Genomic DNA, 67,112 nt, shown 5'->3' on the forward strand with positions numbered 1-67,112 from the left:
CTCCTGTTGACACAAGCCCTGCCCTGACTCACCAGAGAAAATTGGAGCCTGTGCAGAGGGGCTGCCTCTGAAAGCAGCCCCTGAACAGGGCACAGTAAGGACCTTCAGTGCCAACCAAGGTCAGAGGGCGGAGGCTGGGGTGGGGTTGGAGCTGGGCTCTGCAGGTCCTCTCAGAAGCCCATCTGCTCCTTCCCCTCCCCCGCTCTTCCATCAAAAACTCAGAAAACAACAAAGCCTCATAAAACAACCAGTTCATCAGCCTGTCCTCTTTGATTTTAATTCTGTTTTTTGATTTGGGTTGCTTCCCTTTTTTTTTTTTTTTTTTTTTAACATACTAATTAGATGCAAGCTTTTTTCTTTGATTTTATGGCCTACATATTTCCTAAGTTTTGCGGCAAAATGACAGCTGATGTATCCCTTGAGGTCTCAGGAAAACGCTGATGAAGCAAGCCCAGCAGGGGCCTTTTCCCAGGGTTCTCAACCCCCTTTCTCTGGTTTTCCTCCCGCCTTTACTGTTGGGGGTGCCACAAGAGCAGGAAATAATTGATGGCTCATTAAAGTTCCCTATTCTGCAGACTGCTTATTTGTAGTCTTCCCTAGAACAGGCGGCTGCTCTGGGCCTGAGAACTGAGGTCTCATCAGAACCAGGGTCCAAGGACTGAGAAGCCCACACAGAGAAGAGCAGTTCAGACAGGGGCTCCACCACAAGGACAGCTCTGGTCTTCCTGATTATCTCCCTGGTGCCTAGCACTGCTGAGCAGAGAGTATGGTGAGATAGGGGACCCAGGCTTCTCTGTAATACCGAAATCTGGGACCCCAGCAGTAGAGTGGCCCTCACTGAGCCCCTGCCGTGTGCCAGGCTTTTCATGTCCATTATCTCTGATCCTCCAGCAACCCTAGAAAGAAGATGATTTCCATTTTTCAGATAAGGAAATGGAGACTCCCTGAGGTGAAGTGGCATCAGCCACATCAGTAGTGGTGTTAGAAACCAGGTTCAAATGCAGACAGAAGCATATACAGTAGAACTTTCTTATCTTGTAGGAAAGAAAGGTCCAGCTGTGTTGATCGGTTTATGTAGGTCTATAGGCTCTAAAGGAGGAAAAGAAAATGCAAGGCATCCACCATAATAAAACACACACTAGCCTGCGTCACAGGGGCGTAGGTGGGCTCCTGAGATGAATGATGCACACTTAGGGGACTCTGTCCCCAAGGGAGTTACGATCCCATCATGTGGCGTGAACTAAGAGGAACTGAAATATCTTCTTTTTTTTTTTTTTTTTTTTTTTTTTAGTTATGGTAACATACATTACATGAAATTCACCATTTTAACCATAACTGTCTGCTCATAGAACTTTTTTCATCCTGTAAAACTGAAACTCTGGATGCAAATGCACTGAGTCCATTTCCCACTCCCTTCCTTCTGTTTCCAGGTAGACTCCATTTGATTTGTTGTCTCTCTGCCCTGAATGTCTCTCTCACCCTAAGGAATAAGGGCCTTCATGAGGCCAGTGAGGGATGCATACATAAGTGAGTGCCATCTCTGTGGGTGTGGCACAAGAGCTGTGATGTGGGAGCAGTTCTTAGTAGAAACAACTGTGTCTGGGTTTATGATGAAAACCCATAAGCCACCTCCTAAATGTGTTCTCCACTGGTGACAGTTGTCCGACTATGCAGGGGCCCAGAATAGTCCAGGCATTTGCAGAGGAAAGCATAGATAGTCTCGGACTCAAAACCCTTTCAGTGGAAGTTAAGCCATGACTTCCCAGCGCTTTCAGAAACTGGCCCCTGGCTCTTTAGTGTGCTTGTATTCTTAGAAAGCTGTAAACGTGTATTGTGATATTGCTGTGTGGCACTTGGTAACCCTAGCATTGCCTCTAATTCTAAAGTTACAGAAGGACTGGCCAGATAGCTCAGTGAGCTAAAACACCTGCTTAGGGACCGGGGTTCAGTCCCAGGTGTACCATGGCAGCCCCACCCCCAGAATGCACTGCTATGAACTGAGACTGAGCGTGGTGGCACAAACCTGTCATCCCAGCGCGTGGGACCCTGAAAACAGGAGGATCACTATGAGTCCAATCTATGTTGTGAGACCCTGTAGACCCCATACTAAATATATTAAAAAATTAAAAAATAAAGTTACAGAAGCTGAGAGAATTATCTCTTATGGGTATGATGGGGTATGTGTGCCTTGCACCAAATATTGGCCACAGCCCTTTGGAGAGAAGAAAGGATCACTGCCCCTGAGCCTCACATCCCATTCACTGAAGAGAGCTCTGGGGAAAGCTGCCTAGTGAGGTGGTGTGTGGAGGAGGGAGGGAAGGGATACCTTTTGAGAACCAGCCACCCATGATGAACTGTGGAATCTGCCATGAGGTGACCTGGATTCCAGGCTGCACCCTGGCACTTCCTAGCTGTGTGGCCCTAGGGCAGTAATGGAAGATCTTTTAGAACTTTCAGTGACACAGCCCTCTGTGACACACCTCCCATAGGTTTGCCACCACTACTACCCTAGGGCAGCCTCCCGCTCTCAGCTGTAGCATTGCCTACAGAAGGCCATGGTAAGAATAGCTGAGTTACTGTTTTAGGGGACATACCCGTTGGCTGGCCCTGGCAAGAGCCAGCTAGGGATGGCTATCTTTGTCACCAAGATGAGTTTCCAAGATAATCCACTAATGGAACAGGAATCCACCAACCAGCAGCAATTTCTGCATCTCTCTGTATCTTTGGCGAGTTAGTAGATACCATGTTTGAGCCTTAGCTTTCTTCTCTGTGAAGAAGCAGTCCTAAAATAAATACTGTTTTCAGGAAAGCTCTGTTATTGCAAATTATTTGGATACCCAGGACCAAGTACATGCTCAGTATATGGAGTAGCTTCCTTTCTTGCCTGGGCCATGACTATAGGTTGGCACCCAGGCCACACTCTTTAGAGGCCTTGAAAGTGGGTGGGTATCAGTGGCACTGCATGAAGGAACATGATCCTGTTCGAACCAAGAGCAAAGGTTCCTTCTCCTTTAAGTGCATTTCATTTGAAGGACAGCTCAGATGGAATTATACCCCACAGCCTGGTGAAATATTCTCCTCCTAGAGAAGTGTAACCTTTAAACCTTCCAAGTTCATTGTCAGTGTTTAGGGCCTGATGGATCTTCCTTTCCCATTCGTATTTTGTGGGCTTTTGTATGTCTTCTTGGGTTTTAGTACAAATATACTGGCGTATACAAATATGCAAAGATACTGGTAGTACCTTCTTCCCCAGCTCCTCCTCCTACCCTTTGTAAAGGGTAAGCCTTATTTAAGGCCTCGGGTTCAGGTGTCTGACCCACACTATGACCACTGGTTCAGGTTCTGGCCCTGGAAGACAGTTTGCCTGTCACCAGCCTCTATGTCCCCTCCCTTTTCCTCTTAACATAAACAGAACAGCTTGTATTCCATGTCTGAATAGTAAACCTCCTGTCTAAAGTTTGCTTTAATATTTATGCGTTCAGCACTGCTGCCTATTTTTGAGCTCCATCAAAGGCTTTATTATAAGAGCATTTGAAAATGCTGGAGAAGTAGAGAGGAGAGTTGGTGTGTGTGCCATCTTCCTCACTTTCTAGCCCCTCATACTTGGCCCACTCTCCCTCTGCCCTCATCTGCTATTCTCCCCTATCCTGTAGCATCTCACTTTCTCTACACGCGTGCGCGCGCACACACACACACACACACACACACACACACACACACACAGCAAAGAGAAGTCTTCCCCAAGACCTCTGGGAGGAATCTGTTCAATATTTATAAACCACTGCAGAAGCTATAATAACCAGAGATAGCTGGTACCACCAAGATACGCTCCAAACAGAGCTGTGCTCTAGAAACAAAGGCTGAGCCCAGATGGGAGGGTGGAGAGCCAAAGGGTGGACTACACTGTGGTAGGTTGTAGGGCCACAGACCTGCTTTGGGCTTTGCTCAGTGACTAGCTGGATACCTGCCTCTCTGTGTGTGTGTGTTTCTCGGAATTAAACCTAGGGCCTTCCCACTGAGCTATATCCTCAGTCCCTTTTTGTATTTTTTTTTTTTTTTTTTTTTTTTTTTAAGTATAGGATCTCACTAAGTTATATAGTCCGGGCTCAAACTTGGAGTCCTGCTGCCTCACATTCCATTTTCTGAGAGCTCTGCTAGCTCTGATATTCCGTGACTTGGCTTAAGAGTGTGGCCCCAGCCAGCCCACCACATATTTGCCGTAGCCACTAAAACTCTTCACGCCCAGTGGGGCCTCTAGAGTCTGACCTAGATGAGGGCAGTGCAGTGCAGTGCTCATGGGCTGGGCTGCTCTGAGGTGCTGGAGCAGGAGTTTGCCCAGGCTGGGAAGCAGACAAGATGGGCTGTTGCTCAGGTAAGAGGGTGCCACTGCGGACCAGCCCCCGCCAGTGGCATTTGGGAGCCCTTTTCCACTGCTCACTCAGGATCTGGGTTTGAATTCCAGCCCAGCCTAGACATAGGCAAGTCACCTCAGTCTCTCATAACTCAGCTTCCTCTGCTGTGAGTAGGGATGGTGTTCTCTGCCTTGCCTCTGCTGCAGAAATTAAGTGAGGAGCATCTATGGTGCCTGGCACACATGTGGCTTCCGTTCTCCCATGCCCTGTGCAGCCCCATCTGGATCTGCTCTCTGCCAGCGCAGGAGCAGACTAGGCCATCCTGCTTTCCATGGCCTGACTGACGGTGCAGATGCCCAGAGGTTGCTGCTTTGAACAGTGAGATTCATGTTCTCTCCAGGCCTCGGTGGCAGGGGTTCAGCAAGGAGACTGGTACAGACTGGTTGTCTTTGCTCTGCCTCCCAAGATTAGGTCCCTCTGGGGAAGCATGCTTTACTGTTGGAAAATTACTGCCTCAAAGGATCTTAGTTTCTCTACATCCCCCACCCCCTCCTGGGTCTGAGAAGACATTAGGAGAGCAAAGTGTTAGTTCAATCCATTAAGATTCTTGCTTCCAGACTGGGCCTCTGGGGGTATTAAATGCTCTCATGGTCATTTCTCTCTCCTGGGGCAGTGATGCTATCACTCACCAGTGAGTAAGAGATACCACTTACAGCCCAGAGATGCTCCCGAGGCTCCCCTGCTGCGCCCCCCTCACCTGGCCCCCTTTCTGTGACTATGGGGTGACAACAGGAGGCATCAGAGTCATTTGCAGTTGGACGTGATGGATGGGCCTAAGAGAGGAAAATGATTTCCGGGGGGAAGACGCACAGCTGGCACATGTCTGAATCCCAAATCCCACTTTCCAGCACACGTGCAAAGTAATAAAAAGGAAGGAGGAGAAGTAACAGGAACAAAATTTGGAGGCGGGGGGATCCTTCCTTCTCTCTCCAGTTTTTGTCTGATCTACATAAGCAGATGTTTTATTATGCGGAAGACTCACACCCTAGAGTTCTCCTTGTTCTGTCCTATGCCCAACCAGCAAGAGTCCATGGGACAGAAATGCAGGCAGAGAGCATATTCACCACACCCGCTGCCAAGTGGCCCCAGCTAGGCTCTGCTGGGAATTTAGCTGCATGAGGGCAAAGCCCCAACCTTTGAAAGAGGGGACAAGCAGAGGAAGGTCCAGAAGTGCGGCCTATATGTGTCTTGGAGAAGATACCTCTTGAGACAGCCTGCAAGGACAAGTGGGATTTCCCCAAGTGACATTGCCTGTCTGTGCATAGGAGGGAACTAATGTTTCTTGAACATCTGTTATTTGCCAGGAACCTTACACTCTCAGAAGAGCCCAGCCGAGGTCATTTAGGATTGTGAGTCAGGTGGTGAGGAGAACCCCTCCCACCAGGTTTTTTGTACCTGCTCTTAGGAGCCACTGCAGAAAGCCAGGGCCACCGGCTCACTCCTATCTCCTGAAATGAGGAGGGTACATTATTTGGGGGTCCTTATAAGGCTGATAGAGAATGTTACTAACTGTGCTGGGACCACAAGGTAAACAAAAACCTGGTTAGCACCTGAGAACTCTCCAACAGCGTCTCCCCTGTCAGTCTCCTCTCATCCTCTTCTCTCAGGAACTCCTCCTGCCTTCCCACGTGCCCTTTGCTCCCGCACCCCTCCTTCCACTGGAGACCAGGAGGGTTCCATGCCTTTGCCTCTCGCTGACCCCTCTGGACTGTGCTCTCTTCCTCCCTTGTCCTTAAAAACACCTCATATTGGCAGCCTGTGCCACCGAGCCCTGCCTTGTTGGTCTAGACACCCATTCCTTGGAGGGATCCTGGGCTCCTGTCACTTTCCCACTGCTTGTCATATTCTTGGTGATTTCGACGTCCGCATCTGTCTCTGGCACTCCAGTTTCAGTCTGTCCCTGAGTCAGTCCTGTTGGACCCTCCTTCAGAGCGACAACATCAGCAGCATGCAGGCTTCTCAGCCCCACTGCCGGCATGGTGCCAGACTTCTCTTTTGCCCTCACCCTTCAGGCATTCCCCACACAGCTGCTACTAAAGTTCAGATCTTGTTACTCGTCTGCCCAGAACCTCCTCAGATCTCTGTCCTGGGGCCCAAGGCCCTGCATGATCTAGACACTACCTTTTCCCCTGCCTGAGCTCTGGCCACACTACCTCCTTGCTGCTCCTCAGAGCCCTGCACCACAGGCCTCGTGTCCTACCCAGATCGCCCCACACTCACATCTTCCAGAGATATGCAAGCTTCCCTTCTCCCTCTAGCTTTAGCAGCCACCCTATATGTCTCTGTACGTGGTGTTTGTTACCCACAATAGGAAAAAGGCTGTGCACAAGCAGAGATTTCTGTTTTGCTTATTACTGTATTCCCACCGCTGCAGCTACTGGTTCTCCCACCTGAGTGCACATCAGCATATCAATATCGCCTAGAGAACTTGATAAACCCAGGCTGCAGCTGGGTGGTACCAAGAATGAGCACTTTAGTCACATTCTCAGAAAATGCCAATGCCATGGTCAGGGTACCATGCTGAGAACCACACACCTAGAACAGCACTTGCCCTGTAACCATCTGTCTTGGCCCATTTGTTCCACGGTAACAAAATACCTAAGCCTGGGTAATTTATAGATAGCAGAAACTTATTTCCTTACAATTATGAAGACTGATAAGTTCAAATCAAAGGGCTGACCTTTGGTGATAGGGCCCAGCTAGTTCCCTGGGGCCCTTTTGAGAGAGTTTAATCCTGTTGCATGGAGAATGGGTTTCAGCAAGAGTTTGGGGAGGGAATGGATGAGGGGTGAGGAAGGGGACAGAGCCTGAGCACAGGAACAGAAGAGGAGCAGCTCTTTCCCCTTAGGCTTCCCAAGCATGACCAAGGAGCCCAACCAAGACTGTCACCAGTGTGGGAGCAGCCCACATTGCACCAGGATCTGGGACCTAGCCTCCGTGGGCTGCATGCTTGGATCCACTCACCCTGTGCTTGTCTTCCTAGAGTATGCAGAGAATATCGGGGATGGCCGGAGTCCCGAGTTCCGCGAGACGGAGCAGAAGCGCATCCTGAGCCTGCTGGAGAACTTCTAAGGGCCTTCGATCCTGCCTTGGGCTCTACCAGCATCCCTCTCACAAACTTTTTATGTAGCTCTGTATGGCTTCAGATAAATTAAAGCTAGTTTTGGTAACCCAGGGCTGGTGGTCTTTGTACACAGCAGCCCCTCTAGCCTCACCGCACTGTCATGGCTGTATCCCCTGTGTGCATGAGGAAGGCAGCAGGCTCCGCACAACATGGTAGCATCACTACTGTGGGTTTCTTGGTGTGTACCTCAGGGAAGTGAGTGGGCCTGGCCTGTGAGGCTCCCCAGACTTCCAGGGTAACATGACAGGACCAGGTGTGTGATGCAAGGCACCTGCCGTTGGGCTTCAGCCCCTGTAAAAGACCGGCCACACACTATATTCCTATGGAGTAGGGACACAGAGGATTACAGATATTCTGTACCCCATCTGTAATTTCTGATATCCTTTACCTCACTCATTAAGTGGGCATTGTGTCATCTTACATTGTCACACAAAGGGTAGGCATGGCACAGTATATTTTGAGAAAGAAACCACAGTCACATAACATATTACAGTATATCCATCATAATCACTGTTATTGTTAATTAATCCCTTACTGTGTTTAATTTATAAATTAAGACTTCATCATAGGTCATGTGTACAGAAAAAATAGTGTACTATTTTTCATGTGGTTCTAGCCACAATTACAGCAGATTGGGGGGTGTCTTGGAATGTATTCCCACAGATGTGTGAGGACTGCACTGTGCTTTGGTCCTGCCACTGGTGATGTTTTAAGTTCCCATGGGGCGAGAACCACTGCTTTAGGTAGAAAGACCTTGGGTGCAAATCTCTACTGACCATCTACCAGCATAGTACCACTGGGGGAGGGAGTGGCTCCCACCTCTGAGTCTCCCTATATCTACAAAATGCAGTGATTGCACGCATGTGGTAGTCATGAAAACAAAGTACGAGCTAAGCATACTGACCAGGGACACCATCTGTTCCACACATCTGGGACTTCAGAAGTACAGTCTCCCCACCCTGACCTCCTGCTGATATTTTCCCATCAGGCTTGAAGAGCATCTCCACAGGAAGAGCAGGCAGAGTAGCAAACTTGGAGACAGTGTTTCATTCCAGCCAAGTGCAGAGACCGATTGGCCAAAGGGACTGCAGGGATGCCATCCGCAGGTGAGGCTGTGGCCAACACTGCTGCCCAGTAGGGGCACTCACCACTCACCGAACCCCTAAGGGACAGGACTTGAAGTAGCCTTGACCATTGGCCAGAATCCACACACTGCGTGACCCCCTTCGCCATCCCAGGCAGCAGCATGCCAAAGTGAGATGGCACCTGCTTCATCCTGGGTTGGGGCCTCTTGGAAGATCAAGGGAGGCCAGCCCTGCCCTCAGACCTCTAAGGTATGTGTATCTGGCAGAGGGACCCCCTTGGAGTCACATGGCTGAGCCGTCACATTTGGAGCCCATTACTTTACTTGCTGTGGCTGTCAGACCCACATGTACCACCTGCTTCATGCTCCCTGCTTTGCCTCTGTCCTTTCTAACTGCAAAATAGCCTGCTGGTGTGCTCACCACCACCACCCCCACTGCAGAAAGTGGTTTTGGAGGTTAAATAGTGCCTGCGGGTCCTACAGCCAATAGGCTTCAGGACCTGTGTTCAAAGCAAGGTGGATTACAAGGTGTGCAGCTAGACAGGCCATGTGCTCCCTGCTGCACACACATACCACCACCCCTATCTGGAAGATGGTCTCAGATCATTGGCTGACATAGGGCTTCAGTCCGCCCCTTAATGACTTAATGAATTCACAGACCAGAGCATGGCCACATGTAATCTGTAGAATGATGGATTTTCCCAGGTAAAGCTGGGACTTTAGAGATCATTACTTTTTCACTGGTATTTTCATTTTAAATGTTATTGGGTTTTAACCAGGCAATGCATGCATACAGTAGAGAAGCTCAGAAGTTACTAAAAGTAAGGTGCGGTGAAGAGTCTCCCCTGCCCGAGGCCTCCCTGTCCCTGGAGGCAGCCTCGCCCTTCCAGAGTTCTCGCCAGCTTTTCCTAGCCCTGGACTTCAGGCCAGGCCTCTCCACAAGCACCTCCCAGCCGGCAGGGGAGGGTACTGAGGGCGTCTCCAGGCTTCTTGCACCTTCAGGCGGCTGTTTGGGCTGCCAGAGTCCCTCTGCTAACAACACTGGAACCCTGTCCCACTGCTTCACAAGCGAGGAGTGGCCTCCTTTCTTCTAGTTTCCAGGGCAGGAAGAACGTGAGCTGTCATGTCTGGGATCCAGGGGTCAAGAAATCTTAGATGCATGGTAAGAAGAAAGCCGATACCTCTGCCTCTAATTCTGACAGCTCGTGTCCAGGAAGACCTTTTCAGTACAGGGTGCAACCTGGCCCTGGGCCCTGGGCCAAGGCCTAGTTCCTGAGTGGTAGAGGCCTGCTGAGCAGCTGTCTGCTTCTCTGAGTAGCCCACATCTCAGGAAAGCCTCAGGACTCCATAAAGTCTGCTTTTCCATAGTGGGGTTTTTTGGTTGGGTTGAGGGCATTTTGGTTTGTTTTTGCTTTACCAAGGTGCTCTACCACTGAGCTGCATCCCCAGCCCTTTTGTGAGCCAGGGTCTTGCTAAGTTGCTTAGGCAGCATTAGCCAGGATTTTCTTGCAGACAAAGTGAGGGCTTCATTTTCTACGTCCTTCACAGCTTGCTGCTCTACTTGGGGTCGGTCTGCCTGGATCCAGCAGCAGCAGCAAGATGGGCCATGTCTGATTGAGATTTGCAAGCAGGCTGCATCCCTTCTCTATCTGGGGGACTGAGTTGTCAGAGAAGCTGGAAGGCGCCCTTCAGTCAACCGGTGCCCAGGTGGCATCTTCTGCCATTACCAAGAGCGTTGATTTTATGTCGACAGGGAGACAAGACGCGCTTTCCTAAAGGCAAGACTTCTTGATGAGATTTTCTCCCCCGGCAGCAGAGGTAGAGGCAGACCCACATTGTTCAATCTGTCTTGTTCCTTGGTGCACATGGAAAGTGCTTGGTATCACAGCAGTGGGCCTTCGTTATCTATGCCAGGAAAAATGGCAAACGTTCCTGCAGTCACCTTTTCCTTGATTGGGTAACATATGCCCTTGGAAGAAAAACTTCTGAAGGTATATAAGGATGTGCTATGTGCAAATCTCTGCCAGATGTGTCTCCTGGCCGCCCACCCCCTCCCCAGAAGCAGCCACTGCTAATTAGCTGAAGCAGCCTTTCCAAGGTGGTCGTCAGAGTTTTCAAGTGGATAAGAGAATTTTTAACACAAAGGTGGGCATTTGATAATCCTCCGTTCCGCACCTTGCGTTTTGCTCCACATCCTCCACAGGCACTCGCAGTTGTCCCCTCTCCTTTAATAGCTGAGCTCCATTGCAACACTGTTCTGTAATTTAGTTAATCGCGTTAATGGACATTTGGGTTGTTTCCGATCTTGGCTATTACAATGCCGCAGTGAACATCCTTGTATGGAACATCATTTCACACATGTGTGAGTTTAAATTCCCAAGTTGAATTGCTAAATCAAAGAGAAGGTGCTTCTTTCACTGTGGTGTGACTTGCCACATTGCCTACTACCCATCAGTGGTGTGTACTGCATCCATCGCCACCCAGGAGGCTCTGTCAGGTGAGCACTGGCCTGGATGCTTTTCATGGTGAGGCCAGGCTGTTTTTATTTCCTCTCTCTCTCTCTCTCTCTCTCTCTCTCTCTCTCTCTCTCTCTCTCTGTGTGTGTGTACCAGGGATCGAACTTAGGACCTTGCACCTGTCCGGTGGGCGTTTACACAGCTGAGCTCTCTTCCCAGTAGGCTGTTTTAGAAGAGTGGCAGGCTAGCCAAATAGCTCAGCAGATTAAAGTGCCACTTAGGCAAAGTGTGACAGCCAGGGTTTGATCCCTGGAGTGCTGTGCTGGCCCTGCCCCCAGGGCGTGCTGAGATGGCAATTGAGACTGGGCGTGGTGGTGTGCACCTGTAATCTCAGTGCTTGGAAGGCTGAAAACAGAATCACTACAAGTCCGATCTACGTAGTGAGACCCTGTAGACCCTATACTAAATAGAAGAGTGGCTATGTGGGGCATCAGCTAATATTCACAGAGCTCTTCCCCCAGAAAGTTCTTGCAGCCCTTGTCCCTCCAGGGACCTCCAATTTCAGCCCCACTTCACAGGCGAGAGCATCCGTGGTGTGCACTGGCAGAGCTGACTCCTCTGACCTCCAAGCCACATAGCCTCCCACCTGGAGGGCTTCCAGGGAGGGTGGAGTGGGTAGCACAGAGCTCCCCAGAGGCAGGGCACATGGGGGGTTGTGCAGGCGGCCCCAGAAGGTGCTCTTCCCCTGTGGAACTGGCCCTTGTGACTCATAGGCCTGGCTCTGTCAGTCCTGGTACCTCTACCAACTAGCCCCATCCAGGAGATTCCCCAGAACCTTCAGCCCAGCCTCTGGGTCACTGAGATGTCCCTCACATTCTTGCGTTCTTACTGGTTTTCAGTGGGGACTAAAAACACAGGGCTCTGAGTGGTCATCCTGGGGAATCCTGCACACACCAGCCTCTGTGGCCAGCTCACAGGTGTCTTGGTTACCTTCCCACCACTGAGACATAACACCCGACAGCCACAAATTAAAGGAGAAAAGGTTGATTTTGGCTTATGGTTTGTAGTGCTTTCAGTCCATAGTGGGCTGGCTCCAAGGCAGAGCTGTGTGGCAGAGGGGAACTAGCTCGTGGCTCAGCAGACAGAAAGCAAACATCAAGGAAGGAAGGAAGGAGCTAGATCCTGCTGGGCTATGCCTCTGAAATCTGCCTCCTCCATCTAGGGTTCACTTCCTAGCATCACATTTAGCTGTAAACTGATCGGTGGGCTAATCCAGTGGTGCCACACCCACATGACACAGTGGCCTCCTAGAGGCCCCACTTACAAGCACATAAAACTTTGGGGAACATCCAGATATAAACCCTAACACCAGGGATCACCCACCACCCATCCCTTAATCATTCACTGAGCAGCCACCATAGTTGTTTGGGAAACAAGACAGACACTGTAAGACAGCACCTTATAAACAGTGCATAGAATGATCACCAAGCATCATAAAGCAGCCAAGAAAGGCGCCCAGCTAGAGCTAAGGAATGGGAGGGGCTGACTTTAGGTCACATGGTCTGGGAAGTCTACACTGATGAGAACCCCCCAGCGTTTTTAGTACTAGGGATTGAGTTCAGGGCTTTCACACAAGCTATTTCCTCATCCCTTTTTTTATTTTTCATTTTGATGCATGTTCTCACTGAGTCACTAAATTCAGCCTGAAGGGGCCGGGGAGATGGTTCAGTGGAATAAGCGCTTCCCTGGCAAGTGCAAGGGTGTGAGTTCAATTCCTGGTTCTGCCAAAAAAAACATTAAAATAAAAATAAATAAATAAATTCAGCCTGAAGTTCAACTTTCAATCCTGCATTGGCCTCCCAGCTACCACTAGGCACAAGCTACCACTCTGGCTGGATGAGGTGCCTTTGCGCCTGAGCTATGCTGTGCGTGGTGTCAAGGGATCAAAGAACTGGAGGCAAAGGGGTCCAAGCAGAAGTACAGATGCAAAGGCCCTCAGGCAGGGTCAGGGAGCATGGTTCTCCAGAAAGTAGCCCAAAGGGCCAGAGTGACTAGACCCGCAGAAAGGCAAAGGCTGGTGAGAGGTAAGGCCAGTGAGGTGGGCAGACGCAGGAGGAGCTCTGAGCACCTGAAGGATAGAGGCCGTTGACTTCTCCATGAAGGCTGCACTGTGGAGGCCAGGCAGGAAGCATAGAAAGCCAGTACGAGGCCTGTGGGCCCAGGAGGGGCAGCAGTACTGCGGGCCAGGGAAGGCAGCCAGGTGGAGACAAGGGCCTGGGGCCCTGGTGAGGTGGGGAAGCCTCCCCCGCACTGCAGGCCTGAGCAGCTCTGCCCAGCAGGGCCAGGTGGAGCCCTGGAGAGCTGCTCAGTATATAAATATCTTTAATGAATAAATAGAAGTGCTTTTAGGGCTGGCAGAGTCGTATCATTTCTACCTGCCATAAAATTTCATTAGAAGCAGGCGCTGCAGGGGAGAGGAATGGCTGTGATAAATCTGCCCGCCCACCCTCACCCTGCCTTTGCCTAAGCGCACTCAGCCCCTCCTTGGAGAGTCCCAGGGTACAGGAGAGTTGAGCCCTTCTCTGCCCTTCCCACACACTTGCACAGGCAAAAGGTGACAACAGCCAGGGACATGTGGCTTGTCACAACCAGGGGCCTTACTGTGCTTAGCTGGGAAACAGGCATCCAGTCCCAGCCAGATCTCCCGAAATGAGAAGTGGAAGTATTCAACACAGAGCCATTTCTGGCATGGCAGAGCTGGGGCAGGCACACCTGGGGACATCCAGCTTCCCAATGGGCTGCAGGACCAGCAGCTTCAGGCCTCAGGATCTACCATGGGGCCCGGGGAGATGGCTCAGTCGAATAAGCACTTCCCTGGCAAGCACAAGGGTCTGAGTTCAATCCCAGGTTCTGCCAAAATAAAAAAATAAAAAAGATCTACCATGGTGATGGTTGTGGGTTCCGACACCAGCTAAATGCCTACCTATAGCAAGCACTGAACGTGCACTAACTCATTACAGCCTGGCATTAACCCATTTTGAAGATTAGAATGTTGAGGCCCAGAGAACAAGGATCTGGACTACCCCATCTAGGCCAGATAAACACATCTCTGCAGCTGCAGCAGCCTGTTCTGGTTTTCTTCAAGCATAGCAGGGCTAGGATCATGTATTCTCACACCCATAAATTATCCAACTCTATGATCCTTTCAGGGGACTTACCATGGAAAATTCTCTGAGTGACAACTCTACCCATCTCTGAATTGAAGGACGCTGGCCCCAGCACCTCATGGCATCCTTTGTGGCATCTTCCAAAGTTTCCACACCCTCTTCCATTTTTCCAGATGAGAAAAGGCAGCACAGAGCAATCAAGGCATTTGGCTAAGGTCACACAGCTGTGCCTCTCCTGCTGGCAGGGGATCCTTCTCCTCCTCCTTTGTCCCCACTGCCATGTTCCCCTAGCCAGCGGGTGTGGGGCCAGGAAGACTGGCCAAATGGACAGGCCAGCTGGCAGCCTGCCTGGGTGCACAGTTATCAGTTAAGCTCATTAAATGGCCGTGACAGGACAAGGCGGGGGCCAGCTGCCTCCCTCCCCGCCTCACTGTAGCCCTCCTGGGAGCAAAGCCGGGGGACAGACTCCTTTTCTTAGCAGCTGCAGCAAGTCTCTGTAACTGGGAGAGAATAAAAGGCATGGCACAAACTCCAGAAACTGATCCTCCTCCTGCTGGCCCAGCGGACCTCTAGACAGTGTCCCTGTCAGCAGGCCCAGTTCCCATGTTGGCCCTGCTGCTCCCTGGCTGTGACCCTGAGCAAGTCACCACCTCACCTCTGTTTCCTCCCCTGTAGCAGAGAGGAATGGGCCAGCCAACACTACTGTCCAGACCCACAGCAGGCTGAGGCATGCCCGGCTGTGCCAGCGCTGACCAGCCGTTGTCAGCATGGACAGTGTGTTTCTCCTCGTGTTTCCCTGTTCACTGCCTCACTCCAGGCTGAGCAGATTCTCCTTGACCTGTGCCTTCCAGAACAAATGACCCCGTCCTCAAGGGTGTCACCCATCAATGAACACCAGCTAAGGCCGCACAGAATGTGCACTGTGCTCTGGGAGGCTGGGGAGCCAAGCCAACCTGCCCCGCTGTCCGCCTCTGCTCCTGGAGAGCTGGGCTCCTGTCTGCACCCAGCTGTCCCTCTGACCCCGTCCCTTCCTCCCAGCTGGATTGAGACTCTATGCTGTCCTCCTAGGACACAGCATGTGGTGTTGCCCTCCTGGGGGAGACAAAGGAAGACAACCTGAGGCTGGGCTCTCTACAGCCACCTCACAGAGGTGTGAGTTGCTCTGAGCAATTGCTTCTGAGCACCTACTATGTAGCAGGCTGTGTGCTGGGCAGACACAAGGCTCCCAGGCTGCTGCCTTCCGTGAGGTGGCTTGAGATAGTGGGAAGAGAAGGGAGGGTAGCTGGAAGGAAGGCGAAGGCGGCCGCTCGGGTGGAGATGGTGGAGGTAAGCCTGGACCCATGAGCAGAGCTGGGGAGTGGGAGTAGTCATGTCAGGGGAAACAGGAGGTACAGAGGCCCTGAGGGGAGGGTGCACTTTACACACTCACGGGACAGCCAGATGTGGGTGTGAATGAGGACAACAGTGGGAGGGGACAGGCTGGCCACAGTGAGCAGAGGTCAAATGCACCGGCCTGTGAGCCACAGGCAGGTGTTCGGATCACTGTCTGTAATGGGGCAGCACATCAGGGGTGAGGCAGAGGAGAAGGACCACAGGAGTACGTGTGGATTAGGGACTGTGCCATGGAGGGTGGAGTGAGGAAGCCGTGAGAATAGGGAGGAAATGGGGGGGCAGAGACTGACAAATGCCACCCCAGTGGCAGCAGGAGCTGGGCCCGCCATGTCCTCCATGTCTCTGGCCCTGTCTGGAGTGACAGCACCCAGGCTGGAATCACAAAGGTCAGAGCAACTGACACAAGAACATTGAGGGGGATTATAAGGGTCTGGGGACACCTGAACAGACTGCAGCTGGGGCACTGGGGCCTTGTGGATCAGGAATGAAGGCAGGTAGAATTTCTCCAGGTGGGGGAGGGACAGGAGCACTGCCAGTAGAAGGACCTGCGGCTGGAAGGGGCCTGCTCTGAGCTGTGGCCTTACAGATGGCAGCAGAGTTGTCCCCACCACCCTGGGAAGGGCAAGCTATCACCCGTGCCCACATGGTTTGAGAGGACAAACGCTCAGAAAAGGGAAAGATTGGACAATCTTGGTTATGGAGGGCACTGAGACTTGAACTCTGAGCCTACAAATGACCAATAGCATATATGTCCCCACTTTCTGGACCCTGGAGGGAGCACACAGGGCAGGTAGGGGTCATACAGAGCATCTGTCTCTCCCTGAGCATTATGGAGGGAGTGGCATCAGACCCAGCCACACAGGCAGATTGAATGAGGTCAGGCGGTAAGGACAGGGCACGGAGGGGCCCAGCGGAGGGCCGGGGGCTGCTGGAGGCAGGGGCTCCAGGCTCCCAGTGTGCAGGCTGGGAAGCACAGCGAGTGGGCAGGCAGGAGGAGAGGCTCACAGCAAAGGCACTGGGAAACCAGGCCAGAGTTGGGCTAGGAAACTGAAATGTCAAGGTCAAGCGCCTGTGTGGCTCTGAGCTGGAGAGAAGCAGTCAGGTAAACAGATCTCAAAGCTGCTTTGTTCTGTGTACACGGGTGGAGGGGCAGGCAGCAGGTAGGAAAAGCACGGCCCACTGTGGAGCAGGACAGTGACCTCAGAAATAGAAAAGGACAGACACACCTGAGAGCTGTCATAGAGTTAGAGGGGGCTACACCTGCCCAGAGGAAGGGAGTGGAGAGAGAGGTTGGGTCTCCTACACACCTCCATTAATTCATCCATCTTCTTCTCTGTGTCCCCTTAGCCTTTCTTCCATCCAGCATATACTAAATCTGGGCCAGTCCCCCCCTGTCCCAGGGGCCATAGGGCTGACCAGACTGGTCCCCACCTGTCCATGGCTGCAGCTCACAGTGTAATGGGGGAGACCACTGAGAGCAGAGGCCACCACTGGCCAGCGTGACCGCCACATGTGATCAGAAAGCCAGAGTCAGGGCGGGGAGGGCGTGGGCAGAGGGGAGGAGGGAGGCACTCTCAGCAGCCAGGTTCCCCTCAGGATGGTGGGTCTGCAATGTCATTGTCCCAAACAAAGGACAGTACATTATTAGTATTATTAATTATCACTAATCTAATTAAATGACAATTACAATTAAGAACACAGCGATAAAAATGCCACCTTGGATTTAAATGCCTCTTCTCCTCCAGCACAGGGTGAGTGATGTGTCCCAGGCCTGGCCCCACACCCCACGGAGGCACCCTGGGTATGGTGGGTGCTCATTTGCAATAATGTTTAAAGTCATAGCTCAGAGATCCCCAAATCTTCCCACCCCTTTGATACATGGGCAAACTGAAACCAGGCCACCCATGAGTCTGTGGCAAGCCAACTTACAACCAGGAAGCCCAGTTCCCAGCCACCTCTCAGCTCCCTCCTTCCATAACTGCTTTTTTTCCCCCAGGAAAAGCAGCTGTCAAAGGCAGCCATGCTGTTCCCGATTAAACAAGGCAAATTCTATCGGAACAGAATTGAAGTGCACTGGACACCTAATTACACATCCTGGATTGAGAACCACGGGCCAGAAAACAGAAATATGAACACATGGTACAGCGGGACAACACAGGCACCTTCCTTGTCACTAGAGCTGTCACTTCCTGGAGGCCTCTGGACAAGAGGGGTTCCCTGGTCCTTAAATAAGATCCCTACTCCCCTTCCACACCCAGGCCTTCCCTTCTTCTTGCAGCAACCATGCAGGGCTCCAGGAGGCACCATGGAGTGGCGTGAACTGGCAGTAGGTACAGAGTTTCCTCCCAGAGTTTGCCTAAGAGCTTCTTGGGAAGTACCTGTCATGACAGGTTGACATCAGAGCAGTTGCAGCCCACAGAGCCGGGAAAGCTGGGTCTGAAGTTGCAGCTGCCTCACCAGGAGGACATTAGGTGCCTCCTTGGGACTGCCAGCCCACCAAGGTCTATGCCCAGGAGGTTCTGTCCCACTCAGAAATGTCACATGCAGGAGACTGGATCTGCTGTCCCTGCCCTCCATGACATCCTATGGTTACATTTGGGCAGACTGTGAGCAGTGACAACAGAATCCCTGTCTGATTCCATCTCTGCCTTCCTCACACTGGCCACGCTGGGGAAGACTGAACCTGAACTGGAAATCCAGAGTTCACTCCACCAATCTCCCTGTGGCAGCCACAATGTTAGGCCCCGAGGGGTCAAGAAATAAATATGGCAGTGATTCCTGCTCTCAAGGAGTTCATCAAGGGGGAGAAAGACACCCCAACAATTCAAGCAAAAGGAGAGAATTAAATAAGTTAATTTCTGATAGAAATAAAGGATAGGAAGCAAATAAAACAAGGTGAAGAGCAAATTAGAGGGCTTGCGTGGTAGTCATAGTGGAAGAGGCTTCCAGAAACTTCTAGAAGGCCTCTCAGAGGACAAACTGATACTTGAGTCCTGTAGTAGCAAGCATGGGAGCAGCTGGAGAAATGTTCCAAAGAAAAGGAAAACTGAGGGCAAACTGAACGAACCAATGCCTCTTCCCTCTCCTCTCCTCTCTTCTTTCCCCTCACCAGGGATGCCTGGTCCATGGTGACTTTGCTGGTCTTTATTGTTAGTATTAACTGCCATGTCGTTAATAATCATTATCCCGCTCCTTCTAGATGCCTTTCACTTTCACCTTCTGCTGCTTGCTTTTTCCTTCACACAGGCCATGGGCTCCCAGAGCAAAGCTCCTGGACTTTCTGAGCCTTGGGTCACCTCTCTAAGTAGAGAATGTGAAGTCTCACCCATGACCTCAGGGTCCTTGAAAGCAGACAGTGAGGTCCTCACCAGCCACCATGTGCTTCCTATTCCTTGGCTCACTGGGGAGGGAAAGTTTTATCCCCTATTCCTGGACCAATGCCATGCAGACCTGGAAGGTGGGCTCATAGCAGTGATAAGGTCAAGTTCATATGGCCAGAAAGTGATGCAATGAGACTGAAAAGACCTCACATGCTCATTAAGATGACATAGTAGTGACATTTCAACACAAATTTCCCAAGATCAGCAGTTGTAGTATCTTAGAAAATGCAAGTGAGTACTTTCAAGGGTGTCGACATGTACTGTGGGATTGAACTCAGGCCCTTGTGCTTGCCAGGGAAGCACTTATTCCACCGAGCCATGTCCCCGGCTCCAGGTGCCACTTTTAAGTTTGAGATTAATTTAAAATTTTAAAACAACCAAATACAAAAAGAAACAAGGACAGAGCTCCTTCCATGCTGGGCTCAGCATCCAGTGTCCCTCGCTGGGCTGTGCAGCTGGTGGGATGAGCAGTGGGCGCATGACCCTGACAGGTGGCATGTCATTTTACCCCTCACTTTGCAGACAGAGAAACAGGACACTTACCCCTGAGGTGCAGGGGAAGTGCAAGGATTAGGAGAGAAGCCACCTTGCAAGGGGCTGAGGCAGGAAGACAAGGGCAGGCCTTGAGGGGGATCAAAGCTGGGTGCCCACTGCAAGGCAAGGACACTGAGCCAGGTGACTCCACCCCTGCCCTTAGCATCCGTGGCTCCCTGGGAAGAAAAGAAAGCCTCAGGGTTCCCACTCTGGCCAAGGACTGATTGATCCTCTATGGTCCCCAGAGCTGGTCCCTTCGTCCGTACCTCAGGCTGCTGCGTGTTTTCTTGTCTCTGATTGTAAACAGATTTGACTAAAGAGGTAAATTAGAAGTTAATTAGAGAGAACATGATTGATGAGGCAGTTTTCCGTGATTGGGAGGCATGAAAAGGATGGGGCTCCCTGCAAGGAGGTGAAGGATGAGGAGAGTGGAGGGGAAATTCCCTGTGCTGGAGGCTCAGCACCGGGAGGGGCAACACAGGCTGGCCTTTCTCCTGCATTCCAGGGCCCTGGCCAGGGCCCCGAGAGTGACGTCTGTGATGCATGCTCCATGAGGGAAGGAGGGAGGACCTCTAACCCTTGTACTGTGGCTAGGCCCCTGCTGGACCCAGGGTACAACAGCCAAACCCTCATCTTAGCACGCAGGATGGACCAGGAGATGCCAATACTTATGAAACATTTATGGCACTCCAAGCCATGTGCATTTTCTTGAAACCTTGCAAGGCTGATGCAGTATCCCCATTCTCCAGACCAGGAGATAGAGATTTGGAGATGAGCCAACTTCCCACATGATGCAGTCAATAAGGACAGAGCTCAGAATCCCCTCCAGCCCTGCCTTTCTGGGCCCTGCCTGAGCCCAACCTCAGCAGTCCTCTCTCCCGCACCTCTGCTGGCATACCTTGTGCTGGTGAGCTCTGTCTCAGGAGGCAGGATAGCTCTGACCGCAGGAACTTTGGTCTTGTCCTTACTCTCATCTAACTCCAGGGCCTGGCTCTACATACTTGCTGCCTCCTCCCCCAGCCAGAACAAAGCCCTCCAGGGTGGAGAGGAGACACAGAGGTCTACCTATCTCCCTCATTCTCCTGGGGAAACTGAGGCCTAGAGAGGGATGCAAGCCACAGAGTGAGGCAGAGAATAAAGGTCACTGCAGGCCCAGGCTCTTCTGCGGCTAAAGCACAGAGATCCGGTCCCACCACTATCCAAGCATGCTGCCCAGGTGGAAGTTACCTCTCACTATTCACTCACTCGTTACTGTCCTCCCTCACTTACTCGGCAGCATTTCCTGAGGTCCAACTTTGTGTAGGCCTCCAAGAGTACAATCATCAGAAACAGACGGACCCGGAAGTGCTCAAGCCCAGGCAGGCTGAGCAAGCAGGGTTTCTACTACAAAGGCTGCCCAGGAGGAGTGGGAGTGGAGCAACGGGCAAGGACACAGAGGCTTGCCTTGGAGGGCTGCTCCCTGTGGGAAACGGCACTGGAGCCAGCTCATAGTCCAGGCAGATGGACCTGTGCAGTAGATGGGGTGGATTCTAGAAGATGTTAGGATGCCAAGTGACTGAGAGAAGTATTTGTGAGGGTGGGTGGGTAGGGAGGCTGAAGGAGGAGCAGGATGACATAAGAAAGCATGTAGCTGTAAAAGATGGGGCTGCAGCCAGGACCCAGAAGGAGCAGGAGCAAGGGAGAAGAAAGTGGAGGGGATGGTGTGGGAGGATGAGAGAAGGCCTTTGGCTCCAGGGGCAGCCTCCGGCTGGATTCCATCTGGGTGCAGGATAGAAGGTTGCTCCTCCTGAGGTGCAGAGGCCCAGACTTGAGGTAAGGGTCAGAAGAGATGAGAAATAGTGCTATGCCTGGTCGCAGACTGGTGAGCCATTGTCCTCAGCCTCATGGGCAGTGAGCATGCATGATCTTTGGGTTCTCCCACTGACAACCCCTGCCCTGGTGGTTGAGACAGTGCCTTGCATCAAAAGGGCAGAGGAGTCCTGGGTGGGTGAGCCAGGGATGGCCAGACAGAACGCCCTTGCCTTATTCTAGGCTGCGAGCTCCCATTTATGAAGCTGACACCCACTCTGTGTGGGCGCTGTGGTAGATGAAAGATGCTAACTTATGCATCAACCTTCTTCAGTGAGCACTGTCTTAATTCCCATTTTACGGACAGACAGATACAAGCTCAGAGAGAGAAAGGGCCCAGGGTCACAAGTAGGCAGAGGCAGGGTCGAGATGCACTCAGGACATCCATCAGCTGCCTCGAGGAACCAACTGGGCCTCTGCAGCCTCACTGGGGAGGTGGCAAGCAGGCAAGAGCTCTTACGCAGGGGTCCAGGAACCTGGTCCCTGTTATCACCATCTTGCACACACTTGCTGGGCTGGCTCTTGACGTCAGCCCCACAGGGGCCAGGGAGGCACAGGTATAGCGAGGGCACCACAGCGGCAGGAGATGCTGGGCTTGCAGGACACGCACCAGACCTTAGCCTGGGTGGCCCCCTAGGAGACATAAGCCTTCCAGCCTCTTCCCTGGCTGGCTCTGGGGCTTCCAGCCCCTTTGGCTGCTACTATCCAGTAAGGGCATGGAGTGGAGAACTGTGCAGCAGGGGCGTGGGGCTCTAAGATCCAGGCTGTCTCTGCCTGTGTAGATGATATGTGGCCTCAGACGCCTCTGTCCATCCCTGGTCCTCAGTTTCCCCATCTGTGCAAGGATAGTGCAATATAAGATGATGTTCTGAGTCCCTGGCAGCTATTTGTTATTCTTGAGAGAGCCAAGACAAAAAAAAATCAATAGATAATATTTATTGAGCTTCTACTGTTGCCAGGTGCTGAATATGTGTTTCTCATGCACATCTCGTTGAATTTTCAGGAAGAAGTGAAGATGAGTGTCTTCATATCCACTTTACAGATGAGGAAACTGAGGCTTGGCAAGATGCTCAGGATCACAGATGTGGGATGGGCCACTGTTGGGTTCAGGCCCACCTCTGTCGGGTGGAGCACAGGGGAATGCTCAGGCAGAGCCACACCCTCAGGGCAGGCCTGCCAAGGGGCTTCAGGGTGGGGTGCTCAAGAATGTGGGGGGGAAAGTGTTGCGAATGTGGGCAGAAGCAACAAGGACAAGCAGAAGCACAGTTCTGACCAAGCTTCCTCATCCCCTCCAGTCTGCTGTGTGTCTGCCGTGAAGTGAGGGTGGCTCAGCCCCTCTCAGTGCAGCTTAAGTGAGATGATACGGTTATAGGCACAATGGTTGTTTGTCCAACAGGTGCCTGGACTCACCTCATCTGCTCTTTGAAATAACCCTGGGGCTAGAGGGTGGAAGGGAGATGTCCCGAGATGAGAAAACTGAGGTCCAGAGGGAAGATTTTTGCCCGAAGCCACATAAGGTTCAGAGCTGACCCAGCAAGTGTCACCCCAGAGAGCAGATACTAGGTGCACAGGCAACATAAGACAGATGTGTGGGTGGGGGGACAGAACAATGAGAATGTCCCGGGGGTCTGGGTTTTCTCTTCCCTCCCAAGCTGCCCCTGGGTCTCAGCCCAGACTCTCTTGGGAACCCAAGAGGCTATGGCTCCAGGGCCTGCTCCACTTCACACCCACTTCTGAGGGATAGGAGGTTCAGAAAACCCCACACTGTGCTGCATTTAGGTCCACAGCTGGAGGTACTTCTGGATTAGAGTAGAATTTATTCCCTCCTTGAGCTTCTCGGGCGTGATTTACAGCCTTGGCAAGTTCTAGCCGTCTAAGTGCAATCACTGGGCACCTCATGTTCATAGCCTGTCAGTAGGTCAGTAATACCCAGAACCTCAGCTACTCCATGACACCACCACTCTGGCAAGGACCACTCAGAAGACATTTCTCCCTTTACCCAGGCCCAGCAGCCTGGATTAAGCGGGTCAGCTTTTGTTCCCAGACTCTCATTTACCAGAAATTTCACCATTAGAATGTCATTCCTTTGGCTTAATAATATAGCCCTGTGTTGTGTTGTTTTGCTTTGTTTTTGTCTTTTTCAGACAGGGTTTCACTATGCAGTTCAGCCTGGCCTTGAGCTCATTTTGTAGCCCAGACTAGTCTCCTCCTGTCTCAGCCTTGTAAGTGCTGGGAATACAGGTGTATGCCACCACTTTCAGCTCTATAGCCCTGATTTTAAATCACAAGCAAGAGCGATAGCGCTGAGATTGCGGGCCTACCTAGAGGCCTAGCTCCAGCTATCACCGAGGACCCCTCAAGCTCAGGCCCTGTATCCTGCCAGCTCTGGGTGAGGTCTCCAACCACAGGCGCCTGAGGAAGTAGACTTGGTTGCAGCCACCGTGAGACCTCAGCCCAGTCCCAGCACTTTGCTGCACCTCAGTTCCCACAACCAGAAGATAGGGCAACAGCCTCTTGTTATGAGACTGCCGTGCAGTAAATCCTGGTGCTTGGCACACAGTAAGTGCTCATAGATTTTCACTTTGCTTCTGTCCTTAGAGATGCCAGCCCAGGCCTTCTCTTAGGGGGTCTAGCGTACACTACCCACTAAGGCAGTCATAGGGCTATGGAGCACTGGAAACAGGGCTGGGCCAAGTGGAGACATACCACGAATGTCAGATGCACACCAGAGTTCAACACCTTGGCATGTAAAAAGGAATGTGAAATAGCTCCGTAATAATGACTTGTGTGGCAAAATATCATGGCACACACCTACTTGAGAGTCTCGGCTCTCAGCTGCTTGAGAGTCTGAGGCAGGAGGATTGCAAGTTTGAGAGCAGCCTGGGCAACTTAGCAGAAGCCTGTCTTTAAGAAGAAAAAAAAGATAGTGCTAGATAGAGGCTAAGTGCTTGTCTTAGCACCACATGCAAGGCCTGGGCTTTGTTTCCTAGCACTACAGAACTAAATAAATAAGCAAATTTAAATATAAATAATCATAGAAAATGAAGTCTTAAAAATAATGCCTTTTATGATTATGTACTGAAATGGTAATATTTTAGATACACTGAGTCACAAAAATATAATATTAAAATTAATTTTACCTTTCTTTTAATTTTTTTAGTGTGTTTGCTAGAAAATCTAAAATTACACACATAATTCACATTTTATTCCTATTGGCCAGTGCTGGTGTGGCTATTACTACTGTGAAGTAGAGAGCCATTAACTGTGCTATTTAAATTAGTTCAGGATTTTGAAACTACTCCCACAAGTAGGGTCTTGTACCTAATTGGCAGAGACCCTGCTGTCGTTCTGTGTTTAACAAGCACCTGGTTGTAGGGTGAAGGCTCCAGGACCCCCTGCCTGATCTAATTAATTGCCTTTGGTGGGGATTTCATTAGGATCCTTGCTGGGACAACTCAGACACATGCCATGTGTATTTTCTGGCCATTGGTAGAATGCAAGTAGGTTCAAAACTGAGGGTCAATATCTACGGAGTTGCTATAGATGGAATGTTTTGTATCTTGAAATTCATATGTTGAATCCCTGACTCTCAATGTAACTGTATTTGGAGTCAGGAAATAATTAAGGTTCAGTAAGGTCATAAGGGTGGAGCCCTGACCTGATTGGATTAGTGTCCTTATAAGAAGAGGCTCTAAGGGCCATGGAAATAGCTCAGTAGAATAAGTGCTTGTCTGGCAAGTGTAAGGGCCTGAGTTCAATCCCTGGTTCCGCAAAAAAAAAAAAAAAAAAAAAGGAAGAAGAGGCTCTAAAAAGAGATTGCCACCTCTAAGAGAAGAGACTGCCCTCAGAAATCTACCTTGTTAGCACCTTAATTTTGGACAGGATTTTCCTAGGCAGCCCAAAAGCTGGAGATGGGGGGATTAATGCAAATGCAACTGAGAATCTATCAGGATGAGAGGACAGGGTATGCACTGTGGTGGACCCTGTGGGTAGAAGGCTTAGAACAGGCACATTGTCTATCTGTGGAGGCTTCTCAGGGATCCTGCTTTGAGAAGATCAAGTGCAAAAACTAGTTCCCAGAGGAGAGGACTATCCCAGACTTGTAGGACAGCTCATAACTCAGCTCCTGAAGTGTCCAATAGAGGATAACTGGACTCTTATCCCAAGAGGCTGATTTGACCCAATTCAAAGGACAGAAGAGAAGGACCCCTGTCTTCCAACCCCTGTCGGAACCCTCACTAGCACCACTGGATCTTTGCATGAAGCACACTCAGGATCCTTGTTGAATTGGCAGATTTCTAGATGTTTCCTCAGACTCCAACAGTTAGACTCAAAGAGAACCCCCAGGATTGAGGCCTGGGCTTCTGCAGGAACAGCCAGATCTCCAAGAGATATTAAAACTCATGCTGATCTCAGAGATCTTAGAACCTGTGGTCATCTCAAAACTCTGGGCCAACCCTGGTGCTCAACCCTGACTGGACACTGGGGTTATCTGGGAATTCAAAAACTTTGATGTTCAGACCTCACCCTAGACCAATAATGTCAGAATTTCTGAGACACATCGTGGGCATTAGTGGTGTTTATAAAGCTGCCTAAGTCACAGGGCTGCTCCTGGCCCAAATCAACTCCAGAGACTTAAAATGGTTATTCGGGGGGGAAAAGAAGGAGTTGTAGGCCTCAGAGAGGAAAAGTGACTTGCCCCAGCTCTCTCAAAGAGAGGATGGCATAACCAGTCCAGGAGCCCAGCCCTGGGGCACTTCCTGTCCTGAAGCTGTATCTCCTTTCACAAAGCAAAGCCCTGGCAGGCAGTGGCCACAGTATTTCACTTTAATAATGTTGGAACCCAGTACAGTCAGGGCCACCAGTGATGGGGTGGGAGCCTCGATGGCGATTAGTGGAGCTGTAAGTCTTCTGCTTTATCCAAATCTTGGGCAGTAATTTAGAAAATTTAATTAAAGGGGGAGAAATGGGGACACCTCAAGCTCCCTGCCTCCTGTTATAATGAGTGAAATACACCGGGCTGTAAAAGGAAATGCTGTCTGAGACGCAGCTCTGATGTTTTATTGCCAAGTTTTATTCGCTGATGTAAACGTAATCGCTGGAAACCGGAGCTCTATTAATGCACATATTTTCACACATCCGGGGCCCCGCCTGCCCCCTCCTTCATTCTCAGCTAGTTCACCCACCTCCTAGGGTCAGTCCTGGTGCTTTCTGGGCATGTCTTTGCCAAGTCTGGTTTTCCCTGCCGGTTTCATATCCTCCTGTGGCAGATAAGACTTTAATAGAATTCCATTGCTCCTCAGAGCTCAGTAATGCATTCTGAAAATTAGGCGGCTACATACGAAAGCCATTGTTCCCCCTTATAAATGGGCTTGCTTGAAGCCAGTGACCGTGGGGTCTCTGATAAGCTCTCATGGAGCCTCGCTCCACATGTTATTGGTGTGTTAAAAGGTACGACTCTGGGCTTACATTGCTCATTGTTAGGGGCTGATACATTTAAGTAGTTTCTCCATGAATCAGACAGCTTAGGTATTTCCCCCCTCTTGGCATTGATAGATGAGAGAGAGGAAGCCATTTAGACGGTGCTCTATAAGGGCCCCAGCCCACACGGTGAATGATTTCCAATGCCTAGTTTAATTTATTTTTAAATGAAATTTGTTATTGATTCTGGATTAAAAGGACAAATCTTACGGCTGTTACTACTGACAGAACCACAGTGCTCAAGTGACACCTTTCAAGGAGGGGAGGGAAGGTGGCCTCCCAGAGTCAAGGGGAGGGTGCAGACTCTCCAGGGAGCTCAGTCAGAGGCAAGGGGCATGCAAGATCTCCTGCTTGCGGGGGGGCACTTTAAAATTGTCATCTTTCCCAGCTGAAATACTTGACATGGTGTTCACCTCCTGAGCCTCATTTGTGTAAGGGAAATAGCAGTGATATTTGCTTCATGGCATCCACATGCCTGCTAGATGCTTGTTTAGTTACCCCTAGGGATGGGAGGCTTACTCTTCCCTGGAGCATTCCCAGAGTGAAATGAGTGATTAGAGTCAACCACCCTAGTGTATTTCTTGGATAGTCTTTGGTTACCTTCTGCTTCCACTTTACTCTTGGTTGCCACGGTGTCTGAGGTTTGCATTTGGATTGCTGAAGCAGACTGAAGACAGGTATGTGAGGAAGGAGCATGGCTTGGAGATCAGTCCTTCCCATCCAGCTCTGCGCCCTCCTACTGTGCAACCTTTGCCTCTCTGGGCTTCAGTTTCTTCATCTGTAAAAGAAGAAAGCTAATAGTATTGGCCTTGGGACGGTTGTCATATGAATTACATGAAATTATAGATGTGAAAGTGTTTTGTAAACTGTAAAGTGAATTTTAGGTAGGGAGTGAAGAAAACACAAATGGGACAGTGTTTTCGAGTAGGAGAGACCTGAGATGGGAGACAAAGGACATGGGTTGATGTGTGGTAAGCAGCTGTGTGACCCCAAGGAAGCCACACATCTTTTCTGATTCTTATTTTCCTAAGCTGTAAGGAGGGTAGGTTGAGTTAGAGGTCCTTCGGGACTGTTCCTGAGAGCAGAGATTCTTTGAAATATCCCTTTCCATTGTTGCCCTCCTGTGAGCAGGACACTTACTCTTTCTGAAACTATTTCCCTTGTCTTAGATAACAATAATAGTCAACATGTATCATGTTATTGCCTATGTACCAAGTACTGTTTTAAATACTTTCTTTGTGGCAATTCACTGAATTCTCACAATAATCTTGGGAAGGACATATTATTATCCTTATTTTATAGCAGAGGAAACTGAGAAGGGCTAACCAACTTGTCGTCTAAAGTAACACAGCTAGGGGTGCCTGCAGGTTGGTTCAGTTGTCTAAAGTGCCTTCTTGGGCAAACTCAGGAGCAGGGGATTGCAGTTTGATCCCCAGCACCACATGCTGCACCAGATCCTCCCTTAAGGCAGCCTGGACTAGGAAAAAAAAAAAGTCCCTCTAAAGTAACACAGCTAGGGCTGGCGAGATGGCTCAGTGGTCTAAAGCCCCTACTTAGAACAAGCTTAGCAAAGCACAGGGACCACGGTTCAATCCCCCAGCACCACATGCCAGCCAGCCCTGCCCCCTGGTGGGCTGAGCTGGCCACACACACACACACACACACACACACACATAAATAAATAAATAAAATTTTAAAAAAATAAAGTAACACAGCTAATGATGGCAGAACATATAGGTAGAATTCAAATTTGTGACATGTTTCTGGGAACACAATGAGGAAATAGAGACTTGGAAACCAGGAGAAGGCAGCAGATATTCTCTCCCATGGGGGGCTCAGGCTGAACTTTGGGGACTTAGCTACACAGAGGGAGTAGGCATACAAGCAAAAGAGAAGCAAGGAGGGTCAGGACATAGTGAAGAAGGGGCATGCTCAGGGAGGGAACAGTGACCAGGGCACAGGGTATGGACAGGAGGGAAGACTGAGACCTTGAATACAAACTAGAGAGGTCAACGTTTCTCAAATAGATATGGCATCAAAGGGTTTCCAGTAGAACTGTTACATCATGAGCCCTTCCAAAATCATGTAATCCCTAGAGGTTCATCCTTGAAGGAAGCTTTGAAGTTCTGAGACTTAACCTTGTTCCAGTCAATGAGGAGAAAAGATTCCTGAAAGTCAGCCAGAGGGTCAGCGGCCAAGCAGCAATATGCTGCCATTTTCCCTGGCCTGTTCCCTCTGCAGCTCCTACACAGATAGTTGTTTACACCTCTCCTAATCTCCCTCTCCTTGTACTCTTTTCTTTGTCCCAACCTTCCAATCTGGTTTATGAGGAAAAAACCTTGGGCTTGAGCCCTGAATCTGTCACCACATTCTCCTGGAGAGATATTATGCTGGATTTGAAAGAAACTTGGTTTCAATCTTAGCACTTCTTGGTGAGATCAAAGATTCTCATTTTTGTCACCTTTATAATGGGAATGACAACATCCATTTCTTTGGGAAGATAGTTAAGTGAATTAATGATTGGGTATATGTTCTTATAGAGTCTGAGGCTCCTGATCACCTCAGGATAATCTAATATCACGTTTGTGGGGGGAAAAAAAGTAAAGTGCATTAGTAGAGCAAAAAAAAAAAGTCCTTCTCTCCTGTGAGTGTGTCCCAGGAGCAGGGAGTGACTGGGAGCCCTGTCCATGGTTCTGAAAGGAAGGGCTGCGTCGTGTGAGCCGGTGCACTGTCCGTGGTACCCAAACATTATCTACACGTGTGACATTGGAGCTAGGGCTGTTCTCAGTTTTAAGGAAACTGGATCGTTGCGGTGACCAAAGGCCCCGTCCAGTGTGTTGGTCACCATGATATTGGGTGGTCAGGGAGAAGAGAACAAGAAAGCAAAGTCCCACAGGCTTTACCGCGTTCTTCAATTCAGGGTACTGTCCACAGTGCTGAATGCTGGGTGCGCCTGTGTTCCGGAGTGAAGAGCGGGCGTTTGCTAAGCCTATCCTTTTCGGAGAAAGACCGGAAGATCTGTCCGCGGTGCTGAAACATCACAAAAAGCCTGCATGATGGTGAAAAGATGGGCGTCAGGATAAGAAGGGGGTTGGCGCTGTCCTCTGTGGTTCTGACACAGCGTCAGACAAGGGCTGAAGATGGGCAGGAGATTAGACCAGAGAGAACTCTACTGCACGGTAGACAGGACCCTGGCTCCGTACCTCCATGGGACCTCGGAGAAACTGTTCTCTCTGATTTAAGATGCTTCTGATCTTTTAAATGAGCCACAAGTTCTCCTTCCTTCCTGAGGGTCTGGCCAACAGCGCCAGTAAAAGGGCCAGGGAAAGAGTCAGAGTATCTCTTTGGACTCCTCTGCAGAATGGGAGTGGCTCATGCACATTCCCCTAGGCTTCTGCCCCGGGAAGGAAACCATACAGCCCAGTAGGGGGCGATGCAATTCACCGAGTAGGGCCCAGCATCTTTAAACAGCAAGGAGCCTAACCAACTGAGCTCTTACTCCTATTATGTAGGTGGGAAAACTGAGTCCTAGAGAGGAGAACGACAGTAATTATCCAGGCGGCGTGTCAGTGGCTTTATGTTCGGCCCTCTGCATTCCTAACTTCTCAAATCCTCATCACTGCCCCGGAGATAGCTGTCGTTTCCCATTTCTCAAATGAAGACCTTGAGATTCACACATGGGCATGGTCACACGGGGACTCAAAGGCTTTGGCAGAGCTCTAACTGGGCTCTGGTGTCTCAGCCTAAGCTCCTTCCCTGCCTCGCCCCTCCTCCCCTTCTGCCCCCTGACCCCTGCACTGGGTGCCAACAAAGTTGCAGCCTCCTTCTCAGCGCGCTGGGTCTACCTGCAGGTGGAATGATCTTTCTCCTTATTCCTGTTGGATAGTATTTTCTGTTTCTGAACCCAGTTGTATTATGCTTTCCGGGAACCAGGCGACCGGGGTGGTCTCCTCCACCCCTTGCCGCCCCCAGCCCCCGCTCTCAGGCTAGGGGGGAAGTTGCGAGTACCTCTTTAAAAATCCCAGCCTGGGCAAAACTTTGATGATAAATCAAGCGGCAGATCCCTCCGCCGCTGCCTCCTCTGGGCGGGCGGGAGGCAGAGGGAGGGGGGGTGCGGCACGGCGACGCCGAGCGGAGTGGCCTTCCGCGCAAGGGAAGAGTCCCGCAGTCGGAGGCGGCCGGCTGGGCGTGCACTCGCTGCCCGCAGCCAGGGCTGGGCCGGAGGCGGGCGAGGGCTGGGACCCGGGTCGGGCTGGATCGAGCGGACAAGGGAAAGCGGCCGCAGTCAGGTAGCCAGGCCGCACCGAGCGAGGGACCGCGGGCGCGGGGTCTGCGGGCTCCAGAGCCCCGATGTGAGGCAGCGGCGCCCCCAGCCGGAGCGCACACCATGGGGGCCCCGCTCGCCGTGGCGCTGGGCGCCCTCCACTACCTGGCACTTTTCCTGCAACTCGGCGACGCTACGCGACCCGCCAGCCATGCGCCCTGGGACAACCACGTCTCTGGCCACGGTGAGTTCGGTCGCCGCCCCCACGGACTTCCCTACCAAACCCCACCCCAGGTTTCTCTGCTCCAACTTGGCTGTCGTGGGGCTCGAACCCTTGCTACCCAAGGTAGGTGTGCTGGGGCGCCCCCTGTTGGACCTACAGATCTGCCCTGGAATCCTGGCTGGTTCTGCGGAGGGAGCACCCGGAGCGCACCCCCACTCCCGCTTTTACGGAAAAGCCCCCACGCCTTGCGCGCACACACACATACTCAGGCAGAAACGCACCTCCATGTCTACACAGAGGTCCACAGCCACGTTGGCTGCTTTCTCACAACTCCTGCCCTCACACATCTTCACACACCTTGCCAGATCCCCTCACTCAAATACTCACACTTACGCCCACCACACACACACATGCACACACACACATCAGGCACCACTGTGCTGATGGCTCACACCCTGCCAGCTGGCACCAAGGCACACATGCTTTGCCACAACTCTTGCCTGTCTGCCTGCAGACACACACACACACACACACACACACACACACACACTTGTGCATACACTTGGTCCACCCACTCCTCTCTGCCCATCTGTTTTTCCCCTTTGTGGATTTACCCCAAGGGCCACTTTTGTGCCCTTCCTTTCCACCTTGCCCTTTATACCACTGGGAATGGTCCTCTGGGACCTGCTAGCCTGGGCTGCCATCTCCCCTGTCATGTGGGTGGCAAATGATGGATGCAGGCATCTTAAGAGCCCCTCAAAGATACTGGAGTAGTTGAGGTTAGCGCTTGCAGCCAGGGGTGTGTGAGGGAGAGGGCCACCTGGTGCTTTTGTCTGTTTCTGGGGCGAGTGGGAAGGTGCTGCTCTCCTGTAGAGTACCCATCCTCATCATGAGCTCCAGAGGACCAAATTGTGGGAAACCTCAACTCCAACCAAGCAAGTGTTGGGACCTGGGAGCAAGCAAGTGTTCCTGGCACTGTTTGCCCAAGTGTCAGAAGCTCCTTCTGCCCCAGTGGAGCCCAAGTTGGCAGCAGAGGTGTGTGTCTGAGGCAGGCAGCTGTGGGGGCTCCCTCAGCCTCTGTGCGCCAGGCTTTGGGGTGGGGGCCAGAGCATAGGTGACACCAGAAGAGACCCTGCTCTCTGCCTTCTCTTACCCACTTGGTCTTGGGGAAGGTGCCAGGGCTGGGCACTCGTGCCCAGGGCTGGGGGGAGGTTCGAACAAAGGGCCAAAAGGAGGGATTTATTTCAGTGGATGGGGGGGTAGATAATCAAGGAATCTTGCTAGATCATGAAGCTCACAAAGACTGAGTGGGATGGCGCTGGGGAGGCAGCTTCCAAGTTGTTCTCAGGGTCTCTGCTTTGAGGTACCACCAGGTCCCTGCACCTTCCTGCCTCACCGTGTTTGACAGCACCCGCTCTGTACGGTTTGTCACCCTTTGAGTCTTTCACCTCTTTTGACTGAGACTTGGCTGGAGCGCTGGCAAATAGGGAAGGTATTATTTTGGTCCTTAACTTACAGATAGGGAAACCAAGGCTCAGAGAGGTGACAAGAGCTGCCCAAGGTCACGCAGTGAGAAGTTGAGCCAGGACAGGCCCCAGGGGCTGACAGGAAAAGACAGCACTTCGCCCAGGACATTCATCTCCCTGTCAGATTCCCTCCCATTCAAGGGAAACTGGGAATTCCTTCCCCTCCCTCCCCTCCTCGCTTGCTCAGTTCCTTGGCACAGTTGGAACTTGCACTGGGAGGGTTTTCCAAGGAAAGACTTCCCTGAGTTTGCGGTCCAGGCATGTACAAGCACTAGAGCTTGGAGGTTTCTGACCATCCTGTCCCTAGGTGGTGGAATTTGGGTGCCAGTCTGTCATTCCCTGGGAAGCAGGTTGTACCTTTTGTGTAACAGTCTCTGCCTGCCCCCTGGTGACAGATCTGCTGAGGGGGCACAACCCCCCACCATAATCACCTTTGGTATCCTGAAGGTCCATCTGAGGCCAGGGGAGGGGCTGGTTGGGAAGAGACAGCACCAGCTGCTGGGAATTCTGGTTTCTCTCCTGACCCCCTGTGCCTCCTTGGCTAAGAGAGTCACCCCCTCAGGGACTCCCCCTCTGTTCCTCAAAAAACAAGGAGGCTGGGCTGCTCCACAGGGGCCAGGCTGCCTTCCCCTGACATTGCCAGGTTTAAAGTCACCAAGTAGTGGCTGCTGAGGAGCCCCCTGCAGCTACCCCTCTGCCAGGCCAAGCACCCGCCACCACAGGAAGGGTTTGGAGCCACTCACTTAATCACTAAAAGAAACTGTTATTAATGATAGTGAGACGCAGCGAATAAGTGGGTCATGTCTAATAAGCCATTTGTGTTCAGGAGGAGAATACCAATTTGATAAAAGCTGTGTGTGCTGAAAATGCTCAGAAATTGCTGTTTAGCAGATTGGAGCCTGATCATTTCATTATTCCTGGGCTCTGAGTGTCCTCAGCTGATTCAGGAAATGTGGCCAGGTCAGGAAGGTGTCTCAGTGTCTCGATGTAGGGGGTGTGGGCTGGGAAGGAGCCCGCTGACCCCAGGTGCGTGTTGGCTGCTCAGCGTTCGTTCGTGCTGCATGTGAGCCTGGTCCAGTCACCCGCTAGCACCTTCCGCCCACCTGCCCTGGGGCTTGTCACAGGCAGAGCCTGCGGTCAGGTGGGTCAGCAAGGACATCTGTTTCACTTTCCCTTTCCCTCCTACCTCCACTCAACTTGCTTTGAAGAGGGCTTTGTGACCGTGTGGTGCCCTGCATGGCTGTCCAGAAGGTGACAGGAATGGGGAGGAATCTGGATGGTAATGCTCAGGTAGTGCACCTAGGATTGTGCAATAAATGGCAACTGTTTTGATTTTCCTTATTCAAAAGGAGCCCAGCAGGGGGTGGGGGGAGGAAAGGGAATTGACATTTATAAGGTGCTCACCATGTCCTGGGTGCTGCAAGCCACTTATTGGTGTGAACTCACTTAGGCCAGCATCCTGCATGTCAGGCTGGTTTTAGACACATGAGGAAACCAGGGTTCAAGAAGGATCAACGACTTATCGAAGGTCACTGAGTCTGTGCCAGGAGCTAGAGCCATGCTTGGGAGGCAAGTGTGCCCAGCAGTTCTGGCTGCCTCCACGAGGACAGACTTAAGACGAGCTCAGCTCCTTCCAGTGACAAACTTCGTCCTCTGTGTAGCCCTAACCCAAGTGCACTTCCTTACAGCTTCCCAGGCAACTGCTAAAGCTGTGGGTTTCACCAGAAAGAACTGGTGACTCAGAGAGGTGTCAGGACCTTGCTGAGTCCATGTGCAAAGCACTCCTAGATCTAGCCCAGGGCAGGGGTCTGGAAGGCAGGCTCTTTGTGAGCATCTTTGCAAACCCACTACCTCAGAGTCCCCAGAGTTTCTTATAATGCAGATCCTCAACACCAATTGGCCAAAAACAATTATGGGAAGGACCCAGGAATCTGCACTTTAAGAAGCTCTGCAGCAGATTCTCATGCAGTCTAGTGTTAGGGAGCTGCCTCTTAAAGTATTCACCTATTGACCACCATGGAAGATGTAGGGATGGGAATCGCCTGGTGCTAGGGACAGGCTTGGTTTGAGTTTGCAAAGGGTGATTAGACTGGAAAGGTATATGGACCCTCAAAGGAACCCTGAGAAACCTCATACTGCAGCACACACACACATACACACACACACACACACACACACACACACACACACCTAGACCAGCACCTTCAATTATTAATACACCAATGCAGACAAAGACCCTGGCTTGGCCTGGTGCTTTGTCCACTGAGTGATTCACTGTCCCAAGGTTCTGTGTGTTGCCAGAAGGGAACAGCAGGGTGCGCCAGGAGGAGGGGGCACTGGGCCATTTGGCAAGCAGCCTGAGCGCTGAAAAATGACTCTGGCTTCCTTGTGTTCCTTACCGAACTGTTGGTATCTCACCATCAATAAGCCAGCTGGTTTGGTGGCTGGAAGATGGAGAAAATTGAGTCCTGTCTTTTGAAGGTTATGATGTTAAAAATGTGTTCGCCTTTTGTCTCAGGCATTGGTGATTATTCTATCAATTACGCCTGTAAACACTCCGCCTTGGGCTGAGGTTTTCCCACCTCCTGTGGGGAATTGGCCTCACAGGCAGTTTCCCCAAGTCCTTTGAGCAGATTAGTTTTGACATCTTGCCCATCAGCCACTCCCATAGTCTTTTCCCAAGCAAGGGGAGCCTCGGGTAGCCTGCAGGGTGCAAGGTACTCTGCTCTTTGCCATGGTGACAGTAAGGGTGGTAGGCAAAGTCTCTGCCTGGCAAACAAGCAGTCGGGTGAGGGGAAGCCAAGCGTATGGCCCTTTCTGACCTGCCAACCATGGGGCAGGAGATAGAACCCTTAGAATGAATGGCACGGCCCTTCTGAGCACCTTCCAAACTCCTCTCTTCCAGAGGGGAGGCCTGAGGCCCAGGACAAGGGTGCAATTCCCCAGAATGCCTAGGAGGCCTCTGATTGACATTTGGGAATCTTCAACTCTGCACACATAGAAGGATAACACAGAGAAGTACCTATCTACTGAGCATCACACCAGCACTTACATAAATTGTCCCATTTGATCTTTATTAGACCTCTGAGAAGAGGGGCCTGTTCTAGGTCCAGTGTATGGAGGAAGAAAATGAGGCGCAGATACCTGACAGGTATTAGAGCCTGAGTCTGATCCAGAAAACTGGCTCCACAGTCAATACTCACAATGCTGTTGAGGCCAAGGGAGGAGAAAGGAGGAGCCCAAGGTCACACGGGAGGGCAGGCAGGGACCCAGGACTTGGTTTCCTGATGACTTTATCACGTTCCACACCCCAGGTGGCTGGGCAGCAGAAGTGGCAGCCTGGCGGCAGAATCGCCCACTCCCCTCAGGGGTAAAAAAGAGGGTGGGGAGAGAGGCAGTCCCCAGGATGAACAGTGTGGTTCTTGTAGCAGACCTCAGAGAAGAGCAATGCAGGATTGGAAACCCATTTCTGGGTGCTTGGCCATTGCCTGGGACTTTGGGGACCAAACCAGCAGTGGATGGGGTTGTGAGAGAGCATCTTAGCCCTGAACAGGACTCGGGGCCAGCTGAGCACTTGGGGCTCAAACGTTTTGTGTGCTGGGGCTCAGCACAACACCCAGCTTGGGAGGCAGCAGGAAATAAATGGGAGGATGACAAGGCAAGGGTCTGAGCTCTAAATCCTGAAAGTTCTGCTTTATTACAGTTGAATGTATTTTTACACATTCCAATAATTTTAATTGCCTGAGAAATGCACGTTTGTAGTAAATACCTGGACTGCTGTGCAGATCCCCTCCCCCAGCAATGCCACGTTCCCTCCCCGAGGTCCACTCCATTGCCTCCCCACCCCCGGCTGGCTGAAATTCTTGTTTAAGACTCCCCAGGGCCCTCAGCACAACCGGGCCCTCCTGAGAGATGATCTTAGGCAGAACTCAGACAAGCCTCTTACATTTTAATAGTTATGCATTTATTTTAATGTGGACTAGGAAAATATCACCAGCATATCAAAACTGTGATTTTACAGATATGATTGCTTAGGATGAGACTGACGGAGTATTACGAAAGAGTGGGTTCATTTACAGGAAAGCATTAAGGACATAATTGTGGAGGTGCCACACAGGCATGTCTGTGGGAACCCACGGAATAGAAGTGACAAAGCTGGGGCCCTCAGCCTGATGGGGGCCACCGTCTCGTATTGGATGCTTGGTCCTTCATTCAATCGTTCATTCAACAGATAGGGGTGGAGCACCTGCCACATGCCAGGCTGTTTTGGCCACTGGGGACACATCAGTGACAAAGACAGATAAGGGTCTTGCTGTTGTGGAGTTGTCAGTCTAGTGGGAGAGATAGACAACGAAACCCGTAAAGAATATATAAGTATAAGTTGCAAAAAGATTAAAGAGGCAGGTATGATAGTCCACTTGAAGAAAAGTATCCACCCCTGGGGCAGTAGTGAGCTCCCTGTCACAGAAGGAGTGCAAACTGAATCCCACCAGTTATTAGTTGGAGATGTTATTGAGGGGATTTCTACATTATTTCCCAGGGGAGCAAAGACTGACAAGGTGGGCAGAGAAGCCAGAACACAGTGGGTGGTTAATAAAGATCTGTCACACAGCACTTTAGTGACCTTGCTGGCACCAGGGCCCAGGTGGGAAAAGCTCCGGATTCCAAGGATGCCCGGCCCACACAGCGGGTGAGGCAGAGACGGGGCCTTCTCGGCCATTGTTTTCAGGGATGGAGACAATGGCTTTTTTGTGCTGCTTCTGGAGCTCAGAGTGGCGGTGTGGGGGCCCGGGTTTCTTCTATCTTCCCCTGCCTCTGCCTTGTGGTATGACTTGGCAGGTCCCTGCCTTTCTCTGGGCCTCAGTTTTCCCCTTGAACAATGACAGCTCTGCCTGAGCTCTAGGCCCCAAGATTCTGCCATCCCATTGTCCTGAGCCCTGTGTGTGGTCCCACAATCCACCCAGAGCTTGCTACTTTATGCTGAGTTCTCCCAGGATCTGAACCAAAACACCTGCTGGTGGTCTTCATCCAGCCCTCCCTTTACCCACCCACCTTCCTCACACATCCCTGAGAAGGGCAGTCCCATTTCACAGACAGTAACACTGAGCTCACTGGGTGGACTCGCCCAAGGACACACAGTGTTAAGTGGCAGAGACCGTCTTGAGCCTCACTTGTGGGACAGAGTCAGAGTTCTTGACCCACTCATCTGTCCTGCCCTGCTGCAGGCCTGGCAGCCCTGATTCCATGGGATTCACATGGGGAAGGTGTGGCTGCCGGACATGGTGAACATCACTGCCTCCCTTAAAGGGCAGCATCTGAGGGTCTGGGCTCTCGGCTCAAGTCCCAACTGCCAGTGAGAAGTGGTGGTACTCTGGAGGCACACATGGGACCTTATGTGTCCTGCCTTCATTTTCTAGTGGGAAGAGTGGGGTTTGTCTGAGTGTGTGTCTGGGGTGTGCTTGGAGGTGTGTGAGGTGGGGGGGGGGCTGGGGCGGGCTGGGAGGGAGCCTGCATGGCCCCTTAGCCTCCCTGCCTGCGGGGCCAGGCTGCAGCCCTCTCCTTGTCTTCATCTTGGCGCTAGCTCCTCTGCCCTCTGTGCTGGGAGGCTGTGGGGAGCTGTGTGAGAGGAGCAGGCAGTGCCCACCTGGGCAGGTCCTCTACACGCCCATCTGTCCGGATCCTTCCTCCTGGGCCTGCTTTCCCTGGGCCGCTCCCTGGCTTTCTCTAGATCTTTCTCTGTCTCTTCCTTTCCATCTCTTTCATTTCTTTCTGTTTCTCTGTCCTTCTCTCCCATGTCTGCTATACAATTTTTCTCCCTTCCCACGGCCCCCATAATTTCCTTCCCTCTTTCCCTCTGTACACACACACACACACACACACACCCTCTTCAGATGGCAGCTGGAGATTACACACACATGCACTCCATATATCAAAATGATGCTCACACAGGGCAAGCGTGCGGTGACTGTCAGTTGAATGCAAGAAGAAATGAATGAATGAGAGAATGATCCAATGGGAAAGCTGGAAGGGACCCTGAAATTTGCTAGACTAGTGGCTTCTAGTGTTTTTTTTTTTCTTTTCTTTTCAAAGTTTTATTGATAAACATATAGCATTGAGACAGTTTCAAATCAAATCGAGAGAGCTTCTAGTGTTTTAAGAGGTCATAGTCCTGAGAATCTATGAAAAATGCCACAGAAAAATTCCACATGGTTTTTCCATAGTTTCAGGTGGTTTCCCAAGTCCCCTAACCTCATTTGTGGTTCCCAAGGGAAGCAGCCTTCATTTTTCTGGTGACAAAGCTGAAGCCCAAAGCCATGCCTGGGCTGGCCCTACGATGCAAGTTGGTGACAGAGCCCAGTGGAGGTTCCCGAGTCTTTCCCATGCACTGGGGAACAAAGCTGTGTTTTCCCAACAAGACCTTGGTAGGTACCTTAATGAGTAAGGGACTAATGGAGAACAGAAAACTGAATGGTAGGAGCATCGGAACAGGGGCAAGAGGACTCTGGAGGCCGTTCACAGGCATCAGGGAAGAGTTCCTGGGAGAGGTAGCTCCTTCTAGACTTGTACCTAGGCGGTGGCTGGGCTGGGAGGGGATCCCAGAAGCCAGGATGGAGCTACACCTGGCTGCCTTGATCTGGCAGGGGGTTACTCGAGGAGTTGTGAGTGTGGACTTGGACAGGTGTGCACGGGGATCTGAAAACAGGGCTGCAGGACTTGGCCTTGATCTTGAAGAGCTGGGGCAGCCCTAAAGCTTTCCAGGTGGGGAAGGTCAATGGTTAGGATGGAGGAGGCTGCGGGTCAGGACAGCACTGATCTTATGGGATGGATCATGGGAGGCTAGGACTGGCTGGCCTTTCAAGGGGTGGAAACAGTGTGTGTGTGTGTGTGTGTGTGTGTGTGTGTGTGTTGAGCATGCAGGCTATCTTTTATTTTTCATTGGTCCTTGCCCACCCCAGCCTCATCCCTCCCTTGGGCCTGTCCTCAAGGCTTGCTTTACTCCCCATGTTCTCCTCCTGCTCCCTACCTCTCCCCCAGCTCCATGCTGCCACGTGGAGCAGCCCAGGCCCTATCAGAGCCTCACCACACCTCCAGCAGGCATCCTGGGCACCACTCAACGCACCCATCTTTCAGCAGAGCAAACTGAGGCTCAGAGTGGTAGATGATGTGGGTCCCTACCAGGTTCAAAGCAAAGGAGCACAGCCTGAAGTCCGGAGTCCCTCAGCCAGGCATTAGAAAGGTGTTTCTTGGGCAAAGGGGTCTTGCCTGAGTCCCTTTTCTCAGCATCAGAGGCTTGGTTCCTGGCTGAGGAGGGAAGGCTGAGAGCAGACGGCAGGGTGTCTGTTTTGCTTTGTGAGGCTTTAAAAAAATCATTTCCGGCCTCGGAGGCAGCAGCAATTACTGCTGGCTCGCTGGGGAGCTGTTTGCCGCCTGTCATCGGCCCGGGGAAAGGGTCCCTAATGGAGGCCCTGCGGCCAGAGCGCAGGGTAGTGGAAATAGCGCTCAAAACAAAGGCGCACTAATGGTCTTGGCGGGCTGGCGGGTGGGCGGGGAGCAGGAGGGCTGAGGCCTGCAGAAGGTCCGAACTGGGGTAGTCCTGAGCCCTCCACCCCGTGCAGTGGTCTCTGGTTCTCTGGGTCATGCTGGAAGCCCAGCCCCCACCCCTTCTGGTGCTGCACCTCTGGGAGTGACTGTCCCCTCCCAGGCAGCAGGAATCTCCTGTGCAGAGGCCCTGGGGTGTCCAGAACCCCTTTGGGTGGGGATTCTCCGTTAGAGAATAGTCTGTGTTTGAAGGTCAGGCCAGGCAGAGCTGAGGGGTGGGAACCTAGGGGAGGAGGAGCAGGGGAAAATCCGCTTGGTGGTGGGGGCGGTGTCCTGTCCAGGCATCTACCTGCTGGATTCCCACAATACCTGCTTTACAAATGAGGAAACAGGCTCAGAGATTTGCCCGTTCTGAGTAAAGTGCAGTTAGAGTTCAAATCCAGATTGGCCTGACCTGAGAGCCCTGCCCCCGTTTCCCAAACACTGGGGCAGGGCTGGCATGAGCTGAGGTGTGCCCTAGGCCCCAAGGGGGACCAGATTTGACCCAGGCCAGGTCCCAGCAGGGGTAGGGCCACAGCTGTACACCCACGAACTTCTGCTCTGGAGCAACGCAGGTGTCAGCCTCGGTCTCCTTCCTGTTGGTCTCTGCTCTCCCTTCTGGATGTCTCTGCTTCTTTGCCTCTTCTGCTCTGTTCCCTCTGCCCTGCTCTCCTGGCCCTCCTGGGGCCAATCCTTAAGGGCTCCCACTTCTCTCTTCTTTCTCCACTGTGGATCTGGGATGCTACTTTCTGGGATCTAGGATGACCTCTGTCATTGGGCCTGATATGCCCCGGCTCTGCTTGCTTCAGTCTTCCTCTCTGCCTCTGGATGACATCAGGAGCAGATAAGTGCCTGGACTGTGGGGTCACACCCTGAGGCTCAGCCCAAGCCCCTACTCACCTCCCCTGAATCCCATTAGCTACCAGTGCATTGGGCCCTGCCGCAGGCCATGCAGATAAGGACAACAAGAAATGGCCCTTGGGCCACTTCTGAGGCCCCGCACACGTGTTCCCCACCTACTCCTGCAGCCCTGCCCCATTGCTGGTCCTCACAATGTTTACTTCCCTCCCTCAGCCTTGGCGTGTGGGAAGGAGAGGTGGGAAATCCACTGGGGAAACCTGCTCAACTCCCACAATCCTGCAAGTGCCAGAGTGTTTTCACTCTCCTTAAATCTCCCTAGATTTGTAATTCCACTGCTGTCTCCCTGAATATGTGCTGGTGGCCTCGGAGGCACCCTGCCCCCAGCTGCCAGCTCCAGCACTGCTGGCCCTCTGTGTCAGGCCCACCTGCCAGGGAACCTGGGTATGTCCCCACCTTCTCTGTGCTTCAGTTTCCTGTCTACAAGAAGAGGAAGCTGTGTGTGTGTGTGTGTGTGTGTGTGTGTGTGTGTGTGTGTTACACAGCTGTAGTGCTAGCCACTCCTGAGGCTGAGACAGGAAGATTGCAAGTTTGAGCCCAGCCTGGGCAATTTAGCTAGATCCTGTCACAAAATAAAAAATAAAAAGGGATGGAGGTGTAACTCAGTGTTCCCTGGGAACTAGAAACAAATAAAAAAAAGAGAATGGCCACTTCGGTTTGCTGTGAGAATTAGGGCTGGGGATGAAGCTCAGTTGTAGCTCAGATGGCAGAGCCCTTGACAAGCCTGCATGGAGCTCACGCAGAAGGAGAAAGAAACACCTCTGTGAAGGGTGCCGCGTGCTGCTGCGTGCTACGTGCGTGGATGAGCCCCAGAGGTGCCAGCAGGTGCAAAAGCTGCCACAGAAAGGCACGTATATGATTCCATTTCCATGAACTAGTCCAAATAGGGAAATTAGTAGAGACAGAGCACAGATTTGTCCCAGAGGCCTGGGAGAGGCAGAGTGGGGAGCGACTGCATTAAGGCACAAGGCTTCCTTTGGGGCAGGGAAGTGTTTTGGGACTAGATATAGAGGGTGGCTGCACAGCACTGTAAATGCACTAAGTGCTACTCAATTGTTCACTTTAATGTGGCTAATTTTATGTTATATAAATTTCACTTCAATTAAAAGTAATGAACTAATTAAATAAAAAAGAAACATGTCTGCAGCACATGCCTGGCAGCGTACTTTATGGATGTTTACACGTTTAATTCTTTTTTTTTTTTTGCAGAACCAGGGATTGAACTCAGGCCCTTGTACTTGCCAGGCAAACGCTTATTCTACTGAGCCATCTCTGCAGCCTACACATTTAATTCTTGCAACAGTCTGACAAAGCAGCTGCTATCAATGTCCCCATTTTACAGATGAGGAAAATGAGGCACAGTACCACTAGGTGCTTATGTTAAATTTTTTTTGGTACCAGGGACCTTGCACTTGCCAGACAGGCACTTAAGCCACTGAGCTATCTCCCCAGCCCTTAGGCACTTACCTTACATCTACATGTTTTCTTATTTTTATTGGCCAGGGCTTGTCTGTGTCTAAATCTTAGCAGCATCCAGGCCCCAAGGGTCCTACTGCATCCTGCACTCTGAAACCTGCCCTTCATGTCAGTTTACCAATCCTCCACATAAGCCCTCAGCCAAAGGCACAAGTGGGAGCTGAAGCTCAGAGAAGAGAAGTAGCTCATGCAAAATCACACAGCAAGTCAGGACAGAGTGGCAGCATGCATGCTCGTTAACCGTACCTGTAAACCCTGGCCTCCTCCACCAGACCTTCGCTTTCCTCCTGGAGCCTTTCCTATGAGTGGCGCAGGGTGTGGAACACAAGGCTGCAGAGAGGACGAGGGCCCAGGCCAAGTGTTTGCTCCATTAGGCAAAAGAAGCTGCTCCCACTAGGTGCAGCCCTTCTTTCTTGAGTCCTGTTTCATTTAAAATCCATGGGCTCTGGGCTCTCCGCAGCATCTTCCTGTTTGTTTGGATACAACAAACGTCTTTTCTCCATGCAGATTCTTCCAGAAGGTGTCTCCCTAGTTGGAGCAGCACAGACCACACCAGTCCCCACTTGTCCTGTGGTTTGTTCATTCTCCGGGCATGCGCTGGGCCTTGTCGCTCCCAGAACAAGTGTTGCTCCTCACCGTGTGCTGGCTGGGAAAGCCTCTGGGTCAGAGGTGCAGCCCACAGAAAGCCTTGAGATGGGGGATCTTGGGGACTCTTAAGGTAGGCCTGGCAGCACACATCAACTGGACAGCCAGCCCCAGCCCTTGGGATCAAGAGGACAGTCTCTGTAGTGCCGCTCAGAACTTAACACCTAACCATTGCCCATCTCCTTTGTTAATGAGAAAACTTGGAGGTGGAGGAGAGCACCCCACAGGCTGCCTGCCCCGGCTGGGATTTACAGATGCTGTTCAGTTTTCATAGTGTTGATTTTTACAGTTACCCTCTATTTATGGCAAGTGATGCTGATTTTCCATTTATGGCAGTCATAAAAGTCTCCTTTTAAGCTGAATTTATTAAAGTAAAAAAGGAAAGATGCTTTGAAAATAAATACTAAGTAAATAATAGTGTTGTGGATACAAGGTTCTGTGGAATTGGTGAAGGAGGCCCCCCAAAGGCTGGATTCAGGAATCCTCTTCTGGGCTGCCCCCTCCTTTGAGTCTCCCTTGACTCTGCAGCCCCAGTCATCTGCCAGTCCAAGGAGTGCACCCCCAGAGCCTTTCCTGGCTCCCAGGATGAGCCCAAGCTTGAACCTCCTCCCAGAGCTCTTGAGTACATTGCCCATCACCCTGGGCTGGGTGTGACTCAAGGCATTGAACAACTGCGCACGGTGCTTCTGACTCAGTCCCCGCCAGTGTGGGTACCACAGTTCCTGGTGTGTATATCTGTCCCACTTGTGCACTGTGGGCTCCCAAAGAGATGGAGCCTGCTCTAAACAGGGCCCAGCCAAAGGTGGGGGCCCATAAGGGTGGGCCATTTTCATTCTGTTGGTGGAGAGGACGTGAGCTCTTGTGGGATGTGCATACACTGCCCACTTCATGTGGAGGACAGCTGGCTCACTTTGGCTTGCCTGTTAATTTACTTTTTTGGTACTGGGAATCAAACTCAGAACCTTGCACTTGCCAGGCAGGTGCTTATGCCACTGCACTATATGCTTGCCTGCTTAAATGACTGCCACCAATTCACCTGTTGTTCCTTGTGTTGCAGGCAGTCTGTTGAGGGCTGTGGGCACCTGCACCTTCTCTGGGAGAGGGCTCTGTGTCCTTCGGCTCCCTTAGCTGCCAGGCTTCTTGGTCCCTGGGGGGCTTTATCCCTCCAATTTAACTGGTTTTCTTTTAGGGAGAGTTGATGTCTCCTGATTGTAGCAGCCAGGGTAGATGAGCAAGCTGGTGAGCTGGAGCCTCGTTAGCTCCTCCTGCAGAACTGTCTCTGGCAGAGCCACTCTTCTGCTGCCTTCCCGACCTGAGCCACACCCCTGTAGCTCATCACCCAGCTGAGTGGGGCATAGAGCAGGAAATGCCCACTAAGGGTCACAATTCTTAGAGCTGAAAAGGAAAGCAGACTCCATTTCTGGGTGGGGATTTTTTTCAGTCATTTCTGGGGCTGTGATTTGACTCTGTCCCTTCCACATTGTGTGACCTCAGGCACTGCCAATCCCTCTTGGAGCAGCAGTGCTCCTGCTGTTCACGGGACTCAGTAGAGATCATCCTCATCCTTACTTTCCAGTACAAAATAGGGTCCAATGTATAGTGCCTGGCACAGAGGAGGGCTTTTCTGTCTGCCACCTGCCAGAGAAGGACAAGGGCAGGGCTGCGGGGCCATGCCACCCCTGCCAGTCTTTAGACTCACTGCAGCGAGGGGGCCAGAAGAAGCTGGACAGAGTTGGACTCTGCAGTCCTGAGGCCTGAGTTCAGATCCCAGCGGCTGCCCCCGACCTGCATGGACCTTGTCACATGCCTCCCTGAGCCCCAGGTGCCAGGGCCTGCAGAGTCACTGTGTGGACTACATGGAGCAGACCATCACCTTTGTGGCATCCAGGGAGCCTCCGATCTGAAAGAGCAGAGCTTCAGGCTGGTCCGTGTGCTGGCTACACAGCTGTGGCCATGCTGGCGCCATGGCCTCTCTGTGTCATCATCTTGTTCTACTCTTAGTTGCCTTCCACAAGAGGACTTTGTGGGCCATCCGCCATCTTGGAGCCTCATAGCTCTTTTCTTTGTCATTTTTACCTGAAATCCTCTGGGTTCATGCCTGACATTCTCCTTCCCTCCCTCCTTCCCTCCCTCCCTCCTTCCTCCTTCCATGCTGATCCCCATGTATAGCCCTGGGCAGATCTCAGAGACACCAGTGTGTGGAGCACTGGGGACCCTTAGGCAACCAAGGAGGGTTTCCAGCCCAGCTTTGGGAACAGGCAGAGGCCACTGTGAGGGCCACATGAGCCAGATATTGTGTGCTGGCCAGCTGCAAAAGGGATACATGTAATTAGTCAGAGGGGCTATAGCTGGCGACTAGGCAGAGCAAGAGTCTGTGAGCCTGACCATGACCCTGAGCGCTGGCAGCTTCCCAGCCGGGTCCCAGTGTGAAAGGCTCTGGAAGCCCCAGTAACCTGGAGCACAGGAACTAGAAGCGCCCTCTGCTGCCACTAGGCTGCTGCCTGTGTCCATGTGGGACCAGAGGCGTCCCTGAGCTCCTGCTCTGTGCTTGGCATTGTCCTGGCTGCTGAGAAACGGCAGCACCAGACTACAATTCTTGCTGTAAGAAATTCACTCTCCACTTGTAAGACTGACAGGAAATGAGAGAAGTGGGCAAAAATATAAGAGGTTAGGAAGAGCAGTGAGAAACTCTATGAAGCAGGGCAAAGGGGCTGGGAGAGGGGTTCAGTGCAGGCCTCCCGAGGAAGGGGTGCAGGAACAAAGGAATGAAAGGGGCATAGGGCGAGCCCTGGGGTAGGGAGGACACAAATCCAGGAAACGTGTGTCATGTGGAAACCACTGCTGCCATGGGAGCCACGGGGTGAAATATACCCAACCAGGAAGTCACCATTGGGCGGCATCATCCAGGTCACTGTGCAGCCATCACCTCCATCCAGCTCCAGAAACGTGGTTTGTTTGTTTCATGGCATTGGAAATTGAATCCAGGGAGCTCTGGGCTACCCTAATCCTTTTTATTTTTTATTGTGAAACAGGGCCTCACTAAGGCTGGCCTTGAATTTGCAATCCTGCCTCAGCCTCCCTGGAAGCTGGGATTACAGGTGTGGACCACCATGCCCCGCCTCCAGAAGCTTTTTACGTCCATGCACAGTCTTACCTGTTACAGTGGTGGCTCCCCATCCCCCATGCCCCAGCCCTTGGCAGCCACCAAACCCCTGTGACTTGGGCTGGGGATCTCGCATAAATGGAATCACACATTTGTCTTTGTGTGACCATTGTGGGTGACTTAGCTTATGTTCTCAAGGGTCATCCAGGGTGGCTTCTGTCAGAAATTCCTTCCTTACTGAGATTGCATAATAGTTCTTTGCATGAGTAGGCTGCCCAGTAATCTGTGTGCACTCATTACTAGATGGTTTGGAGCAGAGTGTCACTGTGTGACTGAGTAAGAGATGGGCCTGGGCTGAGGGGTGACTGAGGAGCCACAGGGCACCCCACTCTGTCTGAGTTTCCGGATACATCTGCCCTAACCGGGCCTTGACCCTAAGGGGAGCCTGATCTCCCAGCAGAGATTGTTGGCTGGGCTAAGGAACAATCCCTGCAGGCTTCCTGGAGGAGGTAGCCTGTCACCAGATAGGAGGAGCCAGGAGGGCTGTGCAAAGGGAGGAGGGAGGTTGGAGGATGCACCAGAGGGACTAGGGTGGGGAATCTGGGTTTAATGGCAGGGGAGTTGGGGGAGCCCCGGGCTGCCCCTGCTGTAAATGGATAAACCTCAGCCACTTCTGGGAGGTGGAGCATAAGCCCCAAAGAAGGCTGGAGAGGAGGACGGCATTGGTGGGAGGAGAGGGCCTTGGTCTGGTGAGATGCAAGGGCTACATCTGCTGAGTGTTCCAACGAGGCAAATGGAAGCATCTTTAGAGATCTTTCTGGAGGTATTGGGAGTTTGGAGCAAGAAGGTGCCATGTGCCATGTACGCAACCCTACTGTGTACCCAGAAGGAGGCAGAGGTGGCCTTGCACTGTTCTTTAAATGCTCCTCTCTTTCTGCCCCCTTTTCAGGTAAAGTAATAGGCAGAGAGAGGCAAAAGGACTTGTGAGAGTGCGTGGCTGTGAAAGAGGGAGACAGGACCGCAGCACACCATGAAGGCAGAGCCTGTCCTCTTTGTACAAGATGAAGGCTGCAGTTTGGGGGCACTGTTGGGGCTGGAGTGGAGGTCAGGCCAGGCCTGCCAGGTCATCTCCAACCCTGCCCAGAAGCCAAGCCCTGGTGCAGGCCAGGCCCACAGAGGCAGCGCCTGCAGCCCCTGTCCCAGGTTAAGGAGTGTACCACTCCTCCAATCAAGGGCAGAGAGGAAGAAGACGCTGCACTCAGTGTGGGCTGTGTTCCTCTTCCTGCACAATTCCAATCTGTGGACTCTGGCTTTAATTGTCTTCCCTGAGAGCCTGGCCCAGCTTGGGCCCTGAGGCTGGAGAACACTTTTCCCTCTTTGCCCAATTCTATAATTATTCCAGGCCTCTGGGGAGGGCTGCAGAGTCACCTGGGGTGGGGGAAGCCAAAGAAGAGAGATGGCTCCTTTGTTCCCAGCTCAGCTGTGGTGCTAATGTGGGGGCAGGGATCCTGGAGGCTGCAGGGAAGGAATGGGGTGGGGACTGGCAGGCAGTAGGGAGGCTGCTGAGGATGAGCTAGAAGTTGCAGATTTGTGCTGTAAGGTCCCTAGAACTGGCTTTGGCTTCATCACTGACTCACTTTGTGGTGGCCTTGAGCAAGTCCCAACCTCTCTGAGCCTCAGCTTGCCCATCTTAAAAATGAGAAAAATGAATTACCTCCACCCCATGGCATCATGAAAAAAAATACATGCGAAGAGCTTGGCACACAGCTCAACTGCAAACAGGTTGACTTTCTTTGTTTGGCTCCAAATATTGTTATTATTTCATTCTCCTCCTCATCAGATCACCATGGATCATCCCCCAGATTCCTGCCTGAGGTCCTCAAGAGTTAGGGGAGGGAGGAGACTTGTGCTCACACTCTGTCTCCACAGAAGACAGGAGGAAGTGAGCTCCCAGTCCCTGGTGGGGTAAAAGTGGGAGGCAGAAATGTGGAGCCGTGGAGCCTGAGGGCTGAACTTCCCTGATAATTCAGACGAAAGCCTGAGAAGCTGACAGGTCCATCGGTCCTGGTCACAGCTGCTATCAGAGCTGGGTTTCCAGCACAGCTCTAGGTGAGTTTGGGAGAGAACTTCACCTTCCTCATCTGTCAAATGGGAATGGACTAGAGTATTTGTGCCGGTGCTTGCATCATGCCGGGCATACAGTAGGTGCTCAATAATGAAGTCTTTGCGTGAGCTCTTCCTATCTGTCCTATGCTGTCAGGATGCTCCCAGCTTCAAGGCCTGGCTTACAGGCCCTGCCTCTCTGAAGCCTTCCCCTGTCCCCAAATGCAGGTGCCCTCGCCCCTTCCTTAAGGGCTCTCAGCTGCAGGACCTCCACGCTTCAGAGGGAAGAACACTCCACAGTTCTATTGGCTGCACTCAGTCCCCCTGCCTGGCTCCTGCCCAGTGCTCCCCTGTACACATGGGCTCCTCCCTCCAAGGCTGTGTGGTGCAGGCCCAGGACAGGCCTGGGAGGCCCATGCTCTGTGCAGTCCTGAGCCTCAGTTTCCCTTCCTGCCCTACAGGCACAGTGTCTTTATCAGCACAAGGTCAGAGCTCTTGGGATCCTGACTCTACCCCCATATCCCACCTGGCTGGGTCTGGGGCCAAGGTGTCTTGGAACCAGAGCCCACTATAAACTCACTCACAGCAAACCCCCTTTCTCCAGGCCTTGAAGCCAGGTGCTCATTCTCCCAGGCAAACTGTCACCCTGCTCCCTGCCTCCATGGGGCTGACCTGGGCAGTACTCGTCAGAGAAGCCTACCTTGATTGCCTCTGGGTTGTGAGATGACCCTGCCTGCCCCGGCCTTTGCCCTTGGGAACCAGATGCCCACCCTAGCAGGACCCTGCTAGTGAGTGTAGGCCTGCCTTCTTCTTAGAAAGGGTTCTGCTTTCAGGAAGAACCTGAGAAGGTTCCCACAGAATGTGGAGACTTGGAAACCAGGGAGGCCTTTGTTTGAATCCCAGCTCTCCCCTGTGGCCCTGGAAGGCTGTCCCCTGGTGGGCCTGGCTGCCTGCTCCTAACTGTGAGGTTAGGAAAGCACAGCCCCCCAGGCTGCCACAGGTCACCGCACGCTGGGTTGCAGCCTTCGCACGCAGCATTACATTACCGAGGTGTGCTGTGAGCACGTAAAACGTGCTGGTTTCCATGGTTTAGCACAAAAAAGGAATGTAAAATGACTCACTAGTAATTTTATTACATGTTGAAATAATAATTTCTTGATATCTTGGGTTAAATAAAATACATTATTAAAATTAATTTCACATTAAAATTTTTTTCCACCTGACTACTAGAAACTGGAATATTCCATGTGTGCTTTACAATGAACGTAGCTGCATTCCGAGTGCCAGGCAGCACCGTCTTGCATGGCCATCCCAGGGCTCAGATGAGGGCAGCTTGCTCTGCCTTCCAGGCAGTGGGCTGTTCCTTGGGGTAGGGGGCTCAGAACCCCACTTGCCCCCTGCTGCCCCTGTCACCTCCTAGCCCAGGGCTCCTTCTTTCTTGGGACTAGAGGGGACAGAAAGGGACAGGAGCATGCAGCCTCTGGGACTGGGCAGCTCATATGGGCCTCTGGGCTTGGGGTGCCTGTCGGGCTGCAGCAGCAAAAGGGGTGGGGGCTGACAGACATCGTATTTCCTGGGTGACCCACACACTGCCAGGCATCTTTCCAGAGCGAGATAATCTCCCCTGAGAAGAAGAAAGAATTCTAATTACTTCTCAGGAAGACATTTGTTTGGGGAGGCAGAGGCCGAGCATATGGTAGGGAGGGGTGCTAGCCCCCAGCAGTGGCTGTCAGTTACCTGGCAGCAGGGGGGAGGGCATGTGTGGGGTTTCTTGGTAGAATTTGGGGGGCATAGCTGGACCCTGCAGGGGAAGGGATGGATTGCTCCTTTGGGTATCCCTAAGAGAACCTTCCACAAGCCTGGGCAGCTCCTCTGTGGCCCTTGCCAAATACCCTACGGGGCTTCCAGTGACGATGTGACCAAAGGGAAGAGGTGGGTGTCTCCTCAGGGTGGAGGCAGAGGGGGCCACCTTGGACTGAGCTTCCACAGAGAGCAGAGGGCCCTGGGGAGGGCCAGCAGAGGCCAGCCCCACCAAAGTGAGTGGGAGAATGAGCTTAGCTCACGGGACAGAAGGAGCCAGGCGGACACCCCTGGGTGTCCAGGGAGACGTCTGGGAATCTCTGGGGAGGGGTGGGAGCCACAGAGAGTTCTGAGCACTGGGAAGGATTTGGCTTTCACAAAGATGGTGCTAGCTGCAGCACTCTGGACCAGGAGTAATCTGTGGACTAGGAGTAACCCCCGAGGGGACGGGGTAGCAGCGACTATGGGAATCAGGGGGGCCTGATGAGGCTGACCCCCAGGTCCACAGCCTGACCCCCTTGCTCACCACTTCCAACCTGCCCCACTTAGCCTCTGTCCCCTGCGCTGCCTCCAACGGCCCCAGGACAGAGGCCCAGCTGATGGGATATCCAGGGAGACCTTTTCCTTCCTTCCCACCTCCTGTGGGCCTCACCCACCTGCAGCCAGGCTGTGGCTGCCCGCCTGCTCCTGCTCTGCTTCCCTGCCTCCTCCTGAGCCCACATACCCCCCTGTTTCCATGCAGCCCTGTTCACAGAGACGCCCCATGACATGACGGCGCGGACGGGCGAGGACGTGGAGATGGCCTGTTCCTTCCGTGGCAGCGGCTCCCCCTCCTACTCACTGGAGATCCAGTGGTGGTATGTGCGGAGCCACCGGGACTGGGCCGACAAGCAAGCATGGGCCTCCAACCAGGTACTGGGGAGCTGGGAGGGTGGGTGGTGCTGCCCTGCAGCCCCTCAGAGCTGTTCCTCTGTGCCCCAGGGTGGGGTGGGGAGGCCCAGATGGAGGCTATTTTAGGAAAGGCAGGAGGCAGAGCGGGGCACAGCTCCTGAGAAGCCACAGCAAGAGGGCCCTTGGGAGAACACAGAGGCCCTCCTCTTGGGGAAACGAAGGCCGCAGGGACAGAAGTGGCTCCAGATTATGAGGCAAAGTGGTCTCCTGGTTCACATTCCCCCACTTTTCCAGGCCGCGAGGAGAGTTTTTTGTAAATGGCTCGGCCAACACGGGTGTCACTGTTGCCGAGTTGATTCTCAAGTTCATTCATGCGTGTACACGCAGGCAGGCTCCCGGCAGCCCCAGTCACACAGGCGGCCTGGAGCAGATGCCTTACCACCAACCCCACTGCCAGCTGTCAACTCCTGCGGCTCTGCCAACGGGCTGTCCCTGCAGCAGAGCCTGCTGGCCGTGAGCAGGTGGGGCTGGGGAGCGGAGGAGCATCCCACAGGGTCCCCTGGGCGCCCGCAGGGTCAAGCAGGGTTTGCTCCCGTGGCTCAAGTGTTCCCCATTACCTTCCCTCCCTTTTGGTCTCAGTTCCCTTTTTCTTTCCCCTTCTGGAGTTTCCTGGGGTCACCCCCCAAACAAGCCCCTTGTACTTTCCTCTTTCCCCTTGTACAGCCCTCAGGTCTGTTGTTGGGGTCACCATCTAAGACACTTGCATCCACACACGGATATCCGCACAAATGGATGTGCAAATACACACATCTGCCCCTGAACACTCAAATGTGTACACTTCACCCCACACAGTAGTGAGCTGCCCATTCCCTTTGGCTCCTGAAAGAGCCGTTAACATATGCACAAAGACATGTCACATTCTGTTCTGCTCCTGGGGTGTCAGGTCCCCAGTGTATCAGCCTGCTACATGTAGAGGAAAAGGGCACTGGCCAGGGAAAGCCCCTCGGAAAGGAGGCACGGATATCTGCAGGTGGAAGCCGCGGGGCAGCTTGGGGGAGCTCACACAGCAGCATCTGCTCTGAATGCACATCCACAGACAGGGGCAGGGCCACACTCCTGCTGCCTGCTGGGTGGATGCCGCCCTCCCCGCCTGTCTGCACACAACCCCTATTGATACGCAGTGCCCTCATGGACCGAGATGCCTGGCATGGGCGGTCAGCCTCACAGGTGCCGCCTTCATCTTTTGTCCGACCCCTCCCCCATACCCTGAGCAGACACAGAGCTGAGGGACGCCAACCCCAGACCTCGCAGCTTCCAAGCATCTTCTGCTATAGCTGGAGTCTTTTTGTAAGATGATTTTTAATTTTATATTAACACATGTTAATGGGGTTAGTGTGATATTTTCATACGGGCACACAGCATGCCCGGATCAAATCCATCCTCCCTTGACCCGCAGTCTCAACTGTCCCCTGGTCCTATCCTGCGGTGTGTCTCCCCCACCTCCACCCCATGTTAACACCTTCTCTCTGCTCTCTCCACCCCTCCCCCTCCAACAGCTAAAAGCATCTCAGCAGGAAGACGCAGGGAAGGACGCCACCAAAATAAGTGTGAGTTTTGATAATGACTTCTCACAAGGGCTCTCACAGAGGATGTGGCTATATCTTTAAAAATATTTTTTGGGGGGTGTCCGTTTCAGCAAGGGAGCTTGGGCAGAAAGATGGAGGAGCAGAAAATGAGAAAGAGGAAAAATAGCCCTGCTCTATGTTTTAAAAGCCCGAGATTTTTCAAGTTCATTGAATGACAGGCACAAAAAATGACAAGAGGAGAGAAGATGCATTCTCTCGTGTCGGGGCCAAGGCTGTGTGCGCTTGATGCTTCCTGCCTGTCTCAGCAGCATTTGTATTTGAAGAAACAACAAGGCCTAATGAGACTGAGTGGGCTTTTTTTTTTTTTCCTCATCATGTCTGACAGTGACAGCATCTCATGGTCCCTGAAATCCTGAGTCCCTTGGGTGATCTGGATTCCAGGAATGGGGACTCTAGCACTGGCCAAACTTATGCATTGGCTCATTTTATTATAGCCATACTGTATAGGAAAGGGCAAATATTCACCCATTTTACAGGTGGGGATAATCGAGGCTAGGAAGGGAGTCAAAGACCTGCTGGGGGAGTCACTCTAAGGTGATTAGTGTCCCAGGCTATGCTGGGGCCAGGTGAGGTCAGAGCTCATGGGGTGACAGGGTTGTGGAGGTAGGGCTCTGAGAACCAGGCCTGGAACTGGCAGGCAGGATTGAGAAAGGAAAACACCAAGTAGAGGGACCAGCCTGAGGCCATGAGTGGCCATTGTCCCCTCTGGACCTGTGCCTGTGCCAGCAGGGGCACAACTGTGCATGTGTGCAGGGGTGATCTTTTTGCGTTCATGCCTTTCTGAGGGGTTTCCCAGAACTGTCCTATGACCAGGGAGGAGCTCAGGACCCCAAAGGCCAACTAGACGCAGATGTACAGGGAAGGTTACAGCCTAAAGCATGGACCCCAGGAGGCCTGGGGTGTGTACTGGGCCATGTCTCGGCCTGGAGGTGGGAGTGTGAAGGCAGGGAGGCCAGGGGGAGGCTCCTGCAGCTGGTTTGGCAAGAAAGAGGTGGGCAGTGGGGAGGGCACGGAACACCAAAGCACTGTATGTGCCATTGGCCTGGGGCACAGCTGGCTCTGGAAACCCCAGCCAGACCCAACTCAGGGTGCTGGGTGCTGGCAGTGCTGCCCCCCTCCTGCCCTACCCTCCCCTCTACTGAGGGCATAGCCGTTTCTTTTTTCTTTTTTTTTTTTTTAATTTTATTTATTTATGTGTGTGTGTGGCCAGCTCAGCCCACCAGGGGGCGGGGCTGGCTGGCATGTGGTGCTGGGGGATTGAACCGCGGTCCCTGTGCTTTGCTAAGCTTGTTCTAAGTAGGTGCTTTAGACCACTGAGCCATCTCACCAGCCCAAGGCATAGCCGTTTCTAACACTCCATTTCTTGCCCAAACACCTGTCAGTGGGGCAGGTGGGGGTCTGCATGTATATTAGCACACCCCATTCATCAAAAGCCTCTCCTATGATTTTGTTTTCCGTTTCAGACAAGGCTCAGGCAAAGGAGAGAATAATCTAATTGATTTAGAGGATTATAATTCCAGGCTGCTGGGCCCACGTGAGGGGAATGTGACCACTCAATGAGTTAAATAAAATAAATGAGCTCCATACGAGTGTGGAATCGCCCCAGCCCCACCCCCTGCCAGTGCTGCTCCATCCGGGGCTCTTCAGGTCTGCTGAGGAAATGCACAAGCAGGCCTAGGCCCTGTCTCCATGAACCTCATCCTTAAATACACAGAGGCCCAGCCTGGGATGCCTGTACCAGGTGTGCACCCTCAGATCCTGCAGTCTGAGAGGAGGGCTCTAACTTCTCCTTGGCCTTCCAGGGTCTGCAGATTGCTCTGCCCACTCCTTGGGCTCATCCCAGCTGCACCCCTGCCCTGACCCTGTGCCCTTCTACCCTCCCATCCCCTCTCAGGGCCAGGTCCTCTGCCTAGAAAGCTGCTCCTCTCTTTCCCTTCAGAGGTCAGCAGGGGGCACTTCCCCTGTCCAGCTTAGTGACAGTAGCACTTCTTTCCCCTGATGGCTGTATTTCCACCTGGCATTATCCATTCCTGTGAGCATTTGCCTCCTGTCTGCCTCCCCCAGAGGTGGTGGCCCAGGACTATGCCTGCCTGATGCACTGTTACTCCAGGGCCTTGGGTAGAGCCTGGCAAGACAGTGCCCAGTAAGTGCTCAGTCACACACACACACACACACACACACACACACACACACACACACATGCATCCAGGCCAGCATGTATGGAAATGGATTTTTGTACATGGAGCTACCACTGTGACACAGATCCTGCTCCTGTGTGTGACATGAGTGAGTGAAGGTGCCTGTGTGGCAACCACAGAGACCTAGGAATCCTGGCCCCCATTATCCTTAGCAGGCAACTGAGCCAGACAGGGAGCCAGGACTAACATTCTCTTGTCTTCTAAAACTACCAACATGGATGGAGCATCTCCTGATGTTAAACTCTTGGGACACAATTTTTTTTTTTCAGAACTGGGGATTGAACCCAGGGCCTTGTGCTTGCCAGGCAAGCTCTTATTCTACTGACCCATCTTCCTGGCCCCAACCCATTTTTTTTGGTGGTACCAGGGATTGAACTCAGGACCTGGCACTTGCCAGGCAAGCACTTATTCCACTGAGCTATTCCCTGGCCTTGGGACATAATTTGATCTCTTGAAAAACACCCCATGCCCCAAACATCGCAGTCCACAGTTGGGAGCCATCTCAGATGCTGTGTGGTCTCAGGTTCTGGGGCGGAAGTGCCACCAGCTTAGGAGTTTGTTCCCAGGAGGGCCTTAGGACTATCTGGGTCACCATGCTAACTGTGGGAAGTCCCAGAGTGTGAGACCGGCTATAGTGAGAGCCAGGTGCAACCCTGAGGATGGTGGTGCCAGGACCTAGTGTCTCCGATACTGAGTCCTCATTCCACCTAGGCCTCCTCCCTGGGTCTCCAGTTCCCGTATGAGCTCTTGTCTGCACATATAAAAAACACTTTGGAAACTGTAAAGTGCCATGGATTTGGCTGTGTGAATGGCAGTGGCTGTTTACTTGTTAGCATGACATTGAGAACACCGAGAACCATAAGATTCCTTTTCCTATCACGGAGTAAGAAAGGAGCCAGGGAATGGAAAGAGCTCAGACTCTGGGGGCAGTGAGCTCATTTATATGGGAGGATTGGCATCTGGGAAATAATGAAATAATAATGACACAGTCGCACCACAGCCGCGACATTCAGTGGGTGCTTAGCATCGGTCAGGAGCCGTGCTGAGCGCTCTGTGCGCAGCATTTCAGCGAGCTTGGGGCTGGGGAGGGGTCCTTCCTTGGTCTAGCAGTGTCCCCCAGGGCCTACATGGGTCGAGGGTCCCACTGACATTAAGGGCCTAGTGCTGCGGTGCAGTCGGCGCTTCTGCCTGTTGGCGTTGTCACGCCGTGTGAGTCTTTCTCTTGATCTCACTAAAGCTCACTGTACTCGAGTTTAAGTTAAAGAATGCAGCTGTGACCATCAGCATGGAGGAGGAGGGCTGCTGGCCTCTGAGATCCAGAACAGGGGCCTGACACTGCCAGGAGGGCTTTCTGGAGGATGGAGAGGGAGGACCCCCATGGCCCCATCAGCCTGTCTGGAAAGGTTTTGGGGAGCATTTTGGTAGGCTGGGTTTGGTTGTCATGGAGGAACAGATGGAAGGGGTCTTGGTGATTTGGGGAGACCCAGAAGGAGGCTGGGGTGGTGACCTGGATGGAAAGGGGTACCCTCCCATGCCCTCTGCCCGCACACAATTGTGACCTTCAACTCTCCTCCCAAGGGAGTAAAGGGGGCCTGGGATGGAGGCCCAGTGACAGAAGCTAGAGGGAGAGTCAGGGGCAGACTGTGCAGAGAGTGGAAGGAAGGCAAGGGTGACAAGCGGGGTCGGACTGGGCCCAGGTTTGGGGGATGCCGAGTTGGATGCTGAACATGCTGAGAGGCTGGAAAGCAGCCAGGGAGCTCAGAGCAGGGCCTGCCTGGGCGAGGGAGCCACTGTCCCTGCCCTATCCCTACACCTTGTAGGCCCATTGTGCGGGCAAGGCCTGTGTCGAGGGCACCAGTTGGTACTGTCTTCTGCCTGGCAGTGGGCAGGAGGAGCTGGCCCAGGCAGTCCCCACCACCCCCAAAGTGCCCAGGGCCACGGGGTAAGCAGGAGGGAGGCTGGGCTTGGTCATGGTGAGGACTCTTTCAGCATAATTAGGTGCTTAATGGCACTGCTAAGGCCTGTCGATGCCTGTGCCGAGGTGATTATGATTTACAACCAAGCTACCATGTGGGACCCTCTCTGCTTATGGCCTCTCCAGACCACTGGGCCAAACGGTTTCTGAACAATTTGTGAGCAATGAGAGCCCACAGGCTGTCCCCCTACCAAGTGGACTGCCCTGTCCTCCAGAGGCATAGGCCTGCAGTGAGGCCTGGGGCTGGGCTACTCCAGGACCTGGAGTGGTGAGGGCCTAGGAGGGAGGTGGGAAGACAGACTTGTCGTGTCTGATCATGGAATTCCCTGGAGGTGTGGGTAGCCCCTGTCTCTATGGCCAGCCGGGTACCCCAGGAAGAACATTTCACCTGTCTAAGCCTCAGTTTTCTCCCTCATATAATGGGTGTCCAGCCACTGCCCACATCATGGAGTGACTCTGAAGTCTAAAGTGAGGCTTCCGCACAGCACTTCACAGCGACAATGGTGCCCTAGACCTCGGCTGCTAGCACGACAGCTCCCTTACCATTGTTGCGACCCTTTGCTTGATGTAGACAGTGCCCTGAGCAAAGCCTCCTGGGACTGGGTCCTCACTGTTCCTCTGGTTTCTGCATTAGACAGGCAACTGTGCAGGCCTCGCTGGGCCGGGCTCATTCACAGCCCCATCTTCAGGGCCCACCTCAGAGCAGGTGCTTGCTAAATGTTGAAAGAGTAAATGAATGTAACCCAAGAAGACCAAAGCCCCGTGCGAGGAACCTGTCAAGGTCAGCGCCCCATGCTACAGTGCCCCCTACAGCCACCCCCGGCACTCCAGGGAGGGGGCCTGAAGGCCACAGCAATGTGTGGGCAGAGGGCACGGGAGGGCCCTCGGGGCTGGTGCAGGCTGAGCCGGTGGAGGGCGGGCCCGCGGGTGCTCCCCCCTCGAGCTGCTCCCAGCGTTTTGCATTATTACTCCATTAGCGCCTCGTAGGGTTGACAAATGAAGGATAATTAATATCCGTGAGGGAAGCAGATGTTGAGGTAATTCACTCCCGCTGCGCATTTGCAATAGCATCTCCTCCTCTCCCCCAGAGCTTGGCGGGACCCAGGCCCTGGGAGGCCCTCGGGGGCCCTCAGTGGGGTGGAGAAGTCCGCGGGCTTGTGGGTTCCAGCTGGTCCTGGCACTGAGGACAGGCACCTGCTCCTTGGTCCCCACGCAGAGCCTGCAGCTGGAAGAGGGGCCGCTGCTGGCCATGGCGAGTTCGGCTTGGGTCCCGCCTTGCACCCCTGCTGTCCCCCAGGCTACATGAGGCGAGGTGACATCAGCCTGAGCCAGATGGCCAGGTTCCCTGCTATCGCCACTAACCCGGGCCCCTCTGGAGCCCTCGTGGCTCTGCTGGCCCTGGGGATCCTGTGGAACTGGCCACAGCGTTTGGAGCGTGAACGTTGGTGGAGTCCAGCCCTGGGCCCATGTTCTGCTTTGCCACTTGCTGTGGCAGGGCTCTGGGGGAGTCACTTCCATGGAGGAGTCTCAGGGGTGCCGTGCGGTGTGGGGACAACCAGACACTGCAAGAGTCCGCACAAAAACTCCGTGACGGGGAAAGGAGGACCCAGGGGTGGGTGACACAGGTGTGCAGCGTGGCTAGCCCTGCTGAACCCGGAGGGCACGGTGGCACTGTCCAAGGCTGCACTGCGGCAGCTGCACGGACACACCGTAAACACAACTGCATCAAGCTCTGCGTAATTTATTGTATACAAATTAAGCTTCAATTTTAAAGTAAAAAATACAAACCCCAATGAAACAAACTAACAAAAGGTCAATGTTTTAGAAGACCAAGAGAACAAGTGCTGCCTCTCTGTGCCCACCCTGGAAAGAAGAGCAATGCTCATCCGGGTATCTTTGTGATCAGCCTTTACTTTAAAGCAGTCGCGCTGCGTGGGGGAAGGGAGCCGGCTTCGCTGCGGCCCGCGCCACATCCTCCTGCCCTCTGCCCCAGCACATATAGTGCTAGGAGGCCGCTTCCCTCTTGTCTTCACACTTCACATAGAGACTGCAAAGCCATCCTGGGGACTTGTCTGTCTGTTTCCATAAAGGACATCCTGCCCTAGGATTTCTTTTTTTAAAAATTTTATTACTACATGTTTGCAGAACATAGTGATCATGTTCCTCAGGGCAAGTTGGTGCCTGCTCCTAACACATCTTAATTTGTTTTTCATTTCCTTCTCCTCCATCCATCTCTTGGTCTCTTACCCTTTTGCAAAAGATCTCCCTATTTCCTCTTATCCATCTTTTATTTTGCTTTTTTAAGTTGGGTTTCTCAAAAAGGAGAAAACATATGACATCGAAGCTTGCGCATCTGATTTACTTCACTTAGTATTGTGGCCTCAAGAAGCATTCATTTTCCTACCAGAGCTTCATGCTTGTCCTTCTTTATGGCACAGTAGTACTCCACTGTGTCGCAGAGACCTTCCCCTTCTGCGTGTGGGGAGCTCCAGCGTGTGTGGTGTAGTTTATACTTCTTAAAGACTTTGCAGACTTTCACTGGATGAACCCACCACAGCTTATCTGTTCGCTTAACGAAGTGCTACTGCTTCTACTTTGTTGTTTTACTTCTGTTGTGACACTGCAGTGAACCTTGGTAGAGCCTTTTGTGTGCGTGTGCTTGTGCGTTGTGGTGAGGCGTGTGTGGGGTGTCTCGGCTTCCCCATGGGACCCCTGCCCACACCTTCCCGCTTCGGGACGGGTCACGGTCTCTCTGTCGCCCCCAGGTGGTCAAGGTGGTGGGCAGCAACATCTCCCACAAGCTCAGGCTGTCGCGGGTGAAGCCCACCGACGAAGGCACCTATGAGTGTCGTGTCATCGACTTCAGCGACGGCAAGGCCCGGCACCACAAGGTCAAGGCGTACCTGCGGGTGCAGCCAGGCGAGAACTCCGTCCTACATCTGCCCGAGACGCCTCCGGCCGCGCCAGCCCCGCCACCGCCCAAGCCGGGCAAGGAGCTGCGCAAGCGCTCGGTGGACCCCGAGGCCTGCAGCCTGTAGCCGCGCTGCCGGAGCCCGAGCCGCGCGGGGGACGGACTGCCTGCAGCCGCCGCCTCCTCCGGGCTGCCGGTGGCTGCCGTCACGCCGGCCCTCTGCCCACCACCCCCGCTCAGCATGCAAGCCCACCCACCCATCCCCCTTCAGCCCCTCGCGGTGACCCGGCTCGGAGAAGGTGGCCGTGGGCTCCGAGGGACGACCGCCCTGACCCGACGCTGGGGCTGGGATCATGCCGGGGCCTGGGCTGCCCGTTTCTGCCACCAGCGTCAGTGGAGTACCGTGTTTTGCTTTGCTTGCTTGTCCCCACCCTGTCTTGAGCCGGGCCTCCCGCCATCCCCGCTTGGGCCCGAGGCTGCGGACAGTGTTCCCTCCCTGGCTCTGGACTTGAATCCTCTGAGCAGAGCTGGAGCCTCGCACCCTCCACCGGAAGGAAGAAATGGGGTGCAGAGCCCTCACCAGGGCCTTTCTGTGGCAGGGGCCCCATCGCAGGGTCCCTCACCGGGCCTTGGAGGACAGTGAGGTGCTGTGTGGCTTCCGGTGGGCTCTACCTAAACAGCGGGTCTGACCCTCCAGGGAGGCCAGCACCAGAATCTGTGGATCCACAGCGGGTCAGAGGGAGGTCTCGCCCTGGCCCCAGCCCCCGCAGAGCCGTGCACCAGCAGGACCCCTTCAGGGTCTTTGGGACTCGCCCAGGAGCTCCCTCTGCCAACCGTGATGTCATAGTACCCTCTTGGGCTGCCAGGTCCAACCAAGGCATGGGGCTGTTGGAAGCTACCAGGCCCCCTTTACCAATTCCCTCTCCAGTCCTGATCAGGGGCACCCCCACCCCTGGAAAAGTGTAAATATTTCTATCGGGCCCCTCCCCACCCCCAGAACTGGCTCCAACCTCTAGCCGCCCACTAGTGATGGACCTGGCTGCTGGGAGAGGTAGGGGCTTTGCCTGGGGGTGAGTGGGTAGCTCTGTATACATAATCCAATCCGTGATTACCAGCCAACCTGAATAAAGCGGTTTAAAACAAGTCACAGGCTGTGTCTTTCCAGGGCAATTATCTGGGAGCCCGGCTGTGGGGCCCAGGGAGTCAGGGAGGCCTTAGCTGGCCCACACCAGTGCCAGCACAGAGCACTCTGCTGTCCAGCAGACAGGAGCTGGTGTCTGCACAGCCTGGGAGCTGGCGGGGCCGGGAGACAGCAGGAAAACCAGCCTTTGTCCGTCTCCAGCCAATTACCAAGAGTCACTCCTTGATTCTGAGATAATCACACACACAGGAGCGTGCGTGGAGCACACTTACGTCTTGCTAGGGAGATTACATCAAGTGAATGTGTAGCCACTGCCCACCCGACGTGCCACCCCCCAGAATGGACCCCCACCCCAGAGGACTGCGTCAACCCCACATTTCCCCCACCCCTCCCTCTTAGAGGCCACCACAGTACTTTTAAGACAATCACATCCTTGATATTCCTTTTTTTTTTTTTTTTACGAGCAGAATATATTTACTGGGGGAAAGAACGCTTCTGTCCAAGAGAGGAACAGAAGGGGGACCTGAGCGGGTTGTCCCCCACATTCTTGGTATTCTTTATAATCTCATTACCTATGCATATGTTAATTTAAACAAAGAATTTGAATTTTGTCTTTTTTGAACCATATATGCATGGAGTCTGATTGTTTTTTCTTTTCTAACCCCAACCCTCTTGGTACTGGGGGTTGAATCCAGGGCCTTTACATTGAACTACATCCCTGAACCTTTTTTATCTTTTATTTTTTAAAATCATTTATTTATTTGGTACAAGGTCTCAGTACATAGCTTGGACTCACAGTGATCCTCCTGTCTCAGCCTCCCCAGTGCTGGGATTACAGGTGTGCACCACCACACCTAGTTTTGGTTACCTGCATGGCATGTAGTATCAGGGATCAAACCCAGGTCCTTGGGCTTGCCAGGCAGGCGCTTAGACTACCAAACTATCTCTCCAGCCCTTATTTTTTAATTTTGAGACAGTCTCACTAAATTGCCCAGGCTGGGCTCAAACTTGTGGTCCTCCTGCCTCAGCCTTTCAGATAGCTGGGATTACAAGTGTGCACCACCACACCTACCTAGACTATTTTTCATGCAACATATTACTTTTGAGAGTTGTCCATGCTGTTATGTGTGCCTATGATTTCATGTTTACTCCTGTGTAACATTCTACCAGGTGACTATCCCATAGTTCATCAACTTGGCCACTCTTCTGTTGGCAGCGACTTGCAATTCATTGTTTCCTGGGTGTTCTTGCCCAAGCCGTGTCTCCTCCCCCTTCATGCCTGGGCTCTGCCTCCCCTTGGCTCATCCTGGCTGAGGATGCCTCCTGCTATGGTGCCTGCTGAGACTGCCTGAGCCGGCTGCTTCCTCCTCTGTGCCCCCGAAGAAGCCAATGGCATTGCTGTTCAGGGTCTGGGACCTGGTGCGGAGATGGCTCAGACAGCCCTGGGTCCAGGCCCTGTGCACCACCACAGCAGCCCCAATGCAGGCAGTGCACCCTCAGCTTTCAGATGAGGACGCTGAACTCAGCGAAAGGTGGGTGGAGGATGGGTAAGACGAGGGAGTTGCCAATCAGCCAGGCTGGGAAGCAAGCAGACCTGTTGCAGAGTTTAGGTGTTGCAGGGTTGCCTGGTCTGACCGCGGTCCTTGCAGGCCAGTGGTAGCCTTTATTCCATGAATATGGTCCCTTCCAAAAATGGCCAAGTGCAAGGTGGGCCCTGGATGGCCCAGGTCCCTCTGGGAAGGCCTGGGAGGACCAAGCTCATACTAACGTGGTACCGTGCTCGCCGTCCTGCATACTGCCACTGCACTAAGAGATAGTGAAAGTAGGATTCTGGGCTCCCACAGGATCTCAAAATTTTTTTTTTCCGGTACTGGGGATTGAACTCAGGACCCTCTGCTTGCCAGGCAGGTACTTATTCTATTGAGCTCTCTCTGTGGCCCCCACAGGATCTCATCAGAGCCCCCAGAGCTATATATCTCTTCTCCTCTTCCTCTTCCATGGAAGGATAAGGAAGGATTTTCTATGTCCTGCTGGGAAGGCAGAGGACAGTGCTTGGGTCAGAGTCTCGGCCCCTACCACCCTTGCTGCATGGTCTCAAGCAGCCTCCTCACTTTACCTTTTCTGTACAATGGGGATGTTCCCAGGGAAACCACACCAAAACCCCAGCAAGATGTCACTTCCCACACTGTCGGGGGCTAGAATGAAAAAGATAGCTACTAGGTCTTGGCCAGCAGGAGGGTGTACTGCTGCGGGTGGGAGTGTGGAGGGGTGCAGCTGCTTTGGAAAGCAGACAGGCACTTCCCCGGAATGCTGAGCAGGGCTGGGCATGACTCAGTAATCCTACTCCTGACTATACGCCCAAGAGAAGGGAAAATATATGTCTGCACAAAACTTGGGAATGAATATTTATGGATGTACTGTTCACAATAGCTCTAAAGTGGAAGCAACCCAAGTGTCCATCATCGATGAATGGCTAAGTGAAGGGGGTTCTGTCCAGACAGTGGAATATTACTTGGCAATAAAAAAGTACAATGTTCTGATACATACAGCACCACAGATACCTTGAAACACAGAGGTTGGTGAAAATGGGCAGACACAAGAGCCCACACAGCCTGTGCTTCTATTTCTATGAAATGTCTAGACAGGCAAATTTGTAGACAAAAACCACACTGGTGGTTGACCAGGATTGAGGGAGAAGAGAAATGGGTATAGTTTCTGTTGAGGGTGATATAAATGTTCTAAAATTGATTGTGAAAATGGTTGCTAAACTACAGGAACATTGTTCATTTGTTTTTTTTTTTGTTTTTTTTTTTTAATAGTGTATTTATTTATTTATTTTGTGTGTGTGTGGCCAGCTCAGCCCACCAGGGGGCGGGGCTGACTGGCATGTGGTGCTGGGGGATTGAACCGTGGTCCCTGTACTTCGCTTTGCTTAGCTTGTTCTAAGTAGGTGCTTTAGACCACTGAGCCATCTCACCCAGCCCTGTACATTTGTTTTGAAACAGAGTCTCACTATCTAGTTCTGGATGGCCTTAAACTCGATATGTAGCAACCCACGTTGGCCTAGAACTCCTACCTCAGCCCCTCAGTGCCAGGATTACAGGTATGCATGGCCTCTGTGAACATACTAAAAGCCATGGAATATATACTCTAATTGGATGAGTTGTGTGCTATGTAAGCTGTATCTCAATGAGGCTTTAAAAAAACAAGCTGAGGGCTGGCCAAATAGCTCAGTGGATTAAAGCACCTGCAAGCAGGCGCAGGGGCCAGGGGTTCCATCCCCAGGCCTGCCGTGCCGGCCCTGCCCCTGGGGCGCACTGAGAGGGCAATTGAAAGTAGGCGCGGTGGCCTACAGCTATAATCCCAGCTCTTGGGAAGCTGTAAATAGGTGGATCACTACAAGTCTGATCGAGTAGTGAGATCTTGAACACCCTGCAGACCCCTAAAATATAAAAAAAATTAAATAAATACATAAAAATAAAAAGCCAGACTGCTCCTAACTGTGGCACCCGCACGGCTGCACCAAACACCTGGGAAATTCTGACTCCTCTTAATGTTGCTGTGGTTTGTACATGAAAGTCAGACCCCAGCTGCCCTTGGCCTCTGGGTACTGCTGGTGGTGACAGCAGAGTGGGTGAGGCTGGCGAGGACAGCGCCTCTGGGTGGTACACAGGTGCCCCTGCAAGGCTGCAAGCCATTTTTCTCTTTATGCCCCACCGTAAGAACAACTTGCGAAGCCAGGCACGGTGACGTGAGCCTGTAGTCTCAGCTACACAGGTGGCTGAGGCAGGAGGATTGCTTGGGTCCAGGAACTCAAGGCCAGTCCGAGTAACATAGTGGGTCCCACTAAAAAACACAAACCCAGACAAAAACAACAACAAAAAACACCCCAAACTAACCTACGACAGGAAGTATTTGTCATAGACTCAGATGTCTACAGCCCCTCTTGCCCTTCAGACTTCCATAGGCTGGTATCTATATTGAGGTTAACAATATATCTCAGTTTTAGTGGCTGTAGAAGAGTCCATTGTAGAGACAATCCAGGATTAGTTAGCCAATATGTAAATGATGAACATTGAGGCTGCTTCCAACTGTGCGCTCTCTCTCTCTCTCTCTCTCTCTCTCTCTCTCTCTCTCTCTCTCTCTCTCTGTATTTTAGGGAAGGGTCTACAGGGTGTTCAGGGTTTCATTACTAGATTGTACTCATAGTGATCCTCCTGCTTACAGCCTCCCAAGAGCTGGGATTACAGGTGTGCACCACCACACCCAGTCTCAATTGCCATCTCAGGGTACCCTGGGGGTGGGGCCGGCACAGCAGGCCCAGGGATTGAACCCCCTGGCCCCTGAGCCTGCTTGCAGGTGCTTTAATCCGCTGAGCTATTTGGCCGGCCCTTCCAACTGTGTGCTTTTACAAACGATGTTGCAGTGAACTTCCTAGATTATGAATCTGTGCATGCATATGCAAATGCATTTGTAAGACACATATCTGGAGGTTAGAACTGTTGGGTCAAAGAGTTTGTGCATTTTTTAATCCTGATAAATTACTTTCCATAGAAGAGGGAGCACTTTGCACTACAAGCTCTGTGAGAATGTGCCCCTTCTCACACCCTCACCTCCACAACCCTGGATCAAATCCGCAGATCACAGACAACAGCAGGTCGGTCTTGGGCAGTCTATTGGGTAGGGTGGAGCTGAGCAGCTCCTTGTTGATTTCAGAACTATTTGTATTCTCTGGGATCTGACAGCTTAGAATCTTTGCTTACCTTCCTTCCTTCCTTCCTTCCTTCCTTCCTTCCTTCCTTCCTTCCTTCCTTCCTTCCTTCCCTCTTCCTTTGATCTTTTGAGACAGTCTCAGTTCATAATTCAGGCTGGCCTTGCGCTCACTATGCAGCCCGGGCTGGTCTCAAAGTCATGTGAGTCCTCCTGCTTCTGCTTCCCAACTGCTGGGATGACAGGTGTGTGCCGCCGCTCCCCCTTTATGGTTATTTTTCTGTTGATTTGTTGGTTGTCATATATCGATTTGTAACAACTCTGTGAGATGAATTTCAAGCATTTTTCTTCTTTTATTTTTCTTTTAACTTTTCTTTGATGACTTTTTTTAAAATTAGTTGTCAAGTATCTTTTATTATTAAGCAGCTTGTACCAATGAATCTTTTATCATTTCAAATAGTTGTTCATTTATATAAATGTAAATTTGATCCTTCAGGCATTTAAATAAAGTGTGTGATAGGGTTTCAATTTATTTTTTGTAGGATTTTAATTTTCTTGTTTACATTATGGTTTCCCTCACTGGCTCAAAATGCCACCATTTTTATACCCCAGATTCGCATACGTGGACTTCTTAATTTTCTCCTATGTTCTCTGCCTCTGCACGTCATTCATGGGTCAGTGCTGTACCATTTTAATTATTATAGTTTCATAATAATTTCATTGTATCCTATAACGTTCTACTCCTCCTCTCTGTAGAGTTTTTGTTTACAGAACTTGTCTAGATTCCTCTTTGATTTTTTTTTAAAGGTGAACTGGAATTATCTAGTTAAAGAAATTCAATTGTTATTCAAGTTGAGATTATGTTACACTTGTAAATTAACACAGCAAAAACTTACTTTTTTTTTTTTTTGAGGAACCAGGGATTGAACTCAGGCCCTTGTGTTTGCCAAGCAAGCGCTTATTCTACTGAGCTATCTCCCCGGCCCCAAAAAACTTACATATTTAAAGTGCTGTCTTTGGAGGCTGGTGAGATGGCTCAGTGGTCTAAAGCACCTACTTAGAACAAGCTAAGCTAAACAAAGCACAGTGACCGCGGTTCAATCCTCCAGCACCACATGCCAGCCAG

The 67,112-nt window shown here is 52.2% G+C and overlaps 2 protein-coding genes across 2 annotated transcripts in view; both read left to right on the forward strand.

Moving 5' to 3' along the window:
* The window catches only part of Ctnnbl1 (catenin beta like 1), a 189,438-nt gene extending 181,848 nt beyond the window's left edge, over nucleotides 1–7,590 (forward strand). Inside the window, exon 16 of the mRNA XM_004630898.2 lies at nucleotides 7,396–7,590. Within this exon, the coding sequence (XP_004630955.1) occupies nucleotides 7,396–7,484 (89 nt within the window). The 3' untranslated portion in view covers nucleotides 7,485–7,590. The remainder of the gene's footprint in view (nucleotides 1–7,395) is intronic.
* Nucleotides 7,591–31,020: 23,430 nt separating this feature from the next.
* Nucleotides 31,021–60,335, forward strand: Vstm2l (V-set and transmembrane domain containing 2 like). Its single transcript, XM_004630899.2, has 4 exons — nucleotides 31,021–31,386; nucleotides 51,257–51,426; nucleotides 52,962–53,012; nucleotides 59,990–60,335. The coding sequence occupies exons 1-4, from the start codon at nucleotides 31,266–31,268 to the stop codon at nucleotides 60,260–60,262; spliced, it is 615 nt and encodes a 204-aa protein (XP_004630956.1). The 5' UTR covers nucleotides 31,021–31,265; the 3' UTR covers nucleotides 60,263–60,335.
* Nucleotides 60,336–67,112: the final 6,777 nt, after the last annotated feature.

The sequence above is a fragment of the Octodon degus genome, unplaced genomic scaffold (assembly GCF_000260255.1).
Source record: "Octodon degus isolate 3935 unplaced genomic scaffold, OctDeg1.0 scaffold00037, whole genome shotgun sequence".
Taxonomy (NCBI): domain Eukaryota; kingdom Metazoa; phylum Chordata; class Mammalia; order Rodentia; family Octodontidae; genus Octodon; species Octodon degus.

Excerpts from the sequence above, each read along its gene's own strand:
- Vstm2l (XM_004630899.2), top strand. The coding sequence starts at position 31,266 with ATGGGGGCCCCGCTCGCCGTGGCGCTGGGCGCCCTCCACTACCTGGCA. Across the intron at positions 31,387-51,256 it reads CAACCACGTCTCTGGCCACG|CCCTGTTCACAGAGACGCCC; the intron begins GTGAGTTCGGTC and ends GTTTCCATGCAG. Across the intron at positions 51,427-52,961 it reads AAGCATGGGCCTCCAACCAG|CTAAAAGCATCTCAGCAGGA; the intron begins GTACTGGGGAGC and ends CCCCTCCAACAG.